A 71,202-nucleotide genomic window follows, 5' to 3' on the forward strand; every position below is an offset into this window, starting at 1 on the left:
GACTGGGCAGGTTCCGAGGTATGCAGAGCTGCGGTACGTCCTGTGCGAGCACCACGCACGTGTCGTGCTAAGGTGGGCATGCAGCCAGGACGGAGTGTGCCGGCTCAACGCTCGTGGCCTCCAGTACCCCTCCTCGGTCCCGGATATCCTGCGCCAGTGTCACGTGCTGTAGTGCCAGTGCGAGCTGTACGTCCTGTGCTGATGCCTCAAACAGAGTGTGTAAAAATAGGCATTCAGCCAGGACGGGTTGTGTCAGCTCTTCGCTCCAGACCTCCAGTCCGTCTCCACAGCCCGGCCCGGCCTGTTCCTGCTCCCCGCACCAAGCCAGTGGTGCGCTTAGCCAGCCCGGTCCGGCCCGTTCCTGCTCCCCGCACCAAGCCTGTGATGCGCGTCGCCAGCCCGGCCCGGCCTGTTCCTGCCCCTCGCACCAAGCCGATGGTGCGCGTCGTCAGCCCGGCCCGGCCTGTTCCTGCTCCCCGCACCAAGCCAGTGGTGCGCATCGTCAGCCCGGTCCGGCCCGTTCCTGCTCCCCGCACCAAGTCAGTGGTGCGCGTCGTCAGCCCGGTCCGGCTCATTCCTGCTCCCCGCACCAAGCCTGTGGTGCGCGTCGTCAGTCCGGCACAGCCCGTGCCTGTTTCACCGGTGCCTGGTCAGGTACCGGTCAGCTGCTCCATACCGGAGCCTAAGCAATCCGCTCCACCGATGTCCAGTCCAGCTCCAGCCAGCGGGGCCAGACCAGACCAGGGGCGCTACGGGGGGGTTGTTAGAGGGTGGTGGTCACGCCCGGAGCCAGATCCGCCTCCGAGGAGGAATGCCCACCCGGCCCCTCCCCTGTTGGGTTTATGTTGGCGCGGTCGCAGTCCGCGCCTTTGGGGGGGGGTACTGTCACGCCCTGGCTCTGGGGACTCTTGTATGTTGAGCCAGGGTGTTCGTTTCTTTGTGTAGTGTCTATGTTTCGTTTTCTATGTTCTGTTCTAGGTTATGTGTTTCTATGTTGGCCGGGGTGGTTCTCAATCAGAGGCAACGAGAATCAGAATTTGTGGGATCTTGTTCCGTGTAGGTTTGTGTTTTGTTAACCGAGGACTTCAGGTATCGTTTGCTGTTTTGTTATTGTATCGTGTTGGAAAAGTACACTATTAAAGAAGATGTACGCATATCACGCTGCGCCTTGGTCCACTCATTATGACGAACGTGACAGATCTAGGATCAATTGTGTCTTTCAGATCATAATGAATAAGATGATATGAATAGGGGGGACCTGATCCTAGATCAGCACTCCTACTCTGTAATCTGCTTCACTCTTTCTCGCTTTCTCTGTGATGATCGAGTTACTGAGAAATTCTATGACACCGGAGTCTGTGGCTCTCATCAAGCGATGTCTGTCTGTCTGATGGGAGTCTCCACTCCTATCTCCTCAGGTCTGTGTCACAGCTTCTTTAGTGCAGAGACACTACTGTGTCAATAAACAGCATGAGGGGAGGGGAAAAGAGAGAGAGAGAGAGGGAGAGAGAGAGAGAGAGAGAGGGAGAGAGAGACATAATATGACATTTGAAATGTCTTTATTATTTTGGAACTTCTGAGTGTAATGTTTACTGTTAATATTTATTGTTTATTTCACTTTTGTTTACTATCTACTTCACTTGCTTTGGCAATGTTAACATACATTTCCCATGCCAATAAAGCCCTTAAATTGAAATTGAAAAAATTGAGAGAGAGATTTGAATCAAATTGTATCTATGCATATCACAAGACCTGTTAACACTCTCCTCTCTGGTTCCTTTTGGTGCAAAATGATAATTTTCCTTCTCTACAAGGCTATACATGGCCCTCAAAAAGCATTTTGTTTCAGCGGCCAGCCTAGGGTTCAGAATAGCATTTTGTTTCAGTGGCCAGCCTAGGGTTCAGAATAGCATTTTGTTTCAGCGGCCAGCCTAGGGTTCAGAATAGCATTTTGTTTCAGCGGCTAGCCTAAGCTTCAGAATAGTAAGTAGCCTACACAGAAAATATGGTTCTTACAGAATGTATATGCAGCCCAAACACTAGTGTATTATGCGCTGTCCAGCCATTTTTGGAATAGTGAAGTTATGGCAATTTCCAACCATTCACTAGGGGCAACACGAGTGCCTGTTACCTGTTATCTGTTGAAGATGGGCTTAAACTGCTAGCTACGGCTCCGAGCATCGCAGGTTCAATCTAGCAAACCCTAACCTTAAGCACTCAAAATGAATGCCTAACCTTAAATGTAACCCTATCCCAAACCCGAACCACTCGGTATTAATGCCTAAAGTACGTTTCGGTTTTACTTTTGCACAGTTTTACTGACAGCTAACAGACACAAAATACTCTGTAATTAAAAAGGCAACACACATAATCTCTGTTGCCTGCAGTTATGGCAAAAGTCTCCATTTGGACTCTCTTTGGAGGTTGTGTTGCATACATGACAGCAAAGCCCTCCCCTGACCCTGATCCTAAGGTGAATTACAGTTTCTGCTAAATGACATGCCTGAGATTCTTTTCACATAAGGGATGGCTTTAACGCATGGATAAGGTACTTTCTGCTGGTCCGTATCAGAAACACAGGGACGTCATTACCTGTGAATACAGGACGTGTTTTCTTTCTTATCAATACCTGAGATTAAAAATGCTGCAGAAAAACGTAGCATCCTGCCTGTCTCTCTGTAACACACCACTACGCACTGTGGTGACAGGGCAGGCTAAAGCTAACTAACCTCACAGAGAGGATACTGAACTAGCATCCTGCTCCTGGGCTTTTGCTTTTGGTTCATGTGTGCACTACAACTCAAAGTAATGTAACCCTGCCTGAGACCTGAGGACTCATGGCGGCTTCAAGAGCTACGATCAGGCTTTAGCTCAGTGGGATAACATTTGGGTTTGAAACCAGGTTGGTTACAACTGTACACTACAGTGTGGACATCAGGCAGTCAACTTAACATAAATTCAGTTAGGATATTTTTTCTACCCATGTTTCCCTCTTAAGTTCCAATAACAATGCAAGAACATGGATAGGTGAGACATGTCTATTTACATGTGACTACCAGCATTATGTAATCAGTAATCAAAAGCAATGCAATGATCTGGATAGATGACACATGCTGTATAGGTCCCACACAGTACAGCATACTCTATTCACATTACAATATGATGTCATCAGTAGCAGGAAGTTGTACTACAATGTGAAAGAATCCCACAACCTTCTAGTCCATTCTTTCTGTGATCTCCATAGAGAGAAGGTCAGGGTATACACAGGCAAATATTATGAACATGAGGCATTAACTGTAGCGTCACAGTTCTTGATGCAAATATTTCACTGTTCGTTATGTAACTATGTCATTAGCCCAGCCCACTCATAGGTGTGTAGGTGTGTTGTTTGTGTGTGTGTGTGCGTCTTCTCCATTTCCTGGAACACAGCCAGAGGGGACGTGATACTTCTGGCTGAGCTGCTCCTCCACCTATTTCCAGTAACACTCCTCCTCCCTCTTCCTGTCTCCCCCCCCTCCCCAATCCAGTCAGATCAGGAAGTTAACTATAACATCTCTCCTCACTGAACATTATATGAGAAGCAGGGCAAAGACTTTTATGATTGAAGCTATAGTATCTCTCCAACACAATAGAGTCTAGACAATCATTCACATTATCAGGTGGATTTTGTGTTACATGTACTTATGTATGATCAACAATATCAACATTTATTTTCAATGAGCTCTGCCTAGAAAATGACTACGTCACAATTCTTAATCTGAAATGGAAAGCAATTACTATATCATCCTACCCTTAGTTAATTTGTGTGTTCCTGCCATTTTCTAACTTCTTGCAGTAAATTTTTAAGTATAGCTATTGTCTCTAAAATGGTTACCTCACATAACATTTATCTCAGATTTCAGAGCATGGGGGAAATCCCATTCATGTGGCACCAGGTACAGTGGGAGTGTCCCAAATTGCACCCTATTCCCTATATAGTGCACTACTATAGGGCCCTGGTCAAAAGTAGTGCACTATATAGGGAATAGGGTGCCATTTGGGACACAGTCAATAGCCGTTAGGGTTTTCTAGATGCTTATAAGGCCAGGACTGGAGACAGTTATTGTAGTAGGCTTATGCATGTATATCAATGTATGTAGTTTACCAGAAACTTTTCTCCCATTGTTTATCTGTTTAGCCTGCTATAGCTTAATGGTACATTAGTTATAACACCATAAGAATGCATTGTATTAGAAAACATAGATAAAATAAAATAAATAAAACATCTATTAAAACCCATAATGCAAATTCTGTTTGTTTAACACACCCAGACAATCAGAATAATAATTAGTCAGAGAACTGGCCTTTGGTGTGATTTTCCATTGAGGCATTATGTGATCTGCAATGCAGTCAAACATTTCACTTCCTCTTCTGACGGGCAGGCATGCAGATCCATGTCAACAACACGCCTTGAGTCACTGACACACACACATAGCTCACACACACCACATACACACACACACATAGCTCACACACACAGAGACACACAATCAAAAACCACACTCTCTCTCTCTCTCTCTCTCTCGCTCACACACACATTGAGGGGCTGACATGGAAAGTACCTATAGAAGCCTCAAGCCGCTCAGATGTTCTGCCCGGCAAATAACATGACGCAACAACACAGGAACCTGAGGATTTCTCTGGACAGGAACAGTAAAATAACTAAGTCCAATGCAACCTTCGAAAAAGGAGAAATGTCTCCTGAATGCAGGAACGTGGGAAAATTGCCCTTCAATTTCAATCGCGCGTCAGCGCAGATCTTCCGCACTCCGCATTGAATCTAAGGCCTTCATTGTCATTGCGCAATGGTCACACAGGGACAGAGATGGTGAATAGAAGGCGAACGTCTAAACTTTATCTGACTGGTGTAGCAGTAATTGTCACCTATACTCCCTCTCCGGCGCTCGAGGTCGCCAGGCTGCTCATTATTACGCACACCTGTTACCATCGTTACGCGCACCAGCGCTTCATCGCCCTCAGCTGGACTCAATCACCTCCCTGATTACCTCCCCTATATCTGTCACTCCCTTTGGTTCCTTCCCCAGGCGTTATTGACTCTGTTCCGTTGTTTCATGTCTGTACTCTACTCTTGGTCCATTTATTATTAAATGCACTCACTCCCTGTACTTGCTTTCCGACTCCCAGCGTACACCTTACAGTAATGGTAGCTTTATCCCCATTGTTTGGTGTAGCAGTAACGTTAGGCTTTATCTTCAGCTGCTGAAACTGTGTGAACAAAACTTTTTTTATTTGATTTATTTGACAATTTAAAAACAAAATTCCACCACACACGTGGATACAATGTATTTTAAATAATCAAGGATAACAGTTTTTGTTTGTATTTCCATTGTGGTCTTCTTGTTTTGGCCTTCAGGCAGGGCCTTTGAACCACTTAGCAGAATGTGAGTGTGCAGCTATACCTCTGGGTGAGAGTGTGAATGAGAGAGGGGGTGGATGACAAGCCAACAGAGCCCAAAAGGTCACATTTGGAACCAAACCCAAACACCACGACCACCACCAGTATTCTCATACACCCCCACACAGCGACGTCATTATCTAGAATCCCACCTTACATTTGGGATCCCAACACGACCGAAATGCATGGCCAACAGCTACAGTCTACACAATAGAGGATACAGTCCTGTTAAACCCAGGGATAGATACAGAACACATCACCATCACACACACCTATCTAACCTCTCTCTCTCATGCAGTGCATTCAGAAAGTATTCAGACCCGTTGACTTTTTCCACATTTTGTTACGTTACAGCCTTATTCTAAAACGGATTAAATAAAAAAAATGTCCTCATCAATCTACACACAATACCCCATAATGACTAAGCTAAAACAGGTTTTTAGAATGTTTTGTACATTTATTAAAAATAAAAAACAGAAATACCTTATTTACATAATTATTCAGATCATTTTCTATGAGACTCGAAATTGAGCTCAGGCGCATCCTGTTTCCATTGGTCCTTGAGATGTTTCTACAACTTGATTGGAGTTCACCTGTGGTAAACTAAATTGGTTGGACATGATTTGGAAGGGCACACACCTGTCTATATAAGGTCCCACAGTTGACAGTGCATGTCAAAGCAAAAACCAAGCCATGAGGTCGAAGGAATTGTACGTAGAGCTCCGGCTAAACTGAGCAATCGGAGGAGAAGGGCCTTGGTCAGAGAGGTGACCAAGAACCCAATGGTCACTCTGACAGAGCTCCAAAGTTCCTCTGTGGAGATGGGAGAACCTTCCAGAAGGTCAACCATCTCTGCAGCACTCCATCAATCAGGCCTTTATGATAGAGTGACAGCCCGCTGGGAGTTTGCCAAAAGGCACCCAAAGGACTCTCAGACCATGAGAAACAAGATTCTCTGGTCTGATGAAACCAAGACTGAACTCTTTGGCCTGAATGCCAAGAGTCACGTCTGTAGGAAACCTGGCATCATCCCTACGGTGAAGCATGGTGGTGGCAGCATCATGCTGTGGGGATATTTTTCAGCGGCAGGGACTGGGAGACTAGTCAGGATCGAGGCAAAGATGAACGGAGTAAAGTACAGAGAGATCTTTGATGAAAACCTGCTCCAGAGCGCTCAGGACCTCAGACTGGGGGCGAAGATTCACCTTCCAACAGGACAATGACCGTAAGCACACAGCCAAGACAACACAGGAGTGGCTTCGGGTCTCTGAATGTCCTTGAGTGGCCCAGCCAGAGCCCGGACTTGAACCCGATCTAACATCTCTGGAGAGACCTGAAAATAGCTGTGCAGCGACGCTCCCCATCCAACCTGACAGAGCTTGAGAGGATCTGCAGAGAAGAATGGGAGAAACTCCCCAAATACAGGTGTGCCAAGCTTGTAGCGTCACACCCAAGAAGACTCAAGGCTGTAATCGCTGCCAAAGGTGCTTCAACAAAGTACTGAGTAAAGGATCTGAATACTTATGTAAATGTGATATTTCCGTTTTTTATTTTTAATACATTTGCTAAAATGTAAAAAAAAAACTGTTTTTGCTTTGTCATTATGGGGTATTGTGTGTAGATAAAATTTAAAAAAAGGATTGAATCCATTTTAGAATAAGGCTGTAATGTAACAAAATGTGGAAAAAGTCAAGGGGTCTGAATACTTTCCAAATGCACTGTACATAAACAGTGACATCAGAAAGCACTTTCTAGATTCACACCTTTTATCAAATACCCAACAACCAAAAGAGATGGACCTTTCTGCACAGAACACACACACACACACGCACACACGCACACACACACATAAACAATGACACATTCAAGAATACTGTTCATTGACTACAGCTCAGCTTTCAACACCATAGTGCCCTCCAAGCTCATCACTAAGCTCGAGGTCCTGGGTCTGAACCCCGCCCTGTGCAACTGGGTCCTGGACTTCCTGATGGGCCGACCCCAGATGGTGAAGGTAGGCAACAACACCTACGCTATGCTGACCCTCAACACAGGGGCCCCACAAGGGTGTGTGCTCAGCCCCCTCCTGTACTCCTTGTTCACTCACGACTGCGTGGCCAAGCACGCCTCCAACTCAATCATCAAGTTTGCAGGACATCTACAGCACTCGGTGTCACAGGAAGGCCAAGAAGATCATCAAGGACCTCAGCCACCTGAGCCACGGCCTACTAACCCCCCTACCATCTAGAAGGCGGAGACCGTACAGGTGCATCAAATCTGGGACCAAAAGACTGAGAAACAGCTTCTATCTCCAGGCCATCAGACTATTAAACAGTCACCACCACTAGCAGGACTCCGCCCAGTACCCTGCCCTGAACTTAGTCACTGTCATTAGCCGGCTACCACCCGGTACTCTATCCTGCACCTTAAGCCGGATGTACACAACCCGATTTTTGCCACGATTTAGCTGTCCCAGACAAGTTTTTGAGATCAAAGACAAAATCCCCATGTCATTGCCTACTCTGGGCTCGCGGCCTTCACCGATGATGTGAGCGGGTCAAAGACTCAATCTGAGGGCTACCGATCTCGTCTTTGAGCAGTCCCAGACGTCCCTATATTTTCCAACACGTTTGATTTTATCAGCACAAAATCTGCCATGCTCTTGTAGTGTGAGATGTGCAACGACAAGTTTTGAGAACGGTGATCAGCAATAGCCAATGAGAGCTCGCCAGAGAAGAAGCCAGTGAGATGATGATGTTGTTTGACATCACCCAGAATGTGTAGACTCAGGAGCGATGACTACTACTAATATTCGTTTGTACTTCCCTGTAACCAAAGCCAAAGTGTCAGATCCTTACAGCTCTGAATTTTACAAGCAATGTTATTCAATTCAAAATGTTGGCTAGATATTTCAACTCTGTATGGCAAGATTGAATGTCTGACTGAATGTTTATGAGGGTGCTTTGAGCCACAGCTCGTTAAATCTAATCACATCCCTGTTTTAGCAAGACAGCGTGGTATCAAGAATCGTCACGACCAAGTGAAGAATCGTGTAATGTGTGCCCACCGTCTGTGCCACATCGTTTAGCGCACCACTACGTTGGCAACACACAACAAACTACAGGAACGACGGTTGTTTAAAGTGAGAGGCTCAGCGATGTTAGGGTTTTGAAAGTCATGGAGTGTCCACCCGGCTTTAGAGACTGCTGCCCTATGTACATAGTCATTGAACACTGGTCACTTTAATAATGTTTATATACTGTTTTACCCACCTCATATGTATATAGTATATTCTTGTCAAGGCTCATCCTATATAACTACTGCTGTACACACCTTTTCTATTCATATACTGTCCATACTGTCTATACACACCATCATATACATTTAAATTCTGGACTCTGACATTGCTCGTTCTGATATTTCTTAATTCCTTTATTTTTTATTTATTGGATTTGTGTGTATTGTTTTGTATTGTTAGATATTACTGCACTGTTGGAGCTAGAAACATAAGTATTTTTGCTGCATTGCGATAACATATATATGTGTACCTGACCAATAAAATGTGATTTGATTTGATTCTGACATTACACGTCACCTGCTAGAACCACACATCACACATCAGCATCCCTCTCACTAGGCTGTAGAAGAGCTGTGCTTCTTTCTTTGAGGTTACAGCGTCAGTCACTCCTCTTCACAATAGTCAAGCAGACGTCATACAGCATATACACAGGGCATGCCTCACTTCTCCTTTGACTTTTACAGGAGCGCAGTTAAAGGGGAAGTACTGTTCACACGACCATGGCTCTTTTACAGAACTACTAAAACACTTCTCTGGACAGTATTGTCTTGATTTTTCTTACAGCAAACTAAGTAAAATTGCAGTCTGACATTCAGAATATCATAAATAATCCAATGATCTATGTTTTTTTTTTTAAATAGACCTCGTTTTATATAAACATGTGATGATGGAGATCATTTGACATGAACAATAAATCTGCTAAATGTTGAGCAAATGTTTTGAATTGGGTTATCTTAGTATTGATTCTGTCAGTCAAATACACCAATGGTTAAGTTGTGTATTTCCTCTCCAAGTTGAAAAAACTGCCCCACCTTTGATACTTTAGTATCATTTCCATCAGCCTCGGGGCGACCTCTACTGGCTGAAATGGAATAATGCAATGGAACCACATCTTTGATGGAACTGATATCCTCAAGGCAACACATTTTTTTAAAAAGTCAATCACTTTGGTGCAATTTTCACAAGTACGTTGTACATGATCAAAATGGCTCACATTTCAAAACTCTAAGCACATTTTCAATTGACTGAGTACAACAAACACATTCACAAAATCACTTGTTCACTGACCAAATCACTCTTTCAATTTGGATACATAATCAATCTAGGCATCTGCTTTTCAAAATGCAATATTCACTTTACTTTTGATATGATTTTCTTGTCATTTGTTAACAACACATTTAACTATCACTTAATCAAACTGCTCAAAATGGATAAGCTTCTGAACCAAAATGATGTAGTGCCTAGTTAACATATATAGTTTGATAACTGCTGAACACTGTAACATTCTATATTTTTACATTATAAATATATCAATTGACATCAATTTATGTTAGACGTTTTCAAACCAAATGTCACTGATACACTGTAAGCTGGTTAATGTTGTCAAGCAGAGAGACAGCTGATACTGTATTAGCTGCCAAGTCACATAGAAAAGGTGATCTTGAACAATGTTGATCAATGGCATACACACACCGTGCCACTCCAATGCTACACCAATATGTTTTTACAGTAACCTACTGCTTTACAATACCCCCACAAAACCCCTATTTCTGATGATTTGTTCTATGTATGTATTGTATAAGCATAATGAAACTGTAAGACTGACATACAACATGCTCACAATCTGCCATTGGATACAAAAAATATGGTTGTAAAAACAAATTCTGCGTGTCAAGTTATAGCTAAATACTGTCTGGAAATATAGATAAAGATATTTACCATCTACTATTCCTTCTATTCTGCATTTCAAAAATGACAGTTTGAAAAATGGATCTTGTATATTTTGCTATTAGATTAAATGTTAATTAAAATGGCTAAATGGTGAGCCTATCATTATCTGATGTATTAGTGACTAAACTATGTTTTCATGGTATTTCACAGAAAACTTTGACTTTTCATGAATGACTCAGGGGTGAAAGATGTGTTCAACTCCAATGAATGCACAATCAAAGGTTCTGAACATAAGACAGGGGGCCATTACAAGTGTTCTCAGTTTAGAGTTTTGTACTTAAGAGTTTTTCAAATATACCACTTTACATCTGAAAAATGCACCAAAGCGATTGAACAAAACAGTAATTGACACCAAAATGCTACAGCCAAAATACAATATCAGTGCTTTATTAAAGAATCCCTCTATGGCTTTGAGTATTGAGATGGATCAACTGAAGTTCAGGATCCCTGGTGTCTGATGCGCGCCGTTTGGTGCAAAGCAGACCCGGTGGCGAGCGCGAGACTGAGGAGACCATGTCTATCCTTTTGAGTTTTGATATTGAGTATTTGCCTGATAAAGTCATGCTAGGGGATGTTAGTTATCCCGTGAGAGGTATTTAATGAAGCTGCCAGTTGAGGACCTGTGAGGCGCCTGTTTCTCAAACTAGACACTCTAATGTATTTGTCCTCTTGCTCAGTTGTGCACCGGGGCCTCCCACTCCTCTTTCTATTCTGGTTAGAGCCAGTTTGCGCTGTTCTGTGAAGGGAGTAGTACACAGCATTGTACGAGATCTTCCGTTTCTTGGCAATTTCTCGCATGGAATAGCCTTCATTTCTCAGAGCAAGAACAGACTGACGAGTTTCAGAAGAAAGTTCTTTGTTTCTGGCCATTTTGAGCCTGTAATCGAACCCACAATTGCTGATGCTCCAGATACTCAACTAGTCTCAAGAAGGCCAGTTTTATTGCTTCTTTAATCAGCACAACCGTTTTCAGCTGTGCTAACATAATTGCAAAATGATTTTCTAATGATCAATTAGCCTTTTAAAATGATAAACTTGGATTAGCAAACACAACGTGCCATTGGAACACAGGACTGATGGTTGCTGATAATGGGCCTCTGTACGCCTATGTAGATATTCCATTAAAAATCAGCCGTTTCCAGCAACAATAGCCATTTACAACATTAACAATGTCTACACTGTATTTCTGATCAATTTGATGTTATTTTAATGGACAGAAAAATTGCTTTTCTTTCGAAAACAAGGACATTTCTAAGTGACCCCAAACTTTTGAACGGTAGTGTACATGTAGGTAGAGTTAAGGTGACTATGCATAGAGAATAAACAGAGAGTAGCAGCAGCATAAAAGAGGGGGGGACAATGCAAATAGTCCGGGTAGCCTTTTGATGAGCTGTTCAGGAGTCTTATGGTTTGGGGGTAGAAGCTGTTAAGAAGCCTTTTGGTCATAGACTTGGCGCACCGATGCCGCTTGCCGTGTGGTAGCAGAGAGAAGAGTCTATGACTTGGGTGGCTGGAGTCTTTGACAATTTGTAGGGCCTTCCTCTGACACCGCCTGGTATAGAGGTCCTGGATGGCAGGAAGCTTGGCCCCAGTGATGTACTGGGCCGTACGCACTACCCTCTGTAGTGCCTTGCGGTCGGAGGCCGAGCAGTTGCCATACCAGGCAGTGATGAAACCAGTCAGGATGCTCTCGATGGTGCAGCTGTATAACTTTTTGAGGATCTGAGGACCCATGCCAAATCTTTTCAGTCTCCTGAGGGGGAATAAGCTTTGTCGTGCCCTCTTCACGACTGTCTTGGTCTGTTTGGTGTGAACTTGAAGCACTCAACCTGCTCCACTACAGCCCCGTCGATGAGAATGGGGGCGTGCTCGGTCCTCTTTTTCCTATAGTCCACAATCATCTCCTTTGTCTTAATCACGTTGAGGGAGAGGTTGTTATCCTGGCACCACCCGGCCAGGTCTCTGACCTCCTCCCTATAGGCTGTCTCATCGTTGTCGGTGATCAGGCCTACCACTGTTGTGTTGTCAGCAAACGTAATGATGGTGTTGGAGTCGTGCCTGGCTATGCAGTCATGGGTGAACAGGGAGTACAGGAGGGGACTGAGCACCACCCCTGAGGGGCCCCCATGTTGAGGATCAGCATGGCAGATGTGTTGTTACCTACCCTTACCACCTGGGGGCGGCCCGTCAGGGAGTCCAGGATCCAGTTGCAGAGGGAGGTGTTTAGTCCCAGGGTCCTTAGCTTAGTGATGAGCTTTGAGGGCACTATGGTGTTGAACGCTGAGCTGTAGTCAATTAATAGCATTCTCACGTAGGTGTTCCTTGTGAGAAAGGGCAGTGTGGAGTGCAATAGAGATTACATCATCTGTGGATCTATTGGGGTGGTATGCAAATTGGAGTAGGTCTAGGGTTTCTGGGATAATGGTGTTGATGTGAGCCATGACCAGCCTTTCAAAGCACTTCATGGCTACAGACGTGAGTGCTACGGGTCGGTAGTCATTTAGGCAGGTTACCTTAGTGTTCTTGGGCACAGGTCTGCTTGAAACATGTTGGTATTACAGACTAAGTCAGGGACAGGTTGAAAATGTCAGTGAAGACACTTGCCAGTTTGTCAGCGCATTCTCGAGGTACACATCCTGATAATCCGTCTGGCCCTGCGGCCTTGTGAATGTTGACCTGTTTAAAGGTCTTACTCACATCGGCTACGGAGAGCGTTTTCACACAGTCGTCTGGAACAGCTGATGCTCTCATGCATGCTTCAGTGTTGCTTGCCTCGAAGCGAGCATAGAAGTAATTTAGCTCATCTGATAGGCTTGTGTCACTGGGCAGCTCGCAGCTGTGTTTCCCTTTGTAGTCTGTAATAGTTTGCAAGCACTGCTACATCCGACGAACGTCGGAGCCGGTGTAGTATGATTCAATCTTAGTCCTGTATTGACGCTTTGCCTGTTTGATGGTTCGTCGCGGGGCATAGCGGGATTTCTTATAAGCGTCCGGGTTAGAGTCCCGCTCCTTGAAAGTGGCAGCTCTACCCTTTAGCTCAGATGTTGCCTGTAATCCATGGTTTCTGGTTGGGGTATGTACACGGTCACTGTGGGGACGACGTCATCGATGCACTTATTGATGAAGCCAGTGACTGATGTCGTGTACTCCTCAATGCCATTGGAAGAATCCCGGAACATATTCCAGTCTGTGCTAGCAAAACAGTCCGGCAGCTTAGCATCTGCGTCATCTGACCACTTCTTTATTGACCGAGTCACTGGTACTTCCTGCTTTAGTTTTTTTATTGTAAGAAGGAATCAGAGGATAGAGTTTGCCAAATGGAGGGCGATGGAGAACTTTGTACGCGTGTCTGTGTGTGGAGTAAAGGTGGTCTAGAGTTTTTTTCCACTCTGGTTGCACGTTTAACATGCTGGTAGAAATGAGGTAAAAAGGATTTCAGTTTGCCTGGATGATAATGGAAATATTCTATTGTATAATGACTCCATTCAAAAACGTGATATTGTTTTCTCCAATAGACAGTATATTACAGTGGTTAAGGCAATTCCACAAGCAATTATTATTTTATTCAAAGGAATGTTGACTTTATTCTGCTGCAGACCACATATGTTTTCATTAGTTATAGATGGATATCATTTCTTAGATAAAAAAATGTAATAACAAATTCTTAAGAACAACTGTTACAGCAGTGTTTCCCTTCACCTTTGAAAATGAAATAGATGTTATAAGACTTCACTAGAAGTTCTATAGTCAGAATAAGAACTAGATACTTTTATTTTCCTTTACCACCTAAAGCTAAAGAAGTTAAATATCAAAACAATGAATGACATTTACCCATGTAGTGATTTCTTAAGACAGAGATTCAACTTTGACTTTAACCATTGTGTGTTTTGTAACTCAGATATTGAAACAGCAGAACATCCTTTTTTCCCATGTCAACCTACTAAAGCCTTTTGGGATGCATTTCAGTACTGGATCACATATAATGATCTATTCCTACCCACTTTAACGTTGAATAATATCAGGTTTGCTTTTCTAATGGAGGACAGGAAAGTGTGTATAATAACTTGATCATCATGGCAAAATATTTAATTCACAAATATCCTTTTTTTTTTAACTACCTCATTGTCTTCTGAAATGAGGTAAAGTTATATAAACAATCTTTGAAATTCGTTCAATCCAAACAAGCCCTTAATCTTTATAACAATCTCTGTAATATCATTCCTGAATAGACCACCCTGTGTATGATTATTATTTTATGATTATTTTATTTATTTTTGTTTGTACAAGTTTGCTCAGTCTGTTTATTGAAATAAATGTTATTTCTACATGTGAATTATGCCTGTTTGAATTTTTTAAATGTCTGGGAAAACAATACACTTCTCTGGACAGTGTTAGTATTGTCTAGATTTTTTGCATTGTTAACAGCAAAGGAGAAGAGCAGTCTGACATTCAGATTATCATAAATAATACAATTTTCTAAAAAATAGACCTTGTTTTATATAATTGTTTTTACGATTGAGATCATTTGACATGAACAATAAATGTGGTAAATGTTATCTTAGTATTGGTTCTGTCAGTCAAATACACCAACGGTAAATTTTTCTGAGTTGTGTATTTTCGCTCCCACTTCTCTCAGTTGAAAAAACTGTCCCACCTCACCTTTCATACTTTAGTATAGTTTCCATCAGCCTCAGGACGACTTCTACTGGAGAGAGCGCTGAACTTTTCGGACAGGTTAGCGAGGAACAAGATAAGAAAATTGAGAGATAGGCAGCGATGCCAGAGTCCCCTGGTGCAAACCAGCAATACGGTAGAAGTAACTTTAGACAAAGATTTGGTTGGAGAGCCTCGTAAATGGCATCCCTTGAGAAAGCAAGAACAAGATGTATGTCAGGAGAAGTGCAGTATTATCATAAGGAGACGTATACTTGGAATACGGAGGAGGAATGGAGGGAAAAAAGAGAGGCAGAGGAGGTCTAAGAGAGAGGGAGGAAGATTGTGAGCTTGAGTCGGTTAAAAATGGTGGAAAAAAGGGAGAAGGTTTGTTAAAGAAGAACGGTAGAAAATGTAAGCAGAGTGAGCTGAAGACAGGAGTATAAATGGAAGTGAATGAGGGTGAAGTATTGGAGGTGGTAGGTGTGGTGAAGTACTTGGAGCCCGAGGCTTGCACCGAAGGTCAGGATAAAGATGAGTATGTGACAGTAGGAGTGACGTTTTTGGGAAAAAGTGGACCCTTGCCTTTTGCCATTTGTGGTTTCAGGGTGGGTGAAAAAATAGTTGGGTATAGTGGAATCGGTGAGGGTAACCAGAAGTGGTCTAGTGATAATTGTTTGTGTTTCTGCTGGTCAGAGGGAGAAGGCGCTCTGAGTTAAACAAATGGGGGCAAGAAATGTGAATTGTTTCGCTCTCAAGAAAAGGGTGCCATTGAAAGGAGTGATTACTGGGGTAGCAGTAAATGTAAAAGTTGACCAACTGAAGGGGAAGATTCCCGGTGTTTGTGATGCTCGTCGTTTGGTGCGACGCAAACAGGGTGGCGAGAGTGGGGAAACAGAAGAGTCATTGTCTGTTCTTTTGAGTTTTGAAGTTGAGTCTTTGCCCAATAAAGTGAAGTTAGGATATATAAGTTATCCTGTACGAGCTTATTGTCACGGTTTCTGCCGAGGCTGCTTCTCCTCCTTGTTCGGGCAGGCTTCGGCGGTCGTCGTCTCCGGAGTACTAGCTGCCACCGTTCTATGTTTTGATGTTCGTTTGGTTTGGTCTGTTTGTACACCTGTTCTTTGTTAGTGTTGATTATGTGCCCTATAAGTTCTCTTAGGTTTTGTCATGTGTTGTGTGTAATTGTTACGTGTCAGCTATGCGTCAGTTTGTTCTCTCTCGTTCTGTTTGAGTTGAGAGAGTGTCCGCACTGTGTGCGCAGTTTGAGTTACTCACTGTTCCCTGTGTGCGTAATTGTTTCGCTTGCCCTCCGGCTGGGATTTTGCCGTGAGTCTTTTGTATTATTTTGATCCTCACTAAAGACTGTTGAAGAGCCTCTGTTGTCCTGCGCTTGATTTCTGCACCACATCTACGCTCAGCCCTTGACACTTATGTGCCGAATACATTACGGTGTTACAGGTGTCAAACTTATGGCATTTGGCAGCAGTGTGTTAGAGGGAGTTTCCAAGGTGTGAGAAGTGTGCAGAAGGGCATGAGACAAAGGAATGTGTAGCATTGGGGAAAGTAGTGGTATGTGCTAATTGTAGGGGTGCCCATGGGGCTGGGGATCAGAAATGTCCCGTGCGAGAGAGGCAGGTTGAGGTTTCCAGGGTAAGAGTAGTGCAGAAGTTGTCATATGCTGAGGCAGGGAAGAAGTGTAGAGGAAGATGGGTCAAGAGGGAAGAGTGGTGAGAGTAGTAGATCTGTACCAGTGCAGAGGGATAGGCCAACAAGTGATGTATGTTTCAGTAAGATTTTATTTTTAGCATTTATAGCAATGGTTATTAATTGTACTGCAGGGATGGAACGTAAGTCTAAGAAAATTGAGGTTGTGGTGGCAGCTGCAGAGAGGTATTTGGGTGTGCGAAACCTGACATCAGAAGAGTTGCTGCTGCTCAGCAAAACAATAACGAGGAGCCTGGCCTCAACGGGTCATGGGTGGAGCTGGAGATGAATGGAAACAACGGCAACCAGGCCCTGCTGCCAAACTCCACCACACCGTCTCCTGCCCCTGGGAACGGGAATGAGGGGCAGAGTCAGGCCCCTCAGGCCCTGGAGGTGGTGCCAGAGGAGGTGGAGGAGAGTCTGACAGGGGTGCTGGAGCGTGTGCCCTCATCCTCCTCTATCCACAATGGAGACATGGAGAAGATCCTGCTGGACGCCCAGCACGAGCCCAGCCAGAGCAGCTCCTCCTGCGACAGTCCTCACCGACCTCCCAGTCCGGATCAGGATGACGGCCAAATCACCTTTGATGTGGAGATGTCCAGTCGGAGAGGGAGTCAGTCGGAGGAGGAAGGCCCAGAGAAAGACCGAGAAGATGATATCCTGATGAACAAGGGTGCAGACTGGGTTGCAGATTGGTCCAGTCGGCCCGAAAATGTTCCACCCAAGGTGTTCCACTTCCGGCACCCCAGACGCTCAGTATCCCTCAGCATGAGAAATAGTGGAGCCATGAAGAAAGGGGGTGTCTTCTCTGCTGACTTCCTCAAAGTCTTCATCCCTTCCTTACTCCTATCTCACATCCTTGCCCTCGGCATCGGGTGAGTGACTGTACCATCTTACACAACTAGCAAATCAAATGGATATAGGGTCTGCATTGGGAAGAGACTCACCACGTCTTCCACCAGCTCTTTCTAAACCCAGTGCCTGGAAGTTGCATCAAAATGATCCTATTGACTACTTGTTACAATGTCTTCATGTGCTATAATGCCCTCTTTTCCTCTGCATCCATTGTATGCCTCGCTATCTCCTTTCAACTGTTTTTTTCCCCTTTAGTTATTTGTACCACTTTATCTTGACACTGACTCACCCCAGTAGCGTGCTTTTGGAGGGTTCATAATTCATAAATGATTGGGAACCTTTTACCTGTTGACACAGATTGGCTTCAAACAGTAATGAATCTGAGTGTTGTACTTCCGAAATAAATTATTCTTAAAAAGCTGTTGATAACCTGTACTGCACAAACACTGAGGTGGCTGGTATTGGAGTGGCACAGGGCCTGAGGGTTTGGCATCTCTTAGATTTCTATATAGATGCCTTAGCTTAGACTGAGAGATTGTGCTTTGAGAAATGAAGAGTTTCTCTACTGTTCTCTACTCCAAGTCAGTTAATTTCATGGTGACTTGTACCTGAACCAAAATAAGCTACATATCTGCAGTACATCTTTCAATTGGCATTGAGAGCTGCAGTGACTGTGAATGAAGTGGTACTGTTGTTCAGATTTTTTTATTTTTTATTACATGGAGTTTGGAATAATTTTCAGCCCAGACTTAGAAAATATCAATTCAGGAGAAGTTTGCTTGTATTCCAGCCTACTCTAGTTATACCTACATTTTGTCATATTTAGTAGCCCCAAATAATTTTCTCTAAAGGAGGTGGTCTCTTGGTGAAAGGGTGTGAATAGTGATGCTAGTAGCTACTGCAGGTTTCCGTTGATTAACAGGAAAACATCCCAGCAGATAGTTATGCCCAGCAGATAGTTATGTGGTCCTCTGTAGCTCAGCTGGTAGAGCACGGCGCTTGTAACGCCAAGGTAGTGGGTTTGATCCCTGGGACCACCCATACACAAAAATGTATGCATGCATGACTGTAAGTCGCTTTGGATAAAAGCGTCTGCTAAATGGCATATTATTATATTATATTATGCCGATGCAGAAAGAGTAGTAAATCTAAATGCTCTGTAGGACAGGGTGAAGTACTATAGTAGTAAGGGGAAAGGGAAAGTTTGAATGAAGACATCATTTTTGATGTACAGTAGTTGATACAAATATACACAACATGCCTGCTGTTCAGCAACTCAAATGGGTCTGCCACACATTCTTACTTTTGTTTATCATATCTTATTTATTTTCTCCATGCTGATTCTATAAACCTTTGAATTTAAGTTTTCCAATGTTAACATGCCCTCAGTAGATACAGAGTGTATAGGTCCAGCCACCATACTGAGTAGGATGCATTGGTGGAATTATGTTATAACTGGCCACAAATAATTCAGTTTAGTTTGCTTTTGGTACACAAAATGACTACTGCATAGTGCCAATTATAGATTTATTTTAATCTCAGTGCTTTCATTCATCCCACGGGGGGCCAGTATGAAAAATAAAAATAATGTATGCACTCACTAACTGTATGTCGCTCTGGATAAGAGCGTCTGCTAAATGACTAACATGTTAAATGTAGAGTTACAGGGTGTGTTAAGTGGCGATGTCCCATTCCTTCAGGTTGAGGGCACGAGGTAGGAATAAATAGATTTAGGGTGGTGTTCATTTTATTTTTATTTAAAAAAATCGAATTTGTGAGTGTAGTGTTAGATGGTAGGGTATTTATTTATTTTAATCTATTGTAATTTTATTTTTCAAGCAAAATGTAAGGGAGTTGTACTCCAATTTAGTAAGTCTTCCGTTGGTCCTCTGTAGCTCAGCTGGTAGAGCACGGTGCTTGTAACGCCAGGGTAGTGGGTTCGATCCCCGGGACCACCCATGCACTGTAAGTAGCTTTGGATAAAAGCGTCTGCCAAATGGCTTATTATTATTTAGTATGTGGCGGTAATGCAAAGTATTGGATGCCAACCGCCGTTAAACCTCATCGAAGAAGAAGAAGAAGACGACTTCTACTGGCGAAAATTGATTTATGCAATGGATCCAAAATCCTCTAGTCTCTACTAATCAAAGACGAAAAGATACAACAAAGTTGCTGACTTCAGAGACGTTAAACTTCCAGAGATAGAATGAAAATTCAATATAAAATGCGTTATAAAAGAAATCCTCTCTGGCTTTATGCTTTCAAACCAATGATGTATTGTTTCAAACGTTTTCCGTATCGTCTTTTTGATTATTTTGGTCTGGCCCAGGCATGGAGCTAGATAGCAATTTGCTAGTTGCTACGGGGAAGTGGGGAAGGGATTGAAAACGGTGTAACTTCAGATAGAGTTTGTACGATGGCATCGCAGCCTCCTCCTAAACCGTGGGAAAGGCGGATTCCAGGAGCAGCCATGAGTGCACCAGTCAACTATCGGTAAACAAGTTATTGCTTACTTGACGAGATTTTGTCTATGGACTATGTTTGAGTTAGCTAGCTAGCGTTAGCGTCTAATCTAGGTCTAGGCCCAGGCCCTAACTAGGTCGGAGCCTGTTGTTTTGCTCAGTATTGCGTTTGCCTGACGGACAGAACTAGCTAGATTTCTATATTTCACAATAGTTTAGTATTGGACTCTACGCTAGCAGTGGATAGTAACTCAACCACAAGTGCCCACCGAGTTCCAATCTAGTTAGCTAGCTAACGTTACCTGTGACTGGCATGTCATTTGTTTTGTTATCTAGCTAGCTACTAGGGATGTAACCCATTACATTACGTTAACACTCATAGATTGCTCTGACTTATCTTTAACTACGAAACCAAAGGAAACAAGTTTTGAGGCGTTTTATTTGCAACATTTTGACAACACGAACACGTGATTGAATTGAATGTTCACACTTTTATAAGTTACGCCCCTCTTTCCAATCCACCAGATCGACTGACTTTGCCCCACCAGGTCCCTCCACCTTCGGCCTCTCTGGCCCCGCCGGCCCTCCCGTCTTGACCCGCATGGTGCCCCCGGTCCCCCCTCGCCCTGTCCAGTCTGTCCAGTCCTACCGTCCCTCCTACGGCTCCTTCCCCGGCTCCTCATACAGCCCCTACGGTAGCGCCAGCCTCTATGGTGGAGGCTACAGCCCCTACAGTGGTGGCTACGGCATGGGAGGGGGGCTCGGTGGCGGCCTTGGTGGGAGCCTGGGATACAGCCGCTTCGGCCAAACCGGTGGTGAAGATGTGGCGCCCAGTCGGTTTGTCCAACAGGCAGAGGAGAGCAGCCGCGGCGCCTTCCAGTCCATCGAGAGCATCGTCCAGGCCTTCACCTCGGTCAGCATGATGATGGACGCCACATTCTCAGCCGTCTACAACAGCTTCCGAGCCGTGCTGGATGTAGCCAACCACCTGACACGGTTACGGATGCACTTTACCAAGGTTCTGTCGGCCTTCGCCCTGGTGCGTACTCTGCGCTACCTGTACCGCCGCATACAGAGGATGCTGGGGCTGAGGCGGGACGGTGAGGTGGAGGACCTGTGGGCAGACAGTGAAGGAGCTGCTCTGGCGACTAGAGGGTCTGGAGCCGCAATGGAAGACCCCATTGCCGGAGCGGTCAAGTCTTGGCCCATCTTCCTGTTTCTGGCCGTGGTCCTAGGAGGGCCCTATCTCATCTGGAAGCTGCTGAGCTCCGCCCAGGGGCCCGAGGAGAGCGGTGAGGCCCCCTACTGTCTGTTTGTGGCTCCTCCTGAATATCCTTTGTCTTGTCTGTCTCTGCCTGCCTGTCTGTTATCCACTGTTTCGTGGCCTCTTACCCTGACGCATCTGTTTATCTGAACATACACTGCTAATCTGGCTCTGTGAATGCTCATAAGAAAGACAGAAGTGTGCTACTTACATTTTAGTTGCGTAGTTTGTTACGTTAGTCAGCACCTTACCAAAAGGATGTCTTATTTACATTTTTACTTCATTAATATTCCCTACAAGGACTATAAGTACATTTTGATTGATTTAAATCCCTATGCAGTCACCAACTGGGCTAGTGGGGAGGATGACCATGTGGTTGCCAGGGCGGAGTATGACTTCACAGCTGCGTCGGAGGAGGAGCTCTCGCTGAATGCTGGAGACATGCTCAACCTGGCTCCTAAAGGTAAGAAACTAGGAGTAGAGGAGGGAATCAAACCCACAACCAGCACCATGCTCTAAACAGGGGGGAATCAAACCCACAACCAGCACCATGCTCTAAACAGGAGGGAATCAAACCCACAACCAGCACCATGCTCTAAACAGGAGGGAATCAAACCCACAACCAGCACCATGCTCTAAACCTGTGTTTCTAAACTCCAGGCCTCCAGTACCTCCAACAGTACACCATTTTGATTGTAGCTCCGGACAATCACACCCCCTTCAACTAGTCATCAAGCCCTCGATGAATTGAATGGGCTATGTTTGTCAGCTATGTTTGTCCGTAGCCAAGTAAAACTCAACTCCACGATGTGCTTCACATCAACGGAGATGAGAGTGGGCGGAGTGTACCTCCGACTACATTGAGTCGCTGTCAGTCGATACGAGGAAACAGTCGGTGGTTGTATCAGATGAACGTTTTATTATAAGTATAGATTTCAGCAAATAAAGGCAGACAGCTACAGAGGACAAACATAGGTACACGGTAAGGGTTTAAGAACGTTAATTTTTAAAAATATCAACTGTCAGAGACTCGATGTAGTCAGAGAGACAGTCCACACTCTTGTCTCCGCTCAACTCTGTTGATGTGAAGTACATGGTGGAATTCAGTTTTAATTGACTAGTTTGCCCGGGGCATGTGCTGTAGGAGGGACTGGAGAAGCGGAGTTGAGAAACACTGTTCTAACCCAGTAAGCCATCGGAACCACAAGATTAACCCTGAGATGCCAAAGGAGCCTACTGCCATGTCTCAGGGTTACCCAGTGCTGCAGGCAGGGCTCGCAACTAACTTTTTCGTCACCGTCCCGAAGTGCAATTTCAACTGTCCCAAACTGAACTTAAACCGTCCCAAAATTAAAATGCTCATTTTTTTTGTATTTTGATATGCCAACATGAGTCTAGGTCATTTGCAGTGCTTTTAAAGTAATTGGTGTATTTCGGAGACAGATACAGTCTATATTACATACAATTAATTTAAGAACATCCTTTTGCATCTTAATGAAAACAGACAAACATCCATTACATAATTATAATTGACTAATTGAACATGCTAACACACGTTTACAATATATCTGAGAGAACAATGTTATTTTGAACTGAATAAACTTAAGTTAAACAAACCATTCCACCACCAGCTGCCCCAGTAAACAACATAACACAACAATATAAAGAACGTGTGTTCCCCAGCCTTCGCTTTCTCTGCTTCACCCTCCCTCTTCAGTCACACTTTTTTTTTAACCAGCCAAATGTTTTGTTGTTGCTAAAACACAAACACAAAAACGGATGAGCATGCTTTGTAATGTTTCTAAAACAATGCATGTATTACTAGTAAGAAGTCATGTGGTATATTGTTTAATTACATTTAATTTTAACCTAAATATCACAGAGACAAATGTTGACCTGCCCCTTTAAGGGTGGGAGGTTACTGTGGTAATGGGACTTGAGTTATGTTTGTGCCTGTGAGATTTAGGGCTGCAATCCAAACATGTACATTTGACCCCCTCGGCCCTCGTGCTAGCCCCTTTCCCTCGGGAATCCCTGTCGAAACATGATACCGCGTGTTTGAGAATGGTGTTCTCCCGTAATAGCGTTTTGGAACGCTGGAGTGTGGCCGAGACGAGTGAACACATTGCTGCACTTGGAATGTGAATTATTCATAGTTGATCAACTTTATAGCTAAATGTTATTATCTATTTCATCAGCCTCGTCTTGGTCTTTAAACATTTTAGTGTGGAACCACTGTATGTATTAAGGATGTAGTAGTGTGTTAGAGCATGTGTTACAAGACGTCTACCCCTTAACGCCTTCTCTATAGCCCATAGTAGCAGAGTGTTTGGGCTCTGACATGGGGCACGTGGGAGGTTCCCCCGGCCTCTCACACAGCCAGGGCTTAGTTAGGGTGGATAGAAACGTCACAGATACAATCCACAGACTGTTAGACCTACTCACCCACACACAGATATAGGTCTCCCCCCACACACACATATACACATGCATTAACGGTTTTGGCAGCCCAAAAGTGTCACACCCCCATACACACGTACATGACCATGTTTCACATCAGCCCACGCTTTCGCTCTTTCTTTCTGCCTTTCGCTCTCTCTTTCTCTCTCTCTCTCTCTCTCTCTCTCTCTCTCTCTCTCTCTCTCTCTCTCTCTCTCTCTCTCTCTCTCTCTCTCTCTCTCTCTCTCTCTCTCTTCAATTTAAGGGCTTTATTGTCATGGGAAACATATGTTAACATTGCCAAAGCAAGTGAAATAGATAATAAACAAAAGTGAAATAAACAATAAAAAATGAACAGTAAACATTACACTCTCTGGGTTCTCTCTCTGGGATCTTTCTCTCTCTCTGGGTTTCTTCTCTGGGTTCTCTCTCTCTCTCTTCATCTAGAGGCTATCCTTCCTACAGCGTCACCATTGTGATGCCTAGTGATGTCACCGCAGGTGGAAATATCAGTGTGTGTAACGCAAACTTGAGAAATGAGACTGTCAGGGCACCAATGATGACTTCTGACTCGAAAGCGAGAGGGTAGGAGGAAGAGGGGAGTGAGGGAGGAGAATTGACGTAGCCAGCAGCCCTGGTAAAACCACAATGACCAGAGAGAGCAAGGAGGTAGGGTCCACTACTGTATGCATTAAACTGTGTATGTTGACTTGAAGTCCAACAGGCAAGGTGAGTGGGTGGCAGAGATGAACACTTCTAACAGTGTGAGGGAAAGAGACGTGCTCGCACTTGGTTGTGTGTGCCAACCAGCCAGACACTCACAAACAGCCATAAACAGCCATAAACACACAGCCATAAACAGACAGACAGACAGACAGCCATAAACAGACAGACAGAGAAGTCTGGGTCAGGAGCAACAGAACGCCCTTCATTTCGAGCCCTGGCTGCAGGACCAGGATCCGGCACCGCTCTGTTTTGGACGCCTGCGTTCTGGAACCTTTTGACCCGGTACTTCTCATGGCATGAAACACAATGTTCACTGTTTGCAAAGTGAAAATGATATTAAGAGCGATCAAAAATAAATCAAGTTGACTCCTGGTTAATTATGACATAGGCCCTATTATGACTAATCCAGTGTAATTAGAGCCTAACTCTGTAGGACTATCTTCATCGCGGAGGCCTGCGGCGTTCTCTCCCAGCCTCCGACGGAGGCCAGCCTCTCGGCTCTCGGCCTGCGGCGTTCTCTCCCAGCCTCATCGAACCGCTCTCTCAAGAGAGACCGCGCGCGTTCTCTCCAGCTCATCGATAGGACTTTTGGAGCGTAGCCTACGCTAACCGGTCCATGCAGTAGTCTAGGCCTATGCTTAATAATACAGTCCACATTCAAAGACGATTACTAGAGTTTGTGTAACTTTTGCAGTAGACCAATTATTTACCAAAGACATCTTAAATCGATGGATGTTTTTCTGCCGTGTGTAATATACCCTGTACCTGTTTGATTTGTCTGCTGTGCTGCTTTATTGTTGGTCACTTTTTTTCTCATGCGCTCTGGTACCTCAGAGACCCCTCCCTCCCTCCCCACTGTATGTTATCAGGGGAAAGAGTGCAGGAGGCCTTGGGAGGAAGAAAGCTAGCACTGTAGCAGGGAGGTCAACAGAACGCCACATCACTGGAATGAAATGAAACAGTGTTGTGGGTTTGATTCCAGAATGGGCTACATGCTGAATGTGTTCCTGTTAACTGTAAGTCCCTTTTGATAAAAGCATCAGCCTGCTAAATGACCATATTATATTACCTCTCTCCCCTGTGTGCAGAGCAACAGCCCAGGGTACGTGGGTGGCTGCTGGCCAGCGTGGACGGCCAGACCACGGGCCTCATCCCTGCCAACTACGTCAAGGTCCTGGGGAAGAGGAGAGGCAGGAAGCACGCTGAGCTGGAGAGGCTGGCCCAGGTTCAGGCCCAGCCAGGGAACCCACTGGGCACCACCCTCCAAGCCCCCCAGCCTAACCTGGCTACGGGCCCAGTGCCAACTGTAGCCCCAGGCTTGGTTTCAGGCCTAGGCCCAGCCGGATCCGTCCCAGTAACTATCCCAGAGGAGCTGCTGGAGTGCGTGTATAGGGAAACACCAGCCGTTTACAGCAGCCTGGGTCTGGGGGGACCCCGGAGTCTGGGTGTAGTGCCCAGCACCAGTACAGCTTCAAGCACAGTGCTCACCATACCAGAGAAGATTGACCTGTGATGTCTGACTTTGTGTGTTTTCACACACATCCGTTGAGGCTGTATGTGGTTTGTTGATGAACTGTTCGGTGTAGCTCGGTCACGTCCAGCGGTGGGAAACCAGTTGCTCTTCATCCAGAGGCTGATTCATGTTTATAATTCAGTGGGTTTGGTTTTACGTTTCATCTGCCTGTAAGCAATTAGTGAGGTTGGTATATGAGGTATTAAGTACCTGGATAAAGGAAAAGTGGGTATCTGTCAGATATACTTGACATGAGTGTTTGGAGAACACTATCTGGTTTGGGTGTCATGTCAGTGGGTGTCCATACCAGCCTATACCTATCCTACTAGCCTAGTCAGTGCTGTCACACTATGTTTTAGCCCAATAATGATGCATATGTAAATGTTTTTGATATAGATGTATTTAATTAACAGTCAATAACCGGAACGAGTACATTAAAATCAAATTAAGTGCGCTAATAGATTATGCAAATAGTTGGGAGAATATTGCATCGTTTTGACGTTGACAGGACAAAGCCATAATATTATGTTTATGAAATTCACTGTTTTGTTCCAATTTAAAGTCATTGGTTTGATATTAAAGTTAGTCATAGAAATAGATTGAATAGAACAGGCTTGGAAGCTCTAACCCTGGCAATTTGACTGGTAAACTCATGGGTACACTTGCAATGGCTGCATGATTGTGATGCTATCATTTCCATGGTATTTTGGAAGGTTCTGTCAACTGCTGTATTGCCATGGTAATGTAAAACATTTATTCAAATGATGCTAACTGATGTGGCTCATGCAATGGAATTACTTTTTTGTAATGTCAGTAGAGTTGACATCACAGACCCGATTGAAGGGTACACTTCCTGCTTTTACTTCCTGGCATGGGTCTAGGTTGAAGATGGGGAATATTTTAAACCTAGGCATGGGTACTCTCAATGTCTACCAGTCCACCCATTATACCATCATTGACTAGAATGGAGACGCCCTTTCTATTCATTCTATTTCTATGGATAAATTACTATGACGGTTCAGATTTGCTTCCAATGGAATGAATGACTTGGTTTTAAATCGGTGTTAATATGGTTGTAAAATGTTTGAAATTCGAAATGGTCTGACTATAACTTGGATGTTCTGTAAAATGTCCTAAATATTCAAACTGAAGTTTTGAACTTGGAATATTGAACATCCAATATCCAGATATATTAAATCAAGAAGTTTTGGCCGCGACCGGGAGACTCATGGGCGGCGCACAATTGGCCCAGCGTCGTCCAGGGTAGGGGAGGGAATGGCCGGCAGGGATGTAGCTCAGTTGATAGAGCATGGCGTTTGCAACGCCAGGGTTGTGGGTTTGATTCCCACGGGGGGCCAGTATAAAAAAATATATATATGTATTCACTAACTGTAAGTCGCTCTGGATAAGAGCGTCTGCTAAATGACTAAAATGTAAATGTTTTGTTGAAATCCATCCGTGTAAGAACTGAAATAGGCGGTCCTCATCTTGGGGTGTTTCAGTGGCATTTTCAGTCCTCACTCTCCTTGAAAAACTGTAATTATGTAAATAAAGACCATATTAGTTTGGAAATGAACATTTTCAAAAACTGAAAAGTGGCCATTGACTTTTTCTTACTAAGAAATGGAAAATGTATTATATGCTCCATCTCATGGGCAAAAATAAAATGCTAACTTAATTAACCTGTTTTAGTTTTATATCATTGGATGTTACTTGTTTTGAAAATTTAATACAATGCGTCCTTTATAACTAGGTTAAACACGTGGGGACCCATCTGCTGGATACAAAATAATTTCCCTTCATCATTTGATTTAGCCGAAAAGGGCACTTCTGTCGCTAAGCAACCCCGGGACGCGGGACCACTGCACCGGCTGCTGCACTGCGGCACCGGAAGAGCGGAATCAACGCAGCAGAATATTTGGGGACGCTGCAACGACTGGTGGTTCGTTATCTAAACGTCATTCACGGGCTTTTTCAATCCCGTATACAATGCTGATTGAATGTCTTATCTGTCCATCAAATTGTCGCCGGGATGATACTGCAGAGAAAGTGCAGTTAGTAGCTAGCAGCTAGCTAGGTAGTAGCATTAGCATTAGAAGTGGATGACGGCTGCTGTACACCGAACGTCCTATCATCCGGACTACAGAAGAATCAGGTGTCATCATTTAGTCAGTAAGATGCAAGATAACCGTACAGCCAACTAGATACTACAAGTGTTTTAGAACTATAATACAAACGTATCGTATTTAGCTTATAGTGCAGTGATGTGCACTATAGGTAGCTAGCTTGCTAGAATATGCTGCTGACAAAAATGCCATTAAATTTGCGTTGGGCAGTTCTACAGCCAAAGACAAAAGGGCATTCCAAGGGAGGAGCATCCATCCTTGTTGCAAGAAGATCATCGAAGTAGCCAAAAGTATGTGTGTACACTGTTCACAGCGTATGATATTGACAGTCAGCTTTACAATGACAGTGACAATGGTGGGACAAAGTATGAGTAGCCTATTCCAGAATGTGGGTTAGAGATGCTGTTGGATGTCAAAGCTTTCTATAAATGCTCTGGTTATTCTTATGTATCTATGTCAAGTAGACAGTCCGTTACGATTGTCGATTGTAGCAACAGCAGCTTTCTGTGAGAATGAAGTCACCCCCCCCTTTTGTATGATGGTGTCATCTCACTGAGTCTACCTTTAACAGAATAATGCTCTGATCGCTCTCACCCTTCAGATGTAATAATGTATGATAATGTCATATCAACCTTGAACTCTTTCACCCTTACCTGCAGACAGACATGAGTCGTTACTGCACCCTGAACAACAACAACGTTCCCCATGACAACAACATCCTAGTCCTGGACATGGTGCTGAGCTGTCTCTGGGGCGTTCCACAGCCCATCAACTGGGACAACGTGGCCATGCTGGTCCCTGGCTTCACACCCAAGGAGGTAAGCTCTACATGCACTACAAACTGGGACAATAAACATATTGATTGATTGAAGCTATAGTAGCTAACGGGTACAGTGCAACACCCTTTGTGGATCGCCAACCCGGGTCTCCCAGTCTGTAGGCAAGCTTGCTAACCACTGCTCCCACTAAGGAGAGATCATAAAAGGCTATTAGCCTGGTCCCAGATCTGTCTGCGTTGTCTTACGAACTCCTATGGACACTGATTGGAGTGACGATGACCATAGGAGTTGAAAAGACAGCACAAACTGATCTGGGACCAGGCTAGGTAGGTAGCCTCGAGGTAAGAGTGTTGAGCCAGTAACCGAAAGTTCGAATCCCAGAGCCGACAAGGTGAAAAATCTGTCGCTGTGCCCTTGAGCAAGGCACTTAACCCCAATTGCTCCAGGGGCGCTGGAAAATGGTGACCCTGGCCGTGACCTCACTCTCCACATCTGTCTCAGGGGGTTTGGATATGCAAGAAACACATTTCCATTGCACTTGTACAAGTGTGTAACATGATAAATATAAGCGCCCACCAATGTATTATGAGGTAAGCTATACTATAGTTTAGTTTAGTTTGGACTGGTGTTGAATGTTGTGCAGGGGTCACTGGAACCAAGATGATGTGGTCCGAGTGTTGTTGTTGTCGTGGTATAGTAGTGACATGGTTGCCATGGTTGCCATGCCTACCTTCAGTGTGCGCAGAGGTTTGAGGATCTGAAGAGCACGGGAGGGTTCCATCACGTGGACGACCAATGCAACGCGCTGACAGCAGGAGGCTCCTCCCCTGTGGACACCCTGTCCACCTACATCAAATCCACACTATTGGACACCACGGGAGACGTGGGGGAGACGCGGACCAATCAGAGCTCCATCTCAGTGACGGGTGAGGCTGACTGGTTGATGTGCTACTGCATGTGTAGCGGTAGTGGTTTGGGGAACTATGTCTGTGTGATGATGATTAAGCCTGCCTAACATAGGAGCTGCTGGGGGTAGTCCTGCCTAACATAGGAGCTGCTGGGGGTAGTCCTGCCTAACATAGGAGCTGCTGGGGGTAGTCCTGCCTAACATAGGAGCTGCTGGGGGTAGTCCTGCCTAACATAGGAGCTGCTGGGGGTAGTCCTGCCTAACAGGAGCTGCTGGGGGTAGTCCTGCCTAACATAGGAGCTGCTGGGGGTAGTCCTGCCTAACATAGGAGCTGCTGGGGGTAGTCCTGCCTAACATAGGAGCTGCTGGGGGTAGTCCTGCCTAACATAGGAGCTGCTGGGGGTAGTCCTGCCTAACATAGGAGCTGCTGGGGGTAGTCCTGCCTAACATAGGAGCTGCTGGGGGTAGTCCTGCCTAACATACAGTGAGGGGAAAAAAGTATTTGATCCCCTGCTGATTTTGTACGTTTGCCCACTGACAAAGACATGATCAGTCTATAATTTGAATGGTAGGTTTATTTGAACAATGAGAGACAGAATAACAACAAAAAAATCCAGAAAAACGCATGTCAAAATTTTTATAAATTGATTTGCAATTTAATGAGGGAAATAAGTATTTGACCCCTCTGCAAAACATGACTTAGTACTTGGTGGCAAAACCCTTGTTGGCAATCACAGAGGTCAGACGTTTCTTGTAGTTGGCCACCAGGTTTGCACACATCTCAGGAGGGATTTTGTCTCACTCCTCTTTGCAGATATTTTCCTAGTTATTAAGGTTTCGAGGCTGACGTTTGGCAACTCGAACCTTCAGCTCCCTCCACAGATTTTCTATGGGATTAAGGTCTGGAGACTGGCTAGGGCACTCCAGGACCTTAATGTGCTTCTTCTTGAGCCACTCCTTTGTTGCCTTGGCCGTGTGTTTTGGGTCATTGTCATGCTGGGATACCCATCCACGACCCATTTTCAATGCCCTGGCTGAGGGAAGGGGGTTCTCACCCAAGATTTGACGGTACATGGCCCCGTCCATCGTCCCTTTGATGCGGTGAAGTTGTCCTGTCCCCTTAGCAGAAAAACACCCTCAAAGCATAATGTTTCCACCTCCATGTTTGACGGTGGGGATGGTGTTAATAATAATAATAATAATAATATGCCATTTAGCAGACGCTTTTATCCAAAGCGACTTAGTCATGCGTGCATAATTATTATTTTTTTTTTGTGTATGGGTGGTCCCGGGGATCGAACCCACTACCTTGGCGTTACAAGCGCCGTGCTCTACCAGGGTCATAGGCAGCATTTTTTTTATTTATTTTTTATTTCACCTTTATTTAACCAGGTAAACCAGTTGAGAACAAGTTCTCATTTACAACTGCGACCTGGCCAAGATAAAGCAAAGCAGTGCGATAAAAACAACAACACAGAGTTACATATGGGGTAAAACAAAACAAAGTCAAAAATACAACAGAAATACATATATATACAGTGTGTGCAAATGTAGCAAGTTATGGAGGTAAGGCAATAAATAGGCTATAGTGCAAAATAATTACAATTCGTATTAACACTGGAATGATAGATGTGCAAGAGATAATGTGCAAATAGAGATACTGGGGTACAAATGAGCAAAATAAATAACAATATAGGGATGAGGTAGTTGGGCGGGCTAATTTCAGATGGGCTGTGTACAGGTGCAGTGATCGGTAAGGTGCTCTGACAACTGATGCTTAAAGTTAGTGAGGGAGATAAGTGTCTCCAGCTTCAGAGATTTTTGCAATTTGTTCCAGTCATTGGCAGCAGAGAACTGGAAGGAATTGCGGCCAAAGGAGGTGTTGGCTTTGGGGATGACCAGTGAGATATACCTGCTGGAGCGCAGACTACGGGTGGGTGTTGCTATGGTGACCAATGAGCTAAGATAAGGCGGGGATTTGCCTAGCAGTGATTTATAGATGGCCTGGGGCCAGTGGGTTTGGCGACGAATATGTAGTGAGGACCAGCCAACAAGAGCGTACAGGTCACAGTGGTGGGTATTATATGGGGCTTTGGAGACAAAACGGATGGCACTGTGATAGACTACATCCAATTTGCTGAGTAGAGTGTTGGAGGCTATTTTGTAAATGACATCGCCGAAGTCAAGGATCGGTAGGATAGTCAGTTTTACGAGGGCATGTTTGGCAGCATGAGTGAAGGAGGCTTTGTTGCGAAATAGGAAACCGATTCTAGATTTAACTTTGGATTGGAGATTCTTAATGTGAGTCTGGAAGGAGAGTTTACAGTCTAACCAGACACCTAGATATTTGTAGTTGTCCACATACTCTAGGTCAGACCCGTCGAGAGTAGTGATTCTAGTCGGGTGGGCGGGTGCAAGCAGCGTTCGGTTGAAGAGCATGCATTTAGTTTTACTAGTGTTTAAGAGCAGTTGGAGGCTACTGAAGGAGTGTTGTATGGCATTGAAGCTCGTTTGGAGGTTTGTTAACACAGTGCCCAATGAAGGGCCAGATGTATACAAAATGGTGTCGTCTGCGTAGAGGTGGATCTGAGAGTCACCAGCAGCAAGAGCGACGTCATTGATATACACAGAGAAAAGAGTCGGCCCAAGAATTGAACCCTGTGGCACCCCCACAGAGACTGCCATAGGTCCAGACAACAGGCCCTCCGATTTGACACATTCCTCCTCCTCCAAACACGGCGAGTTGAGTTGATGCCAAAGAGCTCAATTTTGGTCTCATCTGACCACAACACTTTCACCCAGTTCTCCTCTGAATCATTCAGATGTTCATTGGCAAACTTCAGACAGACCTGTATATGTGCTTTCTTGAGCAGGGGGACCTTGCGGGCGCTGCAGGATTTCAGGTCCTCCACGGCATAGTGTGTTACCAATTGTTTTCTTGGTGACTATGGTCCCAGCTGCCTTGAGATCATTGACAAGATCCTCCCATGTAGTTCTGGGCTAATTCCTCACCGTTCTCATGATCATTGCAACTCCACGAGGTGAGATCTTGCATGGAGCCCCAGGCCGAGGGAGATTGACAGTTATTTTGTGTTTCTTCCATTTGCGAATAATCACACCAACTGTTGTCACCTTCTCACCAAGCTGCTTGGCGATGGTCTTGTAGCCCATTCCAGCCTTGTGTAGGTCTACAATCTTGTCCCTGACATCCTTGGAGAGCTCTTTGGTCTTGGCCATGGTGGAGAGTTTGGAATCTGATTGATTGATTGCTTCTGTGGACAGGTGTCTTTTATACAGGTAACAAACTGAGATTATGAGCACTCCCTTTAAGAGTGTGCTCCTAATCTCAGCTCGTTACCTGTATAAAAGACACCTGGGAGCCAGAAATCTTTCTGATTGACAGGGCGTCAAATACTTATTTCCCTCATTAAAATGCAAATCAATTTATAACATTTTTGACATGCGTTTTTCTGGATTTTTTTGTTGTTATTCTGTCTCTCACTGTTCAAATAAACCTACCATTAAAATTAAAGACTGATCATTTCTTTGTCAGTGGGCAAACGTACAAAATCAGCAGGGGATCAAATACTCTTTTCCCTCACTGTAGGAGCTGCTGGGGGTAGTCCTGCCTAACATAGGAGCTGCTGGGGGTAGTCCTGCCTAACATAGGAGCTGCTGGGGGTAAGCCTGCCTAACATAGGAGCTGCTGGGGCGTCCCAAATGCAGTACGTTTTTTACCTGCTACACTGAACACGTAGCTTTGCCAGCGTGATCCGAGTGCGAGCTATTTTATCCTAGTGTTCTGGGCTTGAGCCGCAAGTGGAAATCTTGGAAATAGAACCAGACTTCCATTTAAATGAATAGGAGCGTCTCACACTCAGCAAAAAATCGAATCAATTGTCATTTGTCACATGCGCTGAATACAACCGGTGTACACTTTACCGTGAAATGCTTACCGACGAACCCTTTCCAGAGTAGCAGCAGTGTATGTGGAGAGTGCGTGTGTGTGGGTAGAGTCCAGTGAGTGTGCATAAAGCCAGTGTAAGAGAGTCAGTGCAAAAAAGGGTAAATGTAAATAGTCCGGGTAGCCATTTGATTAATTGTTCAGCAGTCTTATGGTTTGGGGGTAGAAGCTGTTCGGGTGCCTTTTGGTCCCAGATTTGGTGCTCCGGTACCGCTTGCCATGCGGTAGCAGAGTGAACAGTCTATGGCTCGGGTGGCTGGGGTATAGATGTCCTGGACGGCAGGGAGCTCAGCCCCAGTGATGTACTGGGCCGCCCGCACCACCCTCTGTAGCGCCTTGTGATCGAGGGCGGTGCAGTTGCCATACCAAGCGGTGACGCAGCAAGTCAAGATGCTAAAGTTCTGCGTCCAATGTAGCAGGCAGTAAGACCTGAAGACTCTTCATGTCTGAATGTCTAGGCATTAGCTCAGTGAGCTACACAGTCTTGTTTGGTGTCTCCACTCTCCAGGCCTGGCGGTGAACCCTTCAAGAGGTAGCTCGGTGGAGAAAGAGAGCAGGGACTCTGCAGAGGAGGGAGAGAAGCCCCAGGAGGGGAAAGGGTGAGTGACACACATGCTGATTTGCCTGGTCCAACTACCGTCAAACAGAAATACACTGTTAACCAGTCCAGCTCAAGTCAAGGTGATCAAAGAGTTTCATAGAGCAGGATCAATAACTTAGTCTGCTAACAAATGCTCATATGTACTATGATACAAAAATCAAGTTATCTCGCTGTCTCTGTCTCTGTGTGTGTGTCTGCTTGCCTGTCTGCCTGTCTGTATCTCTCCCCCATGCAGGCCCAATATGGTGATCCACGTGTGTGACGAGTCTAAGAACCTGAAGCAGGACTTCATGTGTCCCCGTGACCTTCTGATCAACGAGATGCGTTACTTTGCTGAGTACCTCTCTGTTGACCCCCAGCGCTGGGAGGAGGTGGACATCTCTGTGCACTGTGACGTACAGATCTTCGACTGGCTCATGAACTACGTCAAGAGGCACAAAATGGCCGTTGATGGCAACAATGACAAACCCAAGCTCGGTAAAGCATTTAATATATGCTCTCGCACCATACGACTGTACTGTAGCTACATACACTGATGCCTGTACAGTACTAAATCATTCACTTACCTGGGCGTGTCAAATGATAACCATGGAGACGGCATTGCTGTGATTTGGTCACTAATAGTGGTGTGCTTGTTGGTTGGCCTGGCAGTGTGTTTGGTCGGTATGTGGTGTTTGTTGGTTGTGTGGTAACATTGGTTGGTTATGTGGTGTTTGTTGGTTGTGTGGTTACAGAGCCCAGCAATGTGATCTCAATCCTCATCTCCTCCGAGTTCTTGAAGATGGACATGTTAGTAAGTGTTGTAATGGCGTGAGCTGGGTTGCTATGCCGGTTGCAATGTACTGTACGTGAATTGTTTTCGGGGGGCCCTGGTTTTCTGTTGTAGCTGAAGAACAAACGCAAAGTGGCTGAACTGAAAATATTTTGGACAGATTTTGGCGAGGAGTGAAACCTCTCGCTTCGCCTCTTCCTCTCTGCTGCAGTACATGAACCAGTACATGAACCAGTACATGAACCAGTACATGAACCAGCAAGCTTTTGTTGGTCGTTGAGTAAAATAGCCCTCAAGAAAAAAAACGGAAAACCAATCAGCTAGTTAGGCGAAGAGGCTTCACTCTTCACTTTAGTCCAAAACAGAAAACGAGGGGCCTTTCGAACTGTTAACTTCCTGTTGCATGGTTGCCATTAGAGGTGTTTTTAGAATTGTAACATGTTACTTTTATTGCAAGTAGGTGACATATGACCTCCCAAGGCATTGAACAAACTCAATAACCTGTTTATGTTGACCTCTCATAGGTGGAGGAGTGTATTCTGTACTGTCACATGTTGACCTCTCATACAGTGGGGAGAACAAGTATTTGATACACTGCCGATTTTGCAGGTTTTCCTACTTACAAAGCATGTAGAGGTCTGTAATGTTTTATCATAGGTACACTTCAACTGTGAGAGACGGAATCTAAAACAAAAATCCAGAAAATCACATTGTATGATTTTTAAGTAATTCATTTGCATTTTATTGCATGACATAAGTATTTCATACATCAGAAAAGCAGAACTTAATATTTGGTACAGAAACCTTTGTTTGCAATTACAGAGATCATACGTTTCCTGTAGGTCTTGACCAGGTTTGCACACACTGCAGCAGGGATTTTGGCCCACTCCTCCATACAGACCTTCTCCAGATCCTTCAGGTTTCGGGGGCTGTCGCTGGGCAATACGGACTTTCAGCTCCCCTCCAAAGATTTTCTATTGGGTTCAGGTCTGGAGACTGGCTAGGCCACTCCAGGACCTTGAGATGCTTCTTACGGAGCCACTCCTTAGTTGCCCTGGCTGTGTGTTTCGGGTCGTTGTCATGCTGGAAGACCCAGCCACAACCCATCTTCAATGCTCTTACTGAGGGAAGGAGGTTATTGGCCAAGATCTCGCGATACATGGCCCCATCCATCCTCCCCTCAATACGGTGCAGTCGTCCTGTCCCCTTTGCAGAAAAGCATCCCCAAAGAATGATGTTTCCACCTCCATGCTTCACGGTTGGGATGGTGTTCTTGGGGTTGTACTCATCCTTCTTCTTCCTCCAAACACGGCGAGTGGAATTTAGACCAAAAATCTCTATTTTTGTCTCATCAGACCACATGACCTTCTCCCATTCCTCCTCTGGATCATCCAGATGGTCATTGGCAAACTTCAGACGGGCCTGGACATGCGCTGGCTTGAGCAGGGGGACCTTGCGTGCGCTGCAGGATTTTAATCCATGACGGCGTAGTGTGTTACTAATGGTTTTCTTTGAGACTGTGGTCCCAGCTCTCTTCAGGTCATTGACCAGGTCCTGCCGTGTAGTTCTGGGCTGATCCCTCACCTTCCTCATGATCATTGATGCCCCACGAGGTGAGATCTTGCATGGAGCCCCAGACCGAGGGTGATTGACCGTCATCTTGAACTTCTTCCATTTTCTAATAATTGCGCCAACAGTTGTTGCCTTCTCACCAAGCTGCTTGCCTATTGTCTTGTAGCCCATCCCAGCCTTGTGCAGGTCTACAATTTTATCCCTGATGTCCTTACACAGCTCTCTGGTCTTGACAATTGTGGAGAGGTTGGAGTCTGTTTGATTGAGTGTGTGGACAGGTGTCTTTTATACAGGTAACGAGTTCAAACAGGTGCAGTTAATACAGGTAATGAGTGGAGAACAGGAGGGCTTCTTAAAGAAAAACTAACAGGTCTGTGAGAGCCGGAATTCTTACTGGTTGGTAGGTGATCAAATACTTATGTCATGCAATAAAATGCAAATTAATTACTTAAAAATCATACAATGTGATTTTCTGGATTTTTGTTTTAGATTCCGTCTCTCACAGTTGAAGTGTACCTATGATAAAAATTACAGACCTCTACATGCTTTGTAAGTAGGAAAACCTGCAAAATCGGCAGTGTATCAAATACTTGTTCAGTACTGTCACATGTTGACCTCTCATAGGTGGAGGAGTGTATTCAGTACTGTCACATGTTGACCTCTCATAGGTGGAGGAGTGTATTCAGTACTGTCACATGTTGACCTCTCATAGGTGGAGGAGTGTATTCAGTACTGTCACATGTTGACCTCTCATAGGTGGAGGAGTATTCAGTACTATCACATGTTGACCTCTCATAGGTGGAGGAGTGTATTCAGTACTGTCACATGTTGACCTCTCATAGATGAAGGAGTGTATTCAGTACTGTCACATGTTGACCTCTCATAGGTGGAGGAGTGTATTCAGTACTGTCACATGTTGACCTCTCATAGGTGGAGGAGTGTATTCAGTACTGTCACAAGCACATGAGTGCCATCGTGGCCACACCCTGCAACATGAACTGCATCAACAGTAACCTGGCAGCGCACATCGCTGACCTCTTCAGCCACAACGAGGCAGACGACGTCATGGACAGAAAAGACAAGTTCAAAAGGTAGGCCTAGAGATTTTGGCAGGCCTGGTAGACCGATCATTCTGCTACTGCCAACACCTTTGATTTCTCCCTTTCTCAGTAAGTTATTCCAGAAGAAGATTGAGTGTCTCTTCGATCCTGACTATAAGAACCAGGACTCCCCAGGCAACGCATCAACTCTGTACAGGTGTGTGGCAGCTCTGGGGTGCATTGGTCTGTCTGTCATTGGTCTTATTCATTTGTGCACACAACAGAAAACATTTTGCAACAGAAAAATGAAAATGAGCATTTCTTACTGGACAGTGTCGTGACGTGACTTTGCATTAATGTGATTACTGTTATTTATCAAATAAATTAACTATGTTTAATTGTTACTTGATTAAATTAATCATGTAACAATTAACTCATTAGGAAGTTGGGGCACCACGGAAGAAGTTGTTTAACGAGTTACCGTTTCCCGAATTAAACTCTTAGAAGATATATATATATATATATATGTGTATATGTGTTATATATCGATAACAGTCACTTATTAAATCATGACCTCATCAGTCTCATTCTGAATATCGCATAATCCTTGAACCTACAAGAACCCTAACCTTATTGATGAATCAGCAATACACAAATTGGCTTAATTATTAATTTACTAACTAACTCAATAATAACACAGAATACATAAACACACACACATACACACGGTATAGATTATTGATTACTAACGTAATACAATGAAAACAGGTCCCTAGTGGACTGGACTAACAATAGCATGACTGCTTGGTTAGGGGAAGGAGGGGTCAAGTGAAAGGGAGAGACAGAGATTCAATTTATCGTTGTTACATTTGGAAACACGCTCACAGTAATCATAATACTTAGCACCCTAAACACCGCTCATTCGGATAAGAAATGCAATGCGTATATTTACACGTAGCTGTCCTTGATCGTCGTCTCTCTGTTGACCCACTTTCTCAAAAAACGTTTTGAGTGTTTCATCCCACTTCGGTGAGACTCGGCTTGTCTTCGAATGGAGTGTCTGAGATGGGATTGTCCTTCCCAACTCGTGTCTTCAGTGAAAGTTCTAGATAACTTTACATGCCAGCTGCAGACTGATATGATACGGTCTAGTGAGTTTCTTCTTCTTCTTGTGTAGAGATTGAGAGTTTCAGAGTTTCTCACCATTTCAAACGTGTGGACTAACGTCTCACGTTTTCTGGTCTTAGAGTGCACATCAGCTGGTCCTGTAGATGTTCAACCATTTGTAACGTGAGCTTGCGCTTCACGTCGGCTGGTCTTTCTGGTCTAACCATTTTAAAGCCGTGTAGCCACAGCTCCACGCTTCCTGGTCTCTGATTCACAGTTTCTAACCTTTCTAAACGAGCAGTCGCCACTCTCACGTTTTCTGGTCTTATGTTAATTTGTCTTTCAAGCCCTCTGGGTAAAAGGGGCGTTCCTACTTGCTGACACAATCTCCGATGGCACTTGGGGTGTGGCTAGTCCCTGTGCATAGTTTATATGAAAAACTATTATCTCATTAAAGACTAAAATCACATTCCTATCTTCACCAAAGTACTCTCATACTTAATCATATATTTTATACAACATTTAGATGTAAACTTGACAGATAAAGGGGGTATCCTTCTTAAGTTACAGTATTTGGTTCATACAGTTTTTAATAACATCACCAAATAATAAACAATATGACATGATTATTCTTTAGACCCCCACTGACCATTCCAAACATTCGGATGTTAGGATTATTGTTCCAGTGTTTACTTTTTGGACGTTTATAGTTTTGGCGGCAAAAGTCTCTGGAACAAAGAAAATCTCATTCTTCCCATACTAGAGACCAAAAGGAGTCATTTTCTGCAAACTATTTATGACCGGCTGTTAAGTGATAAAACCGTCCCAACTCCTCCCTCCGTCTCCTCTCCTGTGGGAGAGAGGGGGGGTCTGGCTATCTGTCAGCCATTTGCCAAGCTGATCTGGCACCTTTGATCCTCACCAAGGAGAGAGTCATGACACTAGGTAGATCCCTACCTGTTTCAGTCTGTTTTCTTCTGTTTGTGCCCAATGAATACGACTCATGTTAACCTCTCCTAACCACCGAACTGCAACTTGTCTTTCCCAGGTGTGCTCTGTGCCTGAAGCTGCTGACCAAGGACACAGAGAGGAAGATCTCCTGCATCCCAGGGAAGATCAACATCGACCCTCGAGGAGACATCACCTACACTCACAGCAGGTCCTGTACCACCCAGTTACACCAAGCATTGGTTGTGGGTTCGATTCCCTCTGTGGCCACCCATACGTAAAATGTATGCACGCATGACTGTAAAGGGTCTATCAGAGTACCAAACATGGACTGGTAAGAATGTTCTAGAATATTGCACCGTTGGGTTTCATACTTTTCAAATTCTCAGCGCAGCTCAAGCAATTTCTCTAACTGTCAACACATTCAAATGAATAGAGGACGTGTACCGGAAAGTCGTTGGTTGGGAATTGTGGGGAGATACGCGTTCGGGCTGTGCGTGCCCCGCGGATGGTGGTCTCAGACCTGCGTAGCTATGTTACATTGGGATGCCGGACCAACGTCTCTCAGCGTCTGTGGACTGTGATTTACGGTTAAGTCGCTTTGGATAAAAAAGTCTGCTATATGGAATATATTATTATTATTATATTACTTATTTCTGCTCTATCAAGAGACATCTTCACTGTTATCCTATGGATGTTTATAGTGATAAATGCTAAAGAAACCATGTCATTATTAGGTAAATATATTATAGCTACAATTTACCATGTCATTTCAAAGTATATCCCAGGTAGAAAGGGTACTTAGCAATAAAGCACAGTAAAGCCTGAATATCCGTCTCCAAGGGCCAGTAAGTAGCCTTGGCTTGTACGAGCCGGAACGGCTCATAGGAGCAGGAGCCTATCTCCTGTTTCTGTAGCGAGGCAGCGTGATGTACCAGTACACCCCCTGGACAGGACACTAGTCTATCTCTGGGCCTTACCCCCAATTTATCTCCTTAATGCTGAGTGCCAAGCAGAACAACCAACCTTCCAATCTCAGGGCCTTACCCCCAATCTATCTCCTTAATGCTGAGTGCCAAGCAGAACTCCCAACCTTCCAATCTCAGGGCCTTACCCCCAATCTATCTCCTTAATGCTGAGTGCCAAGCAGAACTCCCAACCTTCCAATCTCAGGGTGGACATTCTAACCATAAGGCCAGTGAGTTGGTTCCAAGGACCAGGCTGGACAAAATTGTTTAGTGGCGGAACAGCTTCAAGAAACATGAACAGAATAAAGGACAGTCATTTCTATGACTACCACTGGTCTGTAGGCAGAAGAGATGGGAGGTCCATGATTACATGTTCTATGACTACCACTGGTCTGTAGACAGAAGAGATGGGAGGTCCATGATTACATGTTCTATGACTACCACTGGTCTGTAGGCAGAAGAGATGGGAGGTCCATGATTACATGTTCTATAACTACCTCTGGTCTGTAGGCAGAAGAGATGGGAGGTCCATGATTACATGTTCTATGACTACCACTGGTCTGTAGACAGAAGAGATGGGAGGTCCATGATTACATGTTCTATAACTACCTCTGGTCTGTAGACAGAAGAGATGGGAGGTCCATGATTACATGTTCTATGACTACCACTGGTCTGTAGGCAGAAGAGATGGGAGGTCCATGATTACATGTTCTATGACTACCTCTGGTCTGTAGACAGAAGAGATGGGAGGTCCATGATTACATGTTCTATGACTACCACTGGTCTGTAGACAGAAGAGATGGGAGGTCCATGATTACATGTTCTATAACTACCTCTGGTCTGTAGACAGAAGAGATGGGAGGTCCATGATTACATGTTCTATGACTACCACTGGTCTGTAGACAGAAGAGATGGGAGGTCCATGATTACATGTTCTATGACTACCACTGGTCTGTAGACAGAAGAGATGGGAGGTCCATGATTACATGTTCTATGACTACCACTGGTCTGTAGGCAGAAGAGATGGGAGGTCCATGATTACATGTTCTATGACTACCACTGGTCTGTAGACAGAAGAGATGGGAGGTCCATGATTACATGTTCTATGACTACCACTGGTCTGTAGGCAGAAGAGATGGGAGGTCCATGATTACATGTTCTATGACTACCACTGGTCTGTAGGCAGAAGAGATGGGAGGTCCATGATTACATGTTCTATGACTACCACTGGTCTGTAGGCAGAAGAGATGGGAGGTCCATGATTACATGTTCTATGACTACCTCTGGTCTGTAGGCAGAAGAGATGGGAGGTCCATGATTACATGTTCTATGACTACCTCTGGTCTGTAGGCAGAAGAGATGGGAGGTCCATGATTACATGACAGGGCTGTATGAGGAGCTGAAGTCCTGGGTGCTGGTCTACTGGAGGATCTGGGGTACCGTCAACCACCTCACCTGCTCCCACTGCCAACAGGTAGGTAGGGGAGGGGGGGGGTTTGCGTGTGTGTTTTGTGCGTGCATACTCCAGACAGGCCCTAGTAACATTGTGTAATGACAATGCATTCAGAATGATTGTTTGTCAAAACCGTGTGTGTGTCCAGGCGTTTGTGTGTGCAGAGCTGTCCCACTGTCGGTATCACCCAGAGGGTGTGTTGTACCCGGGCATGGGGGCAGAGCAGGGCTGGCACGGGACGGGCATCTACCCCTGCTGCAACCAGAGGACGCTACGCTTTGACCCCACCGGCATGCCCAAGGTAGGAATACACACTCACTCACTCACACTTGGAGTTGTGAGGTGACCATGTTTTGAATAGTTTACACATTTAACACACTTCACACTTGAATCTTGTCAAAACCGTGTGTGTGTGTGTCTGTGTGTCTCAGGGCTGTAAGATGCGGGACCACATAGTGAATGTGTCAGACAGTGGAGACTGTACTGGGGACCACCAGGTAAACTCAGCCCAGACCAGACTACTCAACGACCTGCTACTACACAGAGAGACAGTGTGTGTACCCAGCACCCCCCCTCCAGAGACAGGGTAAGAGACAGTGTTGTACCCAGCACCCCCCCTCCAGAGACAGGGTAAGAGACAGTGTTGTACCCAGCACCCCCTTCCAGAGACAGGGTAAGAGACAGTGTTGTACCCAGCACCCCCCCTCCAGAGACAGGGTAAGAGACAGTGTTGTACCCAGCACCCCCCTCCAGAGACAGGGTAAGAGACAGTGTTGTACCCAGCACACCCCTCCAGAGACAGGGTAAGAGACAGTGTGTGTACCCAGCACACCCCTCCAGAGACAGGGTAAGAGACAGTGTTGTACCCAGCACACCCCCTCCAGAGACAGGGTAAGAGACAGTGTTGTACCCAGCACCCCCCCTCCAGAGACAGGGTAAGAGACAGTGTGTGTACCCAGCACACCCCCTCCAGAGACAGGGTAAGAGACAGTGTTGTACCCAGCACACCCCCTCCAGAGACAGGGTAAGAGACAGTGTTGTACCCAGCACACCCCCTCCAGAGACAGGGTAAGAGACAGTGTTGTACCCAGCACACCCCCTCCAGAGACAGGGTAAGAGACAGTGTGTGTACCCAGCACACCCCCTCCAGAGACAGGGTAAGAGACAGTGTGTGTACCCAGAACACCCCCTCCAGAGACAGGGTAAGAGACAGTGTGTGTACCCAGCACCCCCCCTCCAGAGACAGGGTAAGAGACAGTGTTGTACCCAGCACACCCCCTCCAGAGACAGGGTAAGAGACAGTGTTGTACCCAGCACACCCCCTCCAGAGACAGGGTAAGAGACAGTGTTGTACCCAGTACACCCCCTCCAGAGACAGGGTAAGAGACAGTGTTGTACCCAGCACACCCCCTCCAGAGACAGGGTAAGAGACAGTGTTGTACCCAGAACACCCCCTCCAGAGACAGGGTAAGAGACAGTGTTGTACCCAGCACCCCCTCCAGAGACAGGGTAAGAGACAGTGTTGTACCCAGCACACCCCCTCCAGAGACAGGGTAAGAGACAGTGTTGTACCCAGCACCCCCCCTCCAGAGACAGGGTAAGAGACAGTGTGTGTACCCAGAACACCCCCTCCATAGACAGGGTAAGAGACAGTGTTGTACCCAGCACACCCCCTCCAGAGACAGGGTAAGAGACAGTGTTGTACCCAGAACACCCCCTCCAGAGACAGGGTAAGAGACAGTGTGTGTACCCAGCACCCCCCCTCCAGAGACAGGGTAAGAGACATTGTGTGTACCCAGCACACCCCCCCAGAGACAGGGTAAGAGACAGTGTGTGTACCCAGAACACCCCCTCCAGAGACAGGGTAAGAGACAGTGTTGTACCCAGCACACCCCCTCCAGAGACAGGGTAAGAGACAGTGTTGTACCCAGCACACCCCCTCCAGAGACAGGGTAAGAGACAGTGTTGTACCCAGCACACCCCCTCCAGAGACAGGGTAAGAGACAGTGTGTGTACCCAGCACACCCCCTCCAGAGACAGGGTAAGAGACAGTGTTGTACCCAGCACACCCCCTCCAGAGACCGGGTAAGAGACAGTGTTGTACCCAGCACACCCCCTCCAGAGACCGGGTAAGAGACAGTGTTGTACCCAGCACACCCCTCCAGAGACAGGGTAAGAGACAGTGTTGTACCCAGCACACCCCCTCCAGAGACAGGGTAAGAGACAGTGTTGTACCCAGCACCCCCCTCCAGAGACAGGGTAAGAGACAGTGTTGTACCCAGCACACCCCCTCCAGAGACAGGGTAAGAGACAGTGTTGTACCCAGCACACCCCCTCCAGAGACAGGGTAAGAGACAGTGTTGTACCCAGCACACCCCTCCAGAGACAGGGTAAGAGACAGTGTTGTACCCAGCACACCCCCTCCAGAGACAGGGTAAGAGACAGTGTGTGTACCCAGCACCCCCCCTCCAGAGACAGGGTAAGAGACAGTGTTGTACCCAGCACACCCCCTCCAGAGACAGGGTAAGAGACAGTGTTGTACCCAGCACCCCCCTCCAGAGACAGGGTAAGAGACAGTGTTGTACCCAGCACACCCCCTCCAGAGACAGGGTAAGAGACAGTGTGTGTACCCAGCACACCCCCTCCAGAGACCGGGTAAGAGACAGTGTTGTACCCAGCACACCGCCTCCAGAGACAGGGTAAGAGACAGTGTGTGTACCCAGCACACCCCCTCCAGAGACAGGGTAAGAGACAGTGTGTGTACCCAGCACACCCCCTCCAGAGACAGGGTAAGAGACAGTGTTGTACCCAGAACACCCCCTCCAGAGACAGGGTAAGAGACAGTGTGTGTACCCAGTACACCCCCTCCAGAGACAGGGTAAGAGACAGTGTTGTACCCAGCACACCCCCTCCAGAGACAGGGTAAGAGACAGTGTTGTACCCAGAACACCCCCTCCAGAGACAGGGTAAGAGACAGTGTGTGTACCCAGCACACCCCCTCCAGAGACAGGGTAAGAGACAGTGTGTGTGTGTGTGCGTGCGTGGTGTGTTTTTGTGTCTTATGATAGGTTTTGCGTTTAATGGTACTCCCCTGTTCTCTCTCTCTCTCTGTGTCTGTGTGCCAGGCCTGTAGAGTCTCCCTCCAGTGGTTCGGAGAGGGGGGAGCGGGTACTGGACTGTGACATCCTGGTAGAGCCGGGGCTTCTGGGACTTCAGAGAGTAGAGGGCACCACCGTGAGTCTACAACTATTTATTTATTAATCCAGGCAAATTCATGTTCACAACTAGAATGAAAAGTTTAAAGAAATGTTAGTGTGCTTGCTCAAACTTGTTATTTACAATGACAACCAGACATCATTGATATACCTACCTGGCTACACATTTGTCTACTAGCTACATACTACATTAAATCTGATTTTAAACCTAACCTTAACCACACTGCTAACCCTAATGCATAATCAATCCTAACCTTATATTAATTTGGTTAAAATTAATTTTTACGATCTAGCCAATTTTGACCTTGCTGCTGGCCCATCTTCAGAAATCACTCGGTTCTGCCTACAGGGCAAGATTCATGACAATAAACGTTGACTTGCGCTTGATTTGTGGAGTCATCGATAGGCCTATAGTCTGATTCAACCTATTTCAAACAGATAGACTATAGGCCTAGCTAACTCAACCTATTTCTTTGCAGTTTTCCCTGTTGAAAAACTGGAGCCGGCAACTGGTATGATCAACTTCTATTGTTTCCAGATGTAATTGTGCTGCAGTGTGTGTGTGTCCGTGTCTGTATTGGTGTGTTTGTGTGTGTATGAGGTGACATGTTACAGTAGTGACACAGGATACCTTATTACCAACTGAACCAGCTGAAGCCTGAGGGCCAGTCTGTTCGCGCTGTCATTCCAACTCCTCATGCTTAGTTAATGAGCAACGGTGTAAGGTTAGACCCCAAACAGATCTGGGACCAGGCTATCTAAGCCCTGACATGCCCTCCTTTGATCCCCTGTGTCAGAGGCAGCAGACGCTGCTGTCTGAGGATGAGGAGTATACCACGGGGTCAGAGGTCACTGAGGACGAGGTGGGGGATGAAGAGGAGGCCACCAAGAAACAAGGTAGAGTAATTAGGCTCTCTGATTGGTTTATACTCTAATTGAAAAACGTTATGGCTGAGAGGGATGAGGCAAAGGGAATAGCAAATGAGTCTGACAACACAGCAGACTGGCAAACATACAGGCAACTGAGAAATCACACAACTAAACTAAACAAAAAGAAGAATCAACTATACTATGGAACAGAGATAAATGATATAAAGAATGATAGTAAAAAGCTCTGCAGTATTTTAAATGAAATTCTAGGCGAAAAAGCTAACTCTGCTCCATCTGTCATTGAGGCAGATGGCTTGTTCATTTAAAAAACGTTGATATTGCCAACCACTTTAATAGCTTTTTTATTGACAAGATTAGCAAATTTAGGCATGACATTCAAACAACAAACGCTGAGCCTTCATACATAATGGACCAAATAATGAAAGACGAGCACTGTAGTTTTGAGTTACACAAAGGGTGGGTGTGGAAGAGGTGAAAAAATGGTTGCTATCTATAAATAAGGACAAACCACCTGGTACCGACAACCTGGATGGTAAATTGCGGAGGTTGGTGGCGGAATACATTGTTACTCCTGTTGGCCACATCTTCAATTTAAGCCTAGAAGACGGTGTGTGCCCTCAGACATGGAGGGAGGCAAAGGTCATTCCGCTGCCCAAGTATAGCAGAGCACCCTTTAATGGTTCAAACAGCCGACCAATCAGCATGTTACAAGTGCTTAGCAAACTCTGAAAAGTTATTTTACAGAAAACTAATAAACAACAGACTTTCAGCACGCTTATAGGGAAGGGTACTCAACATGCTTGGCACTGACACAAATGACTGATGATTGGCTGAAAGAAATTGATACTAAGAAGATTGTGGAAGATGCTCTGTTAGACTTTAGTGCAGCTTTGGATGTCGTTGGTCATAACCTATTGCTGAAAAAAACTTAGGTGTTATGGATTTGCATTCTCTGCCTTATTATGGATTGAGAGTTACCTACAGTTGAAGTCGGAAGTTTACGTACACTTAGGTTAGAGTCATTAAAAATCATTTTTCAACCACTCCACACATTTCTTGTTAACAAACTATAGTTTTGGCAAGTCGGTTAGGACATCTACTTTGTGCATGACACAAGTAATTTTTTCCTTATAATTCACTATATCACAATTCCAGTGGGTCAGAAGTTTACATACACTAAGTTGACTGTGCCTTTAAACAGCTTGGAAAATTCCAGAAAATGATGTCATAGCCTATCAGAAGGTTCTAAAGCCAATTGACATCATTTGAGTCAATTGGAGGTGTACCTGTGGATGTATTTCAAGGCCTACCTTCAAACTCAGTGCCTCTTTGCTTGACATCATGGGAAAATCAAAAGAAATCAGCCAAGACCTCAGAAAAGAAATTGTAGACCTCCACAAGTCTGGTTCATCCTTGGGAGCAATTTCCAAAGCCTGAAGGTACCACGTTCATCTGTACAAACAATAGTACGCAAGTATAAACACCATGGAACCACGCAGCCATCATACCGCTCAGGAAGGAGACGCGTTCTGTCTCCTAGAGATGAACGTACTTTGGTGTGAAAAGTGCAAATCAATCCCAGAACAACAGCAAAGGACCTTGTGAAGATGCTGGAGGAAACAAGTACAAAAGTATCTATATCCACAGTAAAACGAGACCTATATCGACATAACCTGAAAGGCCGCTCTGCAAGAAAGAAGCCACTGCTCCAAAACCGCCATAGAAAAGCCAGACTATGGTTTGCAACTGCACATGGGGACAAAGATCATACTTTTTGGAGAAATGTCCTCTGGTCTGATGAAACAAAAATAGAACTGTTTGGCCATAATGACCATCGTTATGTTTGAAGGAAAAAGGGGGCAGCTTGCAAGCCGAAGAACACCATCCCAACCATGAAGCACGGGGGTGGCAGCATCATGCTGTGGGGGTGCTTTGCTGCAGGAGGGACTGGTGCACTTCACAAAATAGATGAGGAAGGAAACTTATGTGGATATATTGAAGCAACATTTCAAGACATCAGTCAGGAAGTTAAAGCTTGGTCGCAAATGGGTCTTCCAAATGGACAATGACCCCAAACATACTTCCAAAGTTGTGGCAAAATGGCTTAAGGACAACAAAGTCAAGATATTGGAGTGGCCATCACAAAGCCCTGACCTCCAATCCTATAGAAAATGTGTGGGCAGAACTGAAAAAGCGTGTACGAGCAAGGAGGCCTACAAACCTGACTCAGTAGAGCTACAGTTAGTTTTAGAATGGGTAACAAGCAATAGGCTGGAGCTAAATATCAAAAAAATGAAAAGCATCATTTTTGGGATAAATCACTTGCTCAATGCTAAACCTAATTTAGATCTATTATTGAATAATGTGGCGATTGAGCAAGTTAAGGAGACTAAACTGCTGGGTGTCACCCTAGCAAGCTGTCATCAAAACATATAGACTCAATGGTTGCTAAAATAGGAAGAGGTCTGTCAATGATATGGCGTTGCTCAATCAATCAATCAATTTTATTTTATATAGCCCTTCATACATCAGCTAATATCTCGAAGTGCTGTACAGAAACCCAGCCTAAAACCCCAAACAGCTAGTAATGCAGGTGTAGAAGCACGGTGGCTAGGAAAAACTCCCTAGAAAGGCCAAAACCTAGGAAGAAACCTAGAGAGGAACCAGGCTATGAGGGGTGGCCAGTCCTCTTCTGGCTGTGCCGGGTGGAGATTATAACAGAACCATGCCAAGATGTTCAAAAATGTTCATAAGTGACAAGCATGGTCAAATAATAATCAGGAATAAATCTCAGTTGGCTTTTCATAGCCGATCATTAAGAGTTGAAAACAGCAGGTCTGGGACAGGTAGGGGTTCCATAACCGCAGGCAGAACAGTTGAAACTGGAATAGCAGCAAGGCCAGGCGGACTGGGGACAGCAAGGAGTCACCACGGCCGGTAGTCCCGACGTATGGTCCTAGGGCTCAGGTCTCTCAGTTGGCTTTTCATAGCCGATCATTAAGAGTTGAAAACAGCAGGTCTGGGACAGGTAGGGGTTTCGTAACCGCAGGCAGAACAGTTGAAACTGGAATAGCAGCAAGGCCAGGCGGACTGGGGACAGCAAGGTGTCAGCATGCCCGGTAGTCCTGACGTATGGTCCTAGGGCTCAGGTTCTCAGAGAGAAAGAGAGAACGAGAGAATTAGAGAGAGCATACTTAAATTCACACAGGACACTGGATAAGACAGGAGAAGTACTCCAGGTATAACCAACTGACCCCAGCCCCCCGACACATAAACTACTGCAGCATAAATACTGGAGGCTGAGACAGGAGCGGTCCGGAGACACTGTGGCCCCATCCGAAGAAACCCCCGGACAGGGCCAAACAGGAAGGATATAACCCCACCCACTCTGCCAAAGCACAGCCCCCGCACCACTAGAGGGATATCCTCAACCACCAACTTACAATCCTGAGACAAGGCCGAGTATAGCCCACAAAGGTCTCCACCACAGCACAAACCAAGGGGGGGGCGCCAACCCGGACAGGAAGATCACGTCAGTAACTCAACCCACTCAAGTGACGCACCCCTCCTAGGGACGGCATGAAAGAGCACCAGCAAGCCAGTGACTCAGCCCCTGTAACAGGGTTAGAGGCAGAGAACCCCAGTGGAGAGAGGGGAACCGGCCTGGCAGAGACAGCAAGGGCTGTTCGTTGCTCCAGAGCCTTTCCGTTCACCTTCACACTCCTGGGCCAGACTACACTCAATCATATGACCTACTGAAGAGATAAGTCTTCAGTAAAGACTTAAAGGTTGAGACCGAGTCTGCGTCTCTCACATGGGTAGGCAGACTGTTCCATAAAAATGGAGATCTATAGGAGAAAGCCCTGCCTCCCGCTGTTTGCTTAGAAATTCTAGGGACAATTAGGAGGCCTGCGTCTTGTGACCGTAGCGTACGTATTGGTATGTACGGCAGGACCAACTCGGAAAGATAGGTAGGAGCAAGCCCATGTAACGCTTTATAGGTTAACAGTAAAACCTTGAAATCAGCCCTTGCCTTAACAGGAAGCCAGTGTAGGGAAGCTAGCACTGGAGTAATATGATCAAATTTCTTGGTTCTAGTCAGGATTCTAGCAGCCGTATTTAGCACTAACTGAAGTTTATTTAGTGCTTTATCCGGGTAGCCGGAAAACATCTGTCGGTTGCTCTGCCTTCTTGACATCTGTCGACCAGAAAGGTCCTTTAGGCCCTAGTTTTGGTATTGATGTGTTGAAGGTACCGAACTGTCTGTTCAAGCAGTTGGCACACAGTTCGGACACTTGTCGGTACAACACAGGACATGCCACCAGAGGTCTCTTCACAGTCCCCACGTCTAGGACAGAGGCTGGGAAACACACAGTATTAAATAGAGCCATGACTACATGGAAATCTATGCCACCCCAGGTAACTCAAGCTAGCAATAAAACCAGATTCAAAAAGCAGATAAAAAAAAAACACCTTACTGCACAAAGGGGACTGTGAAGAGACACAGCCATTTTATTTATCTTGTATTGTAATTTGCACTGTATTATACCTAGATATTGTGTGTATGTACTGATATGTGGGCTATGTGTGGCGTTGTAAATGTATGTATTTCAGTCCTTGACTAATAATGTTCTGTACTATGTATTATGTCATGTTCCGTGTGGACCCCAGGAAGAGTAGCTGATGCTTTTACAGGGCTAATGGGGATGCTAATAAAATACCAAACAGGCTTTCAAACAAGGTAGAGTAGGGGACAATCTCAATTGCGTTTCCTTGATTCCTCGTGTCCTCTCTCCTCGCCTTCTTCTGAAAACCGATTGGATGAGAAGGTCAGAGGGGAGGGACCTCTGACCTCATCTAATGGGTTTTGAGAAGGTGGTGAGGAAAGAGATTCTCCCTATGTCAGAAGACCACACTGTATGTTATGATGAATCACCACTGTGTTTATTGAAATAAATAAATGAATATATCTAAATGAAGAAGTAAGGTGTAGCGCACTACAGCCAGCAGATGGCAGTACCTTATTGGTGCATGGGCTGCTCATTGTGAAATTGAATTGGGGTTTGTATACATTTTGAAATCTGCCTGCAGCTATGAGCTATCAGTTGTAATTGAATCATGAACTGCTTATGGATGTAACAACATATGGGTTTTCTATGTGTTCATTGTTAGCTGCTAAGAAGGCCAAGAAGTCGAGCAAACCTCTGAAGAGGCAGATGTCCTCACCCAGTTTCCACCGCAAAGAGAAAGTAGTGGAGAAAGTGAGTCTACTTCTCTCGTTTCTACCTGAGACTTAAATAATTGCAATTTTCGTACTTTTCCAAATTCTGTTGGTTTCTTTACAGACACCTTCGAGGGACAACACTCCATTCAGGTGAGGTCAACTTCATCAACTACATGCTTCTTCATCTATTTCACCATTGTATCTATGTTTTAAATAGTTTGTGTTTCCAGAGTAAGTGCCCAGAAGAGTAAATGGGACAGCTCTCGCTCCATGCGCTACAACCAAGATGCCCAAAGAGAGGAAGGTAACACAGGCCTCCGTTAACTTTGTGTGTGTGTTACGATAGTTATGTGCATTATAATTGTCCTCTCTCTCTCGCTCTCTCTCTCTCTTCCTCTCCCTCCCTCTTCCTCTCTCTCTCTCCCTCCCTCCCTCCCTCCCTCCCTCCCTCCCTCCCTCCCTCCCTCCGTCCCCCAGACCAGCGGCGTATGGTGGAGATCATTGGCCATCTGACTAAGATGAGGTTTGGAGAGCAGGACCAGAGCAAGTCCAAGGACACTAAAGAGGTGTGTAGTAGTGAGTTGATTACACCTTTATTTTTAGTAGGGGATAAAACACTAGAAAGTTGAAACATGAAACTTTCTTCATTTACATTGTGTGGTTGTCACTGGTGATTGTGGTTGTTCCAGCGTGCAGCAGGGATCTACTCCAGGCTAGAGGCCCAGTTCAAGTCCTCCTCCCAGGCCAGCGGACGACAGAGTGGTCCTGAGAAAACCCTCAGGTACACACACACACACACAGGCACATTGTCTCCCCCTACCCTCCTATGTCTGTCTCCCCCTTTTCTGAATTAGTTGTCCCCCCTTTCTGTCTTCTTTTAGAGTGAAGCCGCGCTTCAGTCAAGCTCGGCCCACATAGATGTTGGAAAGAGGAGATGAAGGAAGAAGAGGAGGAAGTGAGAGGATGAAGAGAGAGGAGGAAGAAGAGAGGGGGAGAGAGAGGAGGATGGAGAGAGAGGAGGGAGGGGGAAGAGAGGGAGGGAGAGGAGGTGGAAGGGAGAGGGAGAGAAGAGAGGAGGAGGGGGAAGAGAGGGAGGGAGAGGAGGTGGAAGGGAGAGGGAGAGAAGAGAGGAGGAGGAGGAGGGGGGGAGGGAGGAGGAGGAGGAGGGGGAGGGGGGAGGAGGAAGGAGGAGGGGGAACGGAGAGGGAGAGGGAGGGAGAGAGAGGAGGAGGGAGAGAGAGGAAGAGGAAGGGAGAGGATGAAGAGAGAGGAGGAGGAGGATTGAGAGAGGAGGAAGAGAGAGATCCTCATGTGAGAGCTCAGTGGAGCAAACTGACCCAAATGGGTACTGGCAACCTGGCAGCAGCTAACCCTCTCAACCCCACCTTGCTTGCTCCACTGTGCCCCTGCTAATATTTGGGCCTGTATTCATAAAGAGTCTTAGTGCTGGTCTAGGATCAGTTTGGCATTATACTGAATGGACCTGATCCTAGATAAGCAATCCTACTCTGAGACGCTTTATATATACGGGCCCTAGTCCTGCATTGGTCCTCTCTAGTCCAGGAGGCCTGGTTTTGCCGTAGGGCTTTATAAATACGGGCCCTAGTCCTGCATTGGTCCTCTTTAGTCCAGGAGGCCTGGTTTTGCCGTAGGGCTTTATAAATACGGGCCCTAGTCCTGCATTGGTCCTCTTTAGTCCAGGAGGCCTGGTTTTGCCGTAGGGCTTTATAAATACGGGCCCTAGTCCTGCATTGGTCCTCTTTAGTCCAGGAGGCCTGGTTTTGCCGTAGGGCTTTATAAATACGGGCCCTAGTCCTGCATTGGTCCTCTTTAGTCCAGGAGGCCTGGTTTTGCCGTAGGGCTTTATAAATACGGGCCCTAGTCCTGCATTGGTCCTCTTTAGTCCAGGAGGCCTGGTTTTGCCGTAGGGCTTTCTAGCCCACTTAGAACCCAGTTCAGCCTGTCAGCCTGACTCAGGTGACTTTGTAACAATCACCTCCCATCGATCACATCTCCTCCTACCTCCCCATTAACTGTATATTACAATGCAATAGGTCACCTTGCTCTAAACCTGTATGCCATAGAATACAATAGAATTTAGCTTAGTGGGTAGCTTAGTGGGTAAGAGCGTTGTGCCAGTAACCGAAAGGTCGCTGGTTCTAATCCCCGAGCCGACTAGGTGAAAAATCTGTCTGTGCCCTTAAGCAAGGCACTTAACCCTAATTGCTCATGTAAGTCGCTCTGGATAAGAGCGTCTGCTAAATGACTAAAATTTAAAAATGTAACATAGAAGCTACCCTGTGGTGAGGAATAGGAGTGGTTAGCAGTAGGTAGATAATGGTGAATGAAATGCTGCTGTTTTTGTGTCTATATCTGTCTGTGTTGGCTGTACTGTGCACTACTGGGACTAAGATGGCATGGGTGCACTAGACAGTCAGAAATAAAAGTTACATTCCCACCATTTATCTGTACCTTTTTGCTTATTTTCTGTGTCTTGCATTTCGTTCAGTTCAACTACTCTCCATTAGATGTCATTATAATATCACAGAAGCAAATCAAACAGTTATTCTTTGTGGTAAGTTCTGTGTACAGGTTATTACATTGTAATGCAAGCTTTACTCATTCAACTCTGTAATAGAATCTAGAAATGACATTGTTGTCCATTAGATGGCAGCATTGTCTTTCACATTGACTACAGAAAAGTTTCTGACTTCCTGTCAAGTCTACTTTACCCTACTGACCCCACCAAGGACACCTACCTCAAATTGAGTCTAGCTTGCATGATTTTTTTTTTTTTTTTTTACTATTTGGTTGTGCTGTTCATATCTGGCTGTCTGTTACCCTCGGAGAAAGAAAAGGCTATTAAGTTCGAGACAATGGGAGAATGACGGCTTTTGAAAAGAAGGGTAACGCATATTATTAAAACCCCTGTAGGTCTAAGCCCTTAGATCGCAATATCTACTAAGCCAACATATGGAATTGTTTTAAGATTTGATTTGGAATTTTAGGCCCCTGTATAACAAAAATATTTTATGTATTTAGCCTTTACTGCTACAGCCCATTGAAACTCATTGAATAACACATTTGGATTGTAGGATTGCGTCCCAAATGGCGCCCTATTCACTATATAGGGATTAGGATGCCATTTGGGATGTATCTGGACCCCTTCCCAGCGGTGCTGTGAGCTCTTCAAAAGGGATGCCATACCAGGGATATGGCTCCCTGGAAGCAGACCTGGGTTCAAATACTACTGAAAGTCTTTCAAAAACGTTGTTTGCTCTAGTCTTCCTGGAGTGCCAGGTGGGCAGAGTTTGCCCTTTTAAAACTATTCCATTGGTTCCATTAAGCCAGGCAAGCTCAATCAAGCACGTATACAGTATTTCAAATTATTTTGAATAGTATTTGAACCCAGGTTTGCTCCCTGGAAGTGGGTCAAGGGGGAGTGGGTCTCTGGTTACCCCCATGGAAGTGCACCCTGTGTGGGATTGGTTTAATGATCATTTCAGCACAAGCACTGCATTCATTAATTTTTACTGAAAAGGAGCAGGGGCTGACTTTATCACTAAACAAACATGGATGAACATGAACAGCTGTCAGCAGAATGGGGCTGTGGATTCTCTTTCTAAACGGTTCTGTGTATAGCTGGAGCGTGTGCTTGTCACAGGCATTGCATCCATGATATGGAGTATTGGACCTCCATAAACAGAGTATTTTGTTTCAGTGCGAGACAGTCAGCGTAACCTTTAATGGAATACCAGTATGTTATCAGTGATTAGTGTAGGGTGCTGTTTTACTGCAGCCCAACCTTGGCCAAAGACGTCAAAAAATGGAAATTGACACGCCACAGGAAATATCTAGTGTTGGTCGTGTTGTGTGAGTGACAAGGAGCAGACACTGGCATAAAGAGGACAGCGTGACGGAGAGAGACCCATCATCAGCCTCAAGTTTCACTAGAAATCAGTTGGTGTGTGTGTTCACCTCAGCCAGAGAGAGAGAGGGGAAGTGGACAAGATTCTGTCAGTATAAATAACAGGAGACTGGGCCTGTAGCCAGTGTAGTGGTTCCTAGAGGGGCCTGTAGCCAGAGTAGTGGTTCCTAGAGGGGCCTGTAGCCAGTGTAGTGGTTCCTAGAGGGGCCTGTAGCCAGTGTAGTGGTTCCTAGAGGGGCCTGTAGCCAGTGTAGTGGTTCCTAGAGGGGCCTGTAGCCAGTGTAGTGGTTCCTAGAGGGGCCTGTAGCCAGTGTAGTGGTTCCTAGAGGGGCTTGTAGCCAGTGTAGTGGTTACTAGAGGGGCCTGTAGCCAGTGTAGTGGTTCCTAGAGGGGCCTGTAGCCAGTGTAGTGGTTCCTAGAGGGGCCTGTAGCCAGTGTAGTGGTTACTAGAGGGGCCTGTAGCCAGTGTAGTGGTTCCTAGAGGGATCTGTAGCCAGTGTAGTGGTTCCTAGAGGGGCCTGTAGCCAGTGTAGTGGTTACTAGAGGGGCCTGTAGCCAGTGTAGTGGTTCCTAGAGGGGCCTGTAGCCAGTGTAGTGGTTACTAGAGGGGCCTGTAGCCAGTGTAGTGGTTCCTAGAGGGGCCTGTAGCCAGTGTAGTGGTTCCTAGAGGGGCCTGTAGCCAGTGTAGTGGTTACTAGAGGGGCCTGTAGCCAGTGTAGTGGTTCCTAGAGGGGCCTGTAGCCAGTGTAGTGGTTCCTAGAGGGGCCTGTAGCCAGTGTAGTGGTTCCTAGAGGGATCTGTAGCCAGTGTAGTGGTTCCTAGAGGGGCCTGTAGCCAGTGTAGTGGTTCCTAGAGGGGCCTGTAGCCAGTGTAGTGGTTACTAGAGCAGTTCAACACCCCTATCAGAGCAGTTCAACACCCCTATCAGAGCAGTTCAACACCCCTATCAGAGCAGTTCAACACCCCTATCAGAGCAGTTCAACACCCCTATCAGAGCAGTTCAACACCCCTATCAGAGCAGTTCAACACCCCTATCAGAGCAGTTCAACACCCCTATCAGAGCAGTTCAACACCCCTATCAGAGCAGTTCAACACCCCTATCAGAGCAGTAGCCACCATCCCTCAGTCTTTAACCTCTGGCTCTGGAGGAGCTACAGGGTTTGTAGGCTTTTGTTCCAGCCCAGCACTGAAACACTTTATTCAACAATAAAGTGTCTCCTGAGTGGCGCAAGGCAGTGCATCGCAGTGCTAGCTGTGCCACTAGAGATCCTGGTTCGAATCCAGGCTCTGTCGTAGACCGGGAGACCCATGGGGCGGCGCACAATTGGCCCAGCGTCGTCCAGGGTAGGGGAGGGAATGGCGGGCTGGGATGTAGCTCAGTTGGTAGAGCATGGCGTTTGCAACGCCAGGGTTGTGGGTTCGTTTCCCACGGGGGGGTATGAAAAATACAAATAAATGATGTATGCACTCACTAACTGTAAGTCGCTCTGGATAAGAGCGTCTGCTAAATGAGTATTGCTTATTAGTTGATAAGGGTCATGTGTTTTAGTGCTTGGCTCTCTCTGAGGAGAAATAAGTTACCACAGACAAATACAGACAGACCAGGGTTGGGGACCACTACTTTAGAGAATATGAATAGTTGAAAATAGAAAAGAAAGTTACACTTGCTGCCACCACAAAAAAAGCCATGTCCGAAAAGAAATAGAGCCCAGAGGCGTTGGTTATAAAATCCTCAACTTTAATCAGTTCAAAAAGTTTCACAACAAACGTAACACGTAGAGAAGGGGAACTATTTGCCATTACAGATTGACTTGGTATGTGGATTTATACATTTGTTGCCTAATTAAACTGTTGGCAACTACTTATTTCGCTCTCTGGAATAAAAGCCTTTTGTTTAAGTTGGATAGAAGAGATCTTTAAAAAAAATATGCAAAAATACTAAATTAAATGTAAACCGAGTTCTTTTTATGTTTGCTTGTCAATTAGTTACAATCCTAAATCTCAAAAGCCATCTGAGTGAAGTTAAATAGGAGTTTGTTATAAAGATGCAGCCATCGTGAACCCATAAATATATTTCAATAACCGCTTCTTCTTTCTGTTAAACGTCCATTTTAATGAAGAGCTCACCGTGGAGCAACGATCCTCGCAGAGGAAAACTAAACGCCCATGTCGTCTAGGCGACAGCACACGCACTGAACACACCCACAAAAAGAAACAAAATAATAATAATAATGTTCCCATGGTAATAAAGGTGCTATAGAATTGGGATGATATGCACATAATCTGACTGTCTTGCTCCGATGATGCTCCTTCCTGTCTTCCAAGTTCCCACCTCCAGTCACAGCCAGACAACCAAATGCAGTAGGTTTCTTTTCAGTTGGGCGGAGGTTCAACCAACGAGCGCGACCGCTACCCTGACCACCTGGCACACGAAGCAGCAGCATCTCAGACTTCCTTCCTTCATAATCCGCTAGCTTCACATTCTGACCACAATGCATTGGGTTGGGAATCAGACGCAGGGTGCACACACACACACACTTCTAGAACACCCCTTCATTCCTTCCCGTCTGTCTGATAACGCTTTGACACATTGGCCTTGTTGCACAAAAACTCTCCTCAGACTCACTATATATATATATATATGAGGGGTGGGGGGGAGGAAACAAAACTAAGTTTAAAGGTCGTGTCCATACATCCACACCATCTCATGCAGCTGGGGGGGATGACCCATGACCAAACAAACGATGCAAGTTTGGGTTAAACAGTGGAAAGATATTACCCAGAAGTCTCCATATAAAAGGTAGCGTAGGGGCCATGTATAAAGGGCCACGGGGTGACGCGGTAGGTCATCATTTACATATTGGCATGGTTTTGGTCGACAAACACCTGATGGATGAGGACGGGCGTGGCTGTCCTCTCCGCACCTCAGCAAAGTGACCGAGTGCCTCCCACCTCTCCTTCTGTTCTGTTAGGGTTAGTTTTGTGTGTCTGTTTGTATGCCTGTATGTACAGTAACAGCAGTTTGGTTCCTGTGGCGCGGCGCGGCGGGCAGTGGGTGGCTGGACGTCTCAATCACACATCTCCTCAGGTATTTCGTGGGGGTTGAGGATGCCGGGAACTGACATCTGCAGCTTGTGTTTCTCCTCCTGCGCCTGACGCAGCGACGCCTCCCGCTCCTCCAGGAACAGGTCTGTGGTGTCCTCCCCTGCAAACTCCTACAGGAGGGGAGAGAGAGAGAAACATTACCACACACAAACACAGACAGCAACAGGTCTGTGGTGTCCGTGTGAATAAACACAAAGACTTTTCCATGAAATGTGGTTCTCATAATCTGACTGCAACTGCAATAAAGATGACCTTGAATGCACCCACGGTCATTTTTACTGAGGAAACTTGGTTGAAGGGGAGGAGGGGGGAAGGAGAAGGCTCACCTTAATCTGAACCAGGAAGTCCCTCAGGTGCTCCTTGAAGGCTGCAATATCCTGGTTTAGACTGAACAGCCCTGTTACAAACACCTTGACCTGGGCACTGGGAGACAGGGGACAAGACAACTTAGAAGACATTTAAAAACAGGACAACAGCGCTCTAGTCGTGGTGGAACGGCCGACTCTGGACCACACCATGACCCTCAGGGCCGAGCCGGGGTTTGGATCCTAGCCGTACATTTATACCTCATTCCTCTCTGTATCTATCCACCATGGATAAGGCAGACTGTATTGTGCTATCCCAGACACTTCAAAACACACTATATACTACTGCATGTTGGGTTTGACAGAAACACATGACGTACTGTATATACTGTATGTTGGGTTTGACTGACAAATCAAATCAATTCAAATAAAGAAAAACAGGAGAAACCTGAAGACTAACATCAGACACTGAGGGAACAGACCATACTGTAGGTACAGTGAGGGAAAAAAGTATTTGTTCCCCTGCTGATTTTGTACGTTTGCCCACTGACAAAGAAATGATCAGTCTATAATTTTAATGGTAGGTTTATTTGAACAGTGAGACAGAATAACAACAACAAAATCCAGAAAAACACATGTACATTTTTTTATAAATTGATTTGCATTTTAATGAGGGAAATAAGTATTTGACCCCCTCTCAATCTGAAAGATTTCTGGCTCCCAGGTGACTTTTATACAGGTAACGAGCTGAGATTACGAGCACACTCTTAAAGGGAGTGCTCCTAATCTCAGCTTGTTACCTGTATAAAAGAAACCTGTCCACAGAAGCAATCAATCAATCAGATTCCAAACTCTCCACCATGGCCAAGACCAAAGAGCTCTCCAAGGATGTCAGGGACAAGATTGTAGACCTACACAAGGCTGGAATGGGCTACAAGACCATCGCCAAGCAGCTTGGTGAGAAGGTGACAACAGTTGGTGCGATTATTCGCAAATGGAAGAAACACAAAAGAACTGTCAATCTCCCTCGGCCTGGGGCTCCATGCAAGATCTCACCTCGTGGAGTTGCAATGATCATGAGAACGGTGAGGAATCAGCCCAGAACTACACGGGAGGATCTTGTCAATGATCTCAAGGCAGCTGGGACCATTGTCACCAAGAAAACAACTGGTAACACACTACGCCGTGAAGGACTGAAATCCTGCAGCGCCGCAAGGTCCCCCTGCTCAAGAAAGCACATATACAGGGCCGTCTGAAGTTTGCCAATGAACATCTGAATGATTCAGAGGAGAACTGGGTGAAAGTGTTGTGGTCAGATGAGACCAAAATCGAGCTATTTGGCATCAACTCAACTCACCGTGTTTGGAGGAGGAGGAATGCTGCCTATGACCCCAAGAACACCATCCCCACCGTCAAACATGGAGGTCGAAACATTATGCTTTGGGGGTGTTTTTCTGCTAAGGGGACAGGACAACTTCACCGCATCAAAGGGACGATGGACGGGGTCATGTACCGTCAAATCTTGGGTGAGAACCTCCTTCCCTCAGCCAGGGCATTGAAAATGGGTCATGGATGGGTATTCCAGCATGACAATGACCCAAAACACACGGCCAAGGCAACAAAGGAGTGGCTCAAGAATAAGCACATTAAGGTCCTGGAGTGGCCTTGCCAGTCTCCAGACCTTAATCCCATAGAAAATCTGTGGAGGGAGCTGAAGGTTCGAGTTGCAAAACGTCTGCCTCGAAACCTTAATGACTTGGAGAAGATCTGCAAAGAGGAGTGGAACAAAATCCCTCCTGAGATGTGTGCAAACCTGGTGGCCAACTACAAGAAACGTCTGAGTTCTGTGATTGCCAACAAGGGTTTTGCCACCAAGTACTAAGTCATGCTTTGCAAAGGGGTCAAATACTTATTTCCCTCATTAAAAAGCAAATCAATTTATAACATTTTTGACATGCGTTTTTCTGGATTTTTTTGTTGTTATTCTGTCTCTCACTGTTCAAATAAACCTACCATTAAAATGATAGACTGATCATGTCTTTGTCAGTGGGCAAACGTACAAAATCAGCAGGGGATCAAATACTTTTTCCCTCACTGTATATGGGTATTTACAGTGCATTCGGAAAGTATTCAGACCCCTTGACTTTTCACATTTTGTTACGTTACAGCCTTATTCTAAAATGGATTAAATAGCTTTTTTCCCTCACCAATCTACACACAATACACCATAATGCCCCATTATGCCAAAGCAAAAACAGGTTTTTAGAAATGTTTGCAAACGTGTATATATATATATATATATATATACACATATATATATACAGTGGGGGAAAAAAGTATTTAGTCAGCCACCAATTGTGCAAGTTCTCCCACTTAAAAAGATGAGAGAGGCCTGTAATTTTCATCATAGGTACATGTCAACTATGACAGACAAATTGAGAAAAAAAATCCAGAAAATCACTTTGTAGGATTTTTTATGAATTGATTTGCAAATTATGGTGGAAAATAAGTATTTGGTCACCTACAAACAAGCAAGATTTCTGGCTCTCACAGACCTGTAACTTCTTCTTTAAGAGGCTCCTCTGTCCTCAACTCGTTACCTGTATTAATGGCACCTGTTTGAACTTGTTATCAGCATAAAAGACACCTGTCCACAACCTCAAACAGTCACACTCCAAACTCCACTATGGCCAAGACCAAAGAGCTGTCAAAGGACACCAGAAACAAAATTGTAGACCTGCACCAGGCTGGGAAGACTGAATCTGCAATAGGTAAGCAGCTTGGTTTGAAGAAATCAACTGTGGGAGCAATTATTAGGAAATGGAAGACATACAAGACCACTGATAATCTCCCTCGATCTGGGGCTCCACGCAAGATCTCACCCCGTGGGGTCAAAATGATCACAAGAATGGTGAGCAAAAATCCCAGAACCACACGGGGGGACCTAGTGAATGACCTGCAGAGAGCTGGGACCAAAGTAACAAAGCCTACCATCAGTAACACACTACGCCGCCAGGGACTCAAATCCTGCAGTGCCAGACGTGTCCCCCTGCTTAAGCCAGTACATGTCCAGGCCCGTCTGAAGTTTGCTAGAGTGCATTTGGATGATCCAGAAGAGGATTGGGAGAATGTCATATGGTCAGATGAAACCAAAATATAACTTTTTGGTAAAAACTCAACTCGTCGTGTTTGGAGGACAAAGAATGCTGAGTTGCATCCAAAGAACACCATACCTACTGTGAAGCATGGGGGTGGAAACATCATGCTTTGGGGCTGTTTTTCTGCAAAGGGACCAGGACGACTGATCCGTGTAAAGGAAAGAATGAATGGGGCCATGTATCGTGAGATTTTTTGTGAAAACCTCCTTCCATCAGCAAGGGCATTGAAGATGAAACGTGGCTGGGTCTTTCAGCATGACAATGATCCCAAACACACCGCCCGGGCAACGAAGGAGTGGCTTCGTAAGAAGCATTTCAAGGTCCTGGAGTGGCCTAGCCAGTCTCCAGATCTCAACCCCATAGAAAATCTTTGGAGGGGAGTTGAAAGTCCGTGTTGCCCAGCGACAGCCCCAAAACATCACTGCTCTAGAGGAGATCTGCATGGAGGAATGGCCAAAATACCAGCAACAGTGTGTGAAAACCTTGTGAAGACTTACAGAAAAGCGTTTGACCTGTGTCATTGCCAACAAAGGGTATATAACAAAGTATTGAGAAACTTTTGTTATTGACCAAATACTTATTTTCCACCATAATTTGCAAATAAATTCATTAAAAATCATACAATGTGATTTTCAGGATTTTTTTTTCTCAATTTGTCTGGCATAGTTGACGTGTACCTATGATGAAAATTACAGGCCTCTCTCATCTTTTTAAGTGGGAGAACTTGCACAATTGGTGGCTGACTAAATACTTTTTTCCCCCACTGTATATATATATATATATATTTTAAAAAAAACAATTATATATATATATATATCTCAAATGTACATACGTATTCAGACCCTTTACTCAGTACTTTGTTGAACACCTTTGGCAGTGATTACTGCCTCGAGTCTTCTTGGGTATGACGCTACAAGCTTGGCACACCTGTATTTGGAGAGTTTCTCCCATTCTTCTCTGCAGATCCTCTCAAGCTCTGTCAGGTTGGATGGGGAGCGTCGCTGCACAGCTATTTTTCAGATCTCTCCAGAGATGGTCGATCGGGTTCAAGTCCGGGCTCTGGCTGGGCCACTCAAGGACATTCAGAGACTTGTCCCGTAGCCACTCCTGCGTTGTCTTGGCTGTGTGCTTAGGGGCGTTGTCCTGTTGGAAGGTGAATCGTCACCCCAGTCTGAGGTCCTGAGCACTCTGGAGCAGGTTTTCATCTCTGTACTTTGCTCCGCTCATCTTTCCCTCAATCCTGACTAGTCTCCCAGTCCCTGCCACTGAAAAACATCCCTACAGCAGGGATGGTGCCACCACCATGCTTCACTGTAGGGATGGTGCCAGGTTTCCTCCAGACGTGACGCTTGGCATTCAGGCCAAAGAGTTCAATCTTGGTTTCATCAGACCAGAGAATCTTGTTTCTCATAGTCAGAGTCTTTAGGTGCCTTTTGGCAAACTCCAAGCGGGCTGTCATGTGGCTTTTACTGAGGAGTGGCTTCCGTCTGGCCACTCTACCATAAAGGCCTGATTGGTGGAGTGCTGCAGAGATGGTTGTCCTTCTGGAAGGTTCTCCCATCTCCACAGAGGAACTCTGGAGCTCTGTCAGAGTGACCATCGGGTTCTTGGTCACCTCCCTGACCAAGTCCCTTCTCCCCAAATTGCTCAGTTTGGCCGGCCAGCTCTAGGAAGAGTCTTGGGGGTTCCAAACTTCTTCCATTTAAGAATGATGGAGGCCACTGTGTTCTTGGGGACCTTCAATGCTGCCACATTTTTTTAGCAGCCCTTCCCCAGATCTGTACCTAGACATAATCCTGTCTAGGAGCGCTCTACCGACAATTTCTTCGACCTCATGGCTTGGTTTTTGCTCTGACATGCACTGTCAACTGTGGGACCTTATATAGACAGGTGTGTGCCTTTCCAAATCATGTCCAATCAATTGAATTTATCACAGGTGGACTCCAATCAAGTTGTAGAAACATCTCAAGGATGATCAATGGAAACAGGATGCACCGGAGCTCAATTTTGAGTCTCATAGCAAAAAGGTCTGAATACTTATGTAAATAATATATTTCAATTTTTTATAGTAAAAAATAAAATAAATACCTGTTTTTGCTTTGTCATTATGGGGTATTGTGTGTAGATTGAGTGCATTAACAGCCACGACGCAGGCCTGTCCTATACACAGACTGGTGCACCTTAACCAATCAGAGCTGTAGTAGGGCCTATATGCAAATAGACCACTGCCATATATGGATCTGTGCAGCGTTTTCCTTGAGTTCATCTACAACTCCTCTGTTCTTCAGCTTTTGTCCATATAAATGGTTCTGTGCCGTTCACTTTGAACTGTTTTTACAGCATGAGCGGTTGTGAGTAGATGCGCTTGTTTTGTGATCAAAGCGAGAGCGACGTGTGCACGTTTGTACATTTGTTCTTATCCTTTGCTAGTTAGTGAGTTATTAGCCCAGTTATAGATCATTTGTAGTCAGCAATGGGGGAGTGATTGCTTCCTACAAGAGCACAAAATGTGTGCATTTTTAGACATCTTTGAAAAGCGATTCAGGTAAAGAGCTTTTTTGTTTGTTTTAAAGGGGCAGTGTTGTATTTTGAGACAGGCTTGAATAAGATAAGTAGCCAATAGGCAGAGGGTAGCATAATTTGCCTGATTCTCTGTAAAAATGTTATGGGAATAATGATGCATTTTATTTTGTTAAGTGCTTTCTTGCATCAAACACCACAACAACATTTTCAGTCACCTCCTTGTCTGAAGGACAAGTGGATAAACAGGTTAATGTCAAGCCCTGCATGTTTTTTTCAAAAGTCTCATGGAATGTAGGCCTACGTTTAACACCACACATTGGCTGCTACTGTAGGCTGGATGATAGAACAGCTATTTCCATGTTAAAATGTTATGGGATGCATTTTTCTCCATTGTTTTGATGGTATGCCACTCTGATAGGCCTACATTATGATCAAATAGCCACAGTAGCCAACTTGTCCACTGTTATATCTGTAAGTTAAAGCGGGTACAGCCTCAGTGTTCACAGTAAACACGCGCCTGAAGTTGCACTGAAGTTTCACAACGTTAAAGTTATCGCTCAGCAGACTTGAAATTTGCTCAGTGCTTAAAAACATTAGAGGGAACATTGGCAGTAAGGTCAAATGCAATTTTTTATACTTCAAGGGGTCTTAAAATTCAAAATCAAACAGCTAAATTATCCTTGGTATGACCTTCTTCATAAAGGTACTTACTCCTGTAGATGTGGGAAGGCCGTTTTGAGCAGGTTGGCCACGTACTCCTGTATGAAGACCTGGTTGTTGCCGGGGTTGGAGGGGTTGAGCTGGGTGTTGATCTTTCCTTCCTCCACCAGGTTAAACATGTAGGTCAGGATGGAGGCATGCATCGTCAGGCCTGGAGGAGAGGCAGAGAGAGACACACACACACGCACATTTAGTTGATATGGATTTATACAAATGGTAACACAGAACTAGACGTGTGTTCTGTGTGTGTGTGTGTGTCCCAGCTAGCACATAACGTTCTGAGAACCATATGTTTTAGAGCTTGGTGAGAGCGTGGTTGTCCTATGGCTATTTTGCATACAACCTTTCCACAACTTTCTGGGAATGGTGCAGCATAGTTGCTTGGCTTTGGAACATTCTCAGCACATTTAAGGAACTTGAGAAAACAAAACTTTATTTCCTTGGTATATCATTACTTTAACAGAAAGTTTCCTAAAAGTTCAAACATGATTACATTTACATGGTTACAATTTTGGTAATGTTCTAGGAACGTTCTCCAACTGGTTTGACATTGGGAATGTTCTCAAATAGTCCAAAGAAACAAATGTTCTTCTGTGGGAATTTCAGTACTTCAGCATAACGTTTCCTAGAGGTTTCCTCATGGTTCTATTTAAAATCATGTTCTCAAACTGTTCCAAGAATGTAAAAAAACGTTTCTATAAAAAAACACAAGAAAACATTAGTAACGTTCAGAGAACGTTCTAAGAATGTAATTTAAAAACATACATTCCGTTCTCAGAATGTGAAGAAAACATTCCATAAAAAGTAAACATTCCATAAAAAGTAAACTTTTGTAATGTTCTAAGAATGTTATTTAAAAACATATACATTCCGTTCTCAGCATCAACAACACTCTATCTTGTTAAGTGTGTTCAGGTGTTGGCCACACCTCTTCTTAATGAGTGCTTCTTTTCCTTTGAAATGGGGTCTGTTTGAATAGACTAAAATGAACAGCTTTGTATGCGTAACAAATCATGACATGCTAGCTCCATTCTTGTGGTGCAGTGGACTAATTCCATGGATAGAGAATAGAAGACTATAGGTTAGAATCACACTGATGCCGTGTCATAATAAAAAAGAAATATGCTTGTAGGGCTGAGAATTGCCAGCGACCTCACGATACAATATTATCACAATACTTAAGTGCTGTAATGATATGTATTCGATACTGTGATTTTATTGCGATTTGATGTTCCAAACATATTTCTCACCATATATGTCTGCTGCAGAGAGACAAGAGAGAGCCATGAGAAAACGAGTTGGAAATAAAGCCATGGAAATAAAAGTGCTGAAAACAAATTGGCTCCCTATTTAAAAAAGATGGAGGACAAGCTATGAAGGAAAAATACTGGAGTTTTGGTGCAGGTACAGCCAACTAGCGCGAAAATAATATTGCGATATTGTCAAACCGATACATCGTCAAAAATAATATCCCAATATGTAACTGTATACATTTCCCCCACATCACTATTTGTTTGCATGATTAATGCCTAAGGAAATGAATTTCCATGTATGCTATCTGTGCTTGGAGTTCAAAAAAAGTTAACCTTATTATTATTATTATAACCCAAAATAAGCTAGCAGTTTTATTACAAGTCTCAGAAACATTTAGTGAATGTTTTAAGGAAGTTATTGAAAAACCTAAAAATTACCTATAATTTCAGTTTTCAGAGAATTAATAAAACCTTCCAAGAAAACTTTCAAGGAACCAGAGTAAAACGTTCTCAGAACCTCACAGCAACCTAAAAATGTAAGTTCCCAGGACAGGCAGAATGTTCACTTCCGTTCTCAGAACATTTTTAAAAAAACGTTCCGTTTACCGGTCAGGAAATGTATGGCTTCGTTCCCAGAACCAATGGGAAACCAAAAACTTCAGTTCCCACAACTTCCAAGGAACCAAATGTGCTAGCTGGTGTGTGTGTGTGTGTGTGTGTGTGTGTATGCTGTACTCACCAGCAGTGTGTGATGTGTCAGTGACCACAGAGAAGATGTGTTGGAGGATGTCACAGAAGTATGTCTGGTAGAAGCTTTGCGCTGCAGCCTCTTCCTGAGTCACGTTCTGCAGTAGAGTGTACAGGATCTGAAGACCTGCCACCGGAACATAGACAATATATATCATATATATACACAGGATCTGAAGACCTGCCACAGGAACATAGACAATATACAGTGGGGAAAAAAAGTATTTAGTCAGCCACCAACTGTGCAAGTTCTCCCACTTAAAAAGATGAGAGAGGCCTGTAATTTTCATCATAGGTACACGTCAACTATGACAGACAAAATGAGGAAAAAAAATCCAGAAAATCACATTGTAGGATTTTTAATGAATTTATTTGCAAATTATGGTGGAAAATAAGTATTTGGTCAATAACAAAAGTTTCTCAATACTTTGTTATATACCCTTTGTTGGCAATGACACAGGTCAAACGTTTTCTGTAAGTCTTCACAAGGTTTTCACACACTGTTGCTGGTATTTTGGCCCATTCCTCCATGCAGATCTCCTCTAGAGCAGTGATGTTTTGGGGCTGTCGCTGGGCAACACGGACTTTCAACTCCCTCCAAAGATTTTCTATGGGGTTGAGATCTGGAGACTGGCTAGGCCACTCCAGGACCTTGAAATGCTTCTTACGAAGCCACTCCTTCGTTGCCCGGGCGGTGTGTTTGGGATCATTGTCATGCTGAAAGACCCAGCCACGTTTCATCTTCAATGCCCTTGCTGATGGAAGGAGGTTTTCACTCAAAATCACATGATACATGGCCCCATTCATTCTTTCCTTTACACGGATCAGTCGTCCTGGTCCCTTTGCAGAAAAAACAGCCCCAAAGCTTGATGTTTCCACCCCCATGCTTCACAGTAGGTATGGTGTTCTTTGGATGCAACTCAGCATTCTTTGTCCTCCAAACACGACAAGTTCTATTTTGGTTTCATCTGACCATATGACATATGACATTCTCCCAATCCTCTTCTGGATCATCCAAATGCACTCTAGCAAACTTCAGACGGGCCTGGACATGTACTGGCTTAAGCAGGGGGACACGTCTTGCACTGCAGGATTTGAGTCCCTGGCGGCGTAGTGTGTTACTGATGGTAGGCTTTGTTACTTTGGTCCCAGCTCTCTGCAGGTCATTCACTAGGTCCCCCAGTGTGGTTCTGGGATTTTTGCTCACCGTTCTTGTGATCATTTTGACCCCACGGGGTGAGATCTTGCGTGGAGCCCCAGATCGAGGGAGATTATCAGTGGTCTTGCATGTCTTCCATTTCCTAATAATTGCTCCCACAGTTGATTTCTTCAAACCAAGCTGCTTACCTATTGCAGATTCAGTCTTCCCAGCCTGGTGCAGGTCTACAATGTTGTTTCTGGTGTGCTTTGACAGCTCTTTGGTCTTGGCCATAGTGGAGTTTGGAGTGTGACTGTTTGAGGTTGTGGACAGGTGTCTTTTATACTGATAACAAGTTCAAACAGGTGCCATTAATACAGGTAACGAGTGGAGGACAGAGGAGCCTCTTAAAGAAGAAGTTACAGGTCTGTGAGAGCCAGAAATCTTGCTTGTTTGTAGGTGACCAAATACTTATTTTCCACCATAATTTGCAAATAAATTCATTAAAAATCCTACAATGTGATTTTCTGGATTTTTATTTCTCAATTTGTCTGTCATAGTTGACGTGTACCTATGATGAAAATTACAGGCCTCTCTCATCTTTTTAAGTGGGAGAACTTGCACAATTGGTGGCTGACTAAATACTTTTTTTCCCCACTGTATATCATATATATACAGGATCTGAAGACCTGCCACAGGAACATAGACAATATATATCATATATATACAGGATCTAAAGACCTGCCACAGGAACATAGACAATATATATCATATATATACAGGATCTAAATACCTGCCACAGGACCATAGACAATATATATCACATACTGAACAAAAATATAAAAACGCAACATGCAACAATTTCAAAGATTTAAATGAAAATAAAATCAGTCAAATGAAATAAATTCATTAGGCCCTAATCTATGGATTTCACATGACTGGGCAGGGGTGTAGCCATGGGTGGGCCTGGGAGGGGAGGGCCCACCCATGGCATTCCAAAATAATGGGCATTAATATGGAGTTGGTCTCCCCTTTGCTGCTATAACAGCCTCCACTCTTCTGAGAAGGCTTTCCACGCGCAGTCGGCGTTCCAATTCATCCTAAAGGTGTTTGATGGGGTTGAGGTCAGGGCTCTGTGCAGGCCCGTCAAGTCTTTCCACACCGATCTCCACAAACCAGTTAGACCTCGCTTTGTGCATTTCCCTTCATTGGAACTAATAGCCCGAACCATGACAAACAGCCCCAGACCATTATTCCTCCTCCACCAAACTTTACAGTTGGCACTAGGAATTGGGGCAGGTAGCGTTCTCCTGGCATTCGCCAAAATCAGATTAGTCCGTCGGACTGCCAGATGGTGAAGCGTGATTCATCACTCCAGAGAACGCGTTTCCACTGCTCCAGAGTCCAATGGCGGCTAGCTTTACACCACTCCAGCCGACGCTTGGCGTTGCGCATGGTGACCTTAAGCTTCTGTGCGGCTGCTCGGCCATGGAAACCCATTTCATGAAGCTTGCGAAGAACAGTTATTGTGCTGACGTTACTTCCAGAGGCAGTTTGGAACTCGGTAGTGAGTGTTGCAACCGAGGACAGACTATTTTTACATGCTACGCGCATTAGCGGCCCCGTTCTGTGAGCTTGTGTGGCCTACCACTTCACATCTGAGCCGTTGTTGCTCCTAGATGTTTCCACTTCACAACAACAGCACTTACAGTTGACCGGGGCAGCTCTAGCAGGGCAGAAATTTGACGAACTGACTTGTTGGAAAGGTGGCATCCCATGACGGTGCCACGTTGAAAGTCACTGAGATCTTCAGTAATTTCCCATCCAAGTTGTCAGACCCAGGTGGCTTGTCATTGTTGATAGACAACAATAATTTGTTCACCTCTTCCACACTCACTTTACGGAATTCAAAATTACAATGCTTGCCTTTCATAATTTGGTCAGTTCTACTTTGTTGCTGGCATGTCATGCCTAAGTTTGCTAATCTTGGCAATGAAAAAAAAAAATCATTAAAGTAGTTGGCAATATCAGTGGGTTTTCTGATGAATGAGCAATCTGATTCAAATTAATGATGGAGCTGAGTTTGCCCTTTTCCCAAAAATGTAATTGAAGGCGTGCCAAAGCTTTTTATTATCATTTTTTATATCATTTATCTTTGTTTCATAGTATTAGTTTCATCTTCTTTTAATTCAGTTTAGTCACATGATTTCTCAATTTGCTGTCCGTTTGCCAATGGGTTGTGCAGCCAGACTTATTTGCCATTCCTTTCCCCTCGTCCCTCTCAACCATACATTATCTTTTTATTACTCATCAATCCATGAGGATTTAAACGTTTTTAAAGTAATTTTCTTAATGGGCGCATGCTTATTAGTAACTGGAATAAGCAATTTCATAAATGTGTCAAGTGCAGCATCTGGTTGCTCCTCATTACATTTACATTTTAGTCATTTAGCAGACGCTCTTATCCAGAGCGACTTACAGTTAGTGAGTGCATACAGTTGTTGTTTTTTCCATACTGGCCCCCCGTGGGAATCGAACCCACAACCCTGGCGTTGCAAACGCCATGCTCTACCAACTGAGCTACATCACACACCACAGACCAGCAAATATTATTTACATCATCAACATAGGAATCACTACAAAACGTATTGTTATACA

The 71,202-nt window shown here is 45.0% G+C and overlaps 4 protein-coding genes across 12 annotated transcripts in view; 3 read left to right on the forward strand and 1 right to left on the reverse strand.

The window, feature by feature from the left end:
- Positions 1–16,970: 16,970 nt before the first annotated feature.
- LOC121583551 (BCL2/adenovirus E1B 19 kDa protein-interacting protein 3-like) lies at positions 16,971–18,035 on the forward strand. Its single transcript, XM_041899676.2, has 2 exons — positions 16,971–17,716; positions 17,765–18,035. The coding sequence occupies exons 1-2, from the start codon at positions 17,127–17,129 to the stop codon at positions 17,811–17,813; spliced, it is 639 nt and encodes a 212-aa protein (XP_041755610.1). The 5' UTR covers positions 16,971–17,126; the 3' UTR covers positions 17,814–18,035.
- Positions 18,036–19,774: 1,739 nt separating this feature from the next.
- Positions 19,775–26,615, forward strand: pex13 (peroxisomal biogenesis factor 13). The gene is made up of 4 exons (XM_041884940.2): positions 19,775–20,189; positions 20,684–21,450; positions 21,763–21,885; positions 25,676–26,615. Exons 1-4 carry the CDS (start codon positions 20,113–20,115, stop codon positions 26,098–26,100), a joined length of 1,392 nt encoding a protein of 463 aa, XP_041740874.2. The 5' UTR covers positions 19,775–20,112; the 3' UTR covers positions 26,101–26,615.
- A 1,321-nt stretch (positions 26,616–27,936) lies between these two features.
- sanbr (SANT and BTB domain regulator of CSR) lies at positions 27,937–52,666 on the forward strand. Of its 6 annotated transcripts, none has more exons than XM_045222316.1 (22): positions 27,939–28,042; positions 28,437–28,516; positions 28,886–29,044; positions 29,742–29,931; positions 34,385–34,475; positions 34,713–34,954; positions 35,212–35,270; positions 37,752–37,912; positions 37,992–38,078; positions 40,017–40,127; positions 42,235–42,358; positions 42,486–42,638; positions 42,769–42,923; positions 45,463–45,571; positions 46,032–46,064; positions 46,350–46,449; positions 51,616–51,704; positions 51,789–51,817; positions 51,898–51,971; positions 52,145–52,233; positions 52,357–52,448; positions 52,549–52,666. In XM_045222316.1, exons 3-22 carry the CDS (start codon positions 28,892–28,894, stop codon positions 52,583–52,585), a joined length of 2,178 nt encoding a protein of 725 aa, XP_045078251.1. In that variant the 5' UTR covers positions 27,939–28,042; positions 28,437–28,516; positions 28,886–28,891; the 3' UTR covers positions 52,586–52,666. The 6 variants fall into 6 exon arrangements, 5 of the variants coding, with proteins under 5 accessions (XP_045078253.1, XP_045078251.1, XP_045078254.1 ...); XM_045222315.1 differs by having other exon boundaries at positions 27,947–28,272; XM_045222318.1 differs by lacking the exon at positions 28,437–28,516 and having other exon boundaries at positions 27,937–28,042.
- A 4,650-nt stretch (positions 52,667–57,316) lies between these two features.
- Positions 57,317–71,202, reverse strand: part of xpo1b (exportin 1 (CRM1 homolog, yeast) b) — a 57,142-nt gene continuing 43,256 nt past the window's right edge. For all 4 annotated transcript variants that reach the window (XM_045222321.1, XM_045222332.1, XM_045222325.1 and 1 more), the window contains 4 exons: positions 67,399–67,533; positions 65,398–65,557; positions 59,027–59,123; positions 57,317–58,810 (listed from right to left, as the gene is read on the reverse strand). In XM_045222321.1, coding sequence (XP_045078256.1) covers positions 58,664–58,810; positions 59,027–59,123; positions 65,398–65,557; positions 67,399–67,533 — 539 coding nt within the window. In that variant the 3' untranslated portion in view covers positions 57,317–58,663. The remainder of the gene's footprint in view (positions 58,811–59,026; positions 59,124–65,397; positions 65,558–67,398; positions 67,534–71,202) is intronic.

The sequence above is a fragment of the Coregonus clupeaformis genome, chromosome 1 (genome assembly GCF_020615455.1).
Source record: "Coregonus clupeaformis isolate EN_2021a chromosome 1, ASM2061545v1, whole genome shotgun sequence".
Lineage (NCBI taxonomy): Eukaryota > Metazoa > Chordata > Actinopteri > Salmoniformes > Salmonidae > Coregonus > Coregonus clupeaformis.

Bases quoted from the DNA above. Each gene is read 5' to 3' on its own strand.
- pex13 (XM_041884940.2), top strand. From the start codon at position 20,113: ATGGCATCGCAGCCTCCTCCTAAACCGTGGGAAAGGCGGATTCCAGGA. The intron at 20,190-20,683 runs GTAAACAAGTTA...CCAATCCACCAG, and splicing joins AGTGCACCAGTCAACTATCG to ATCGACTGACTTTGCCCCAC. The intron at 21,886-25,675 runs GTAAGAAACTAG...CCCTGTGTGCAG, and splicing joins GCTCAACCTGGCTCCTAAAG to AGCAACAGCCCAGGGTACGT.
- sanbr (XM_045222318.1), top strand. From the start codon at position 28,892: ATGAGTCGTTACTGCACCCTGAACAACAACAACGTTCCCCATGACAAC. The intron at 34,476-34,712 runs GTGAGTGACACA...TCCCCCATGCAG, and splicing joins AAGCCCCAGGAGGGGAAAGG to GCCCAATATGGTGATCCACG. The intron at 42,639-42,768 runs GTAGGAATACAC...TGTGTGTCTCAG, and splicing joins ACCCCACCGGCATGCCCAAG to GGCTGTAAGATGCGGGACCA.
- LOC121583551 (XM_041899676.2), top strand. From the start codon at position 17,127: ATGAATGGAAACAACGGCAACCAGGCCCTGCTGCCAAACTCCACCACA. The intron at 17,717-17,764 runs GTGAGTGACTGT...AAATGGATATAG, and splicing joins ATCCTTGCCCTCGGCATCGG to GGTCTGCATTGGGAAGAGAC.